Raw genomic sequence first — 69059 nt, 5'->3', positions numbered from 1 at the left:
TTGTCAGAGATTTTTGTTATGAAGATTGTTTCCCAATTTGTTGCTTCCCTTCTAATTTTAGTTACATTGGTTTTGTTCGTACAGAAACTTTTTAATTTGATATAGCCAAAATTATTTATTTTAATTTTGTGACTCTTTCTAGGTCTTGCTTGGTTTTGAAATCTTTCCCTTCCCAAAGGTCTGACATGTATACTATTCTGTGTTCACCAAATTTACTTATAGTTTCCTTCTTTATATTCAGGTCATTCACCCATTCTGAGTTTATCTTGGTGTAGGGTGTGAGGTGTTGATCCAAACCTAATCTCTCTCACACTGTCTTCCAATTTTCCCAGCAGTTTTTATCGAATATTGGATTTTTGTCCCCAATGCTGGGGTCTTTGGGTTTGTCATAGACTGTCTTGCTGAGGTCATTTACTCCAAGTCTATTCTACTAATACTCCTTTCTGTCTCTTAGCCAGGACCAAATTGCTTTGATGACCACTGCTTTATAATATAAGTTGAGATCTGGGACTGCTAGGTCCCCTTCCTTTGTATTCTTTTTCCCATTATTTCCCTGGATATCCTTGATCCTTTGTTCTTCCAAATGAAGTTTGTTATGGTTTTCTATAATTCAGTAAAAAAGTTTTTTGGAAGTTCAAAGGGTATGGCACTAAATAGATAGATAAGTTAGGGTAGGATGGTCATTTTTATTATGTTAGCTAGTCCCACCCATGAGCAAGCAATGTTTTCCCAATTGTTTAGATCTAGTTTTAATTGTGTGGAGAGTGTTTTGTAGTTGTGTTCATATAGTTCCTGTGTTTGTCTTGGCAGATAGATTCCTAAGTATTTTATATTGTCTCAGGTGACTTTAAATGGAATTTCTCTTTCTAATTCTTGCTGCTGAACTGGGTTGGAGATATATAGAAATGCTAATGACTTATGCGGGTTTCTTTTGTATTCTGCAACTTTGCTAAAGTTGTTGATTATTTCAATTAGCTTTTTGGTTGATTCTCTAGGATTCTTTAAGTAAATCATCATATCATCTGCAAAGAGTGACAGCTTGGTCTCCTCATTGCCAATTTTAATACCTTCAATTTTTTTTTCTTCTCTAATTGCTACTGCTAGTGTTTCTAGTACAATATTAATAATAAAGGTGATAATGGGCATTCTTTTACTCCTGATCTTATTGGGAAGGCTTTTAGTTTATCCCCATTGCAGATGATATTAGCTGATGGTTTTAGATATATACTATTTATTATTTTTAGGAAAGGCCCTTCTATTCCTACACTTTCTAGTGTTTTGAATAGGAATGAGTGTTGTATTTTATCAAAGGATTTTTCTGCATCTATAGAGATAATCAGGTGGTTTTTCTCAGTTTGCTTGTTAATATGGTCAATTATGTGGATGGTTTTCCTAATATTGAACCATCCTTGCATTGCTGGTATGGATCCTACCTGATCATAGTGGATGACCCTTGTGATAACTTGCTGGAGTCTTTTTTCTGGTATCCTATTTAAGATTTTGGCATCTATATTCATTAGGGAGATTGGCCTATAGTTTTCTTTCTCTGTTTTTAACCTGCCTGGCTTTGGGATTAGTACCATGTTTGTGTCATAAAAAGCATTTGGTAGAACCCTTTCTTGGCTTATTCTGTCAAATAGTTTGTATAATATTGGGATTCGTTGTTCTTTGAATGTTTGATAGAATTCATTTGTGAATCCATCTGGACCTGGGGATTTTTTCTTAGGGAGTTCTTTGATGGCTTGTTAAATTTCTTTTTCTGATATGGGGTTGTTTAGGTAGTTTATTTCTTCCTCTTTTAGTCTAGGCAATTTATATTTTTGTAAGTATTCCTCCATATCACCTAGACTGCCATATTTGTTGCCATATAATTGGGCATAGTACTTTTTAATGATTACCTTAATTTCCTCTTCATTAGAGGTGAGGTCTCCCTTTTCATCTTGGATACTGTCAATTTGTATTTTTTCTTCCATTTTTTTATTAGACTAACTAGAACTTTTTCTATTTTATTTGTTTTTTCAAAGTACCAGCTTCTAGTCTTATTTATCAAATCAATAGTTCTTTGATTTTCAATTTTATTGATTTCTCCTTTGATTTTTAGGATCTCTAATTTAGTCTTCATCTGAGGATTTTTAATTTGTTCACTTTCTAGTTTTTTAATTTGCATTGACCTCTGCCCTTCTTAATTTGTTTATATATTAACTCAAGGATATAAATTTCCCCCTGAGTATTGCTTTGGCTGCATCCCATAGGTTTTGAAAGGATGTCTCACCACTGTAGTTTTCTTCAATGACGTTATTGTTTCTATGATTTGTTCCTTAACTAACTGGTTTTGGAGAATCATATTATTTAATTTCCAATTAATTTTTTATTTATCTCTCCATGTACCCTTACTAATTATTATTTTCATTGCATTGTGGTCTGAGAAGGTTGCATTTATTATTTCTGCCCTTTTGCACTTGTTTGCAATGTTTTTGTGCCCTAATACATGGTCAATTTTTGTGAATGTGCTGCTGAAAAGAAGATATATTTATATTTGTCCCCATTAATTTTTTTCCACATGTCTCCTAACTCTAATTTTTCTAAGATTTCATTGGCTTCTCTCACCTCTTTCTTATTTATTTTTTGGTTTCATTTATCTAGTTCGGATAGAGGAAGGTTCACATCTCCACTAGTATAGTTTTTCTATCTATTTCATCCTTGAGCTTCTCTAGTTTCTCCTTTAGAAATTTGGATGCTATGCCATTTGGTGCATACATGTTGAGTACAGATATTTCCTCATTGTCTATACTGCCTTTTATCAGGATGTAGTTATCTTCCCTATCTCTTTTAGCTATATTTATTTTTACTTTGGCTTTATCAGATATCATGATTGTGACTCCTGACTTCTTTTTATCACTTGATGCCCAATAGATTTGGCTCCATCCTCTCACTTTCACCCTTTGTGTATCTACCTTCCTCATGTGTGTTTCTTGTAAACAGCATATGGTAGGGTTTTAGATTCTAATTCATTCTGCTATTCACTTGCATTTTATGGGTGAGTTCATTCCATTCACATTCAGAGTTATGATTACTAGCTGTGTATTTCCCAGCATTTTGATTTCTACTCCTGGTCCTGCCTTTTCTTCTTTCACTATTTCCTTCTACACCAATGTTTGTTTATTATCAGTCCCCCTAGTTCCCACCCTTATTTTATTTCCTTTTCAACCCCCTCCATTCTTATTCCCCCCTTATTTTCCCCTGTAGTCTTTTTAAAATTGTCCCCCCCACCCTCTCCCTCCCTTGTACTGCTTCCCTCCCCACCAGTCCATTTGTTACCCTTCTACTCCCCTATCGGGTGCAAATCTATTCTTGCCCCAATGGATTGGGTTGTTCTTCCCTCTTTGGGTCAGTTTCAAAACACATAAGAGTTGAGTATTTTCTATCTCCAACCTCTTTACCCTTTCAGTGTATCGATGTTCTCCCCCCTTCCACCATGAGCTTCTTTGTGACATATAAATTTACCCCCATTTGTTTCTTTTTTTATTTCTTTTAGTATTAGCCTCTTTTTTTTTAGTTCTGGTTGTATACACACACATATGTATTTATGCATGCATATATCTATATACCTATTTATGTCTTGTCCTTTCATCCTATACAGTTTGTCATTGTTCTCTCTAAGTGTAATTCTTCTAGCTGCCCAGGTGATAGCAACAGTTTTTAAGAGTTACCAATGACCTCATTTCTTATAGGGATACATATCGTTTTAACTTATTGAGTTTCTTAAAAAAATTTTTTTTGTTGTTGTTGTTTTTTCCTCTCTTTTTAAATTACCTTTTGATGATTCTCTTGAGTTCTGTGCTTGGACATCAAATTTTCTGTTCAGGTCTGGTCTTTTATTTACGAATGCTTGGAATTCTTCTATTCTGTTGAATGATCATACTTTCCCCTGTAAGAATATAGTCAGTTTTGATGGGTATTTGATTCTTGGTTGTAGACCTAGTTCCCTTGTTTTCCGGAATATCATATTCCATGCATTTTGGTCCTTCAGTGTGGATGCTGCTAGGTCCTGTGTCATCCTCACTGTGTTTCTGTGGTATCTGAATGGCTTCTTCTTGCCAGCTTGTAATATCTTTTCTTTGGTCTGATTTTTTTTGAATTTGGCTATAACATTTCTGGGTGTTGTAAGTTGGGGATTAAATACAGGAGGTGATCTGTGGATTCTTTCAATCTCCGGGGAGAAAGCTCTAATAAGCAGAAGGAGTGGTGCTCAATCTCCACTTTCCCCTCTTGTTCTAGGATATCGGGGCAGTTTTCCTGAATAATTTCCTGTAGCATTATGTCCAGCCTTTTTCTTTTATCATGGTCTTCTGGTAGACCAATGATTCTTAAATTGTCTCTTCTTGAACGATTTTCTAAATTATCTGTTTTGTGCATGAGATGCTTCATATTTTCCTCAATTTTTTCATTCTTTTGATTTTGTTTTATAGGGTCCTGCTGCCTTGTGAAGTTACTTAATTCTAGTTGTTGTATTCTGGTTCTTAAAACTGGATTTCATCTCTGGCTTTTTGGTCATCATTTTCCTTCTGGTCTGATTTTCTTTGAAGGTCATCTTTCATCCTCTTTACCTTGTCTTTCATCTCTTTTGCCTCATTTTCCATCTGGTTGATTTTGGCTTTCAAGACACTGTTTTCTCGTTTTAATTCAAGTGCCTCTGTTTCCAGATGATTTGTCTTAATTTTTAAGTTCTTTTCCCAATTTTCTTCAGCCTCTCTTAATTGTGTTTTGAGCTCTTCCACAGCCTGTATCCAATTCGCTGGAATTTCTGATTTATCATTTGCTGATCTCTCCCCCTCTGTTCCATTTGCTGAGTAGAACCTGTCTATTGTAGTTTCTTTCTTCTTTTTCTGTTGTTTGCTCAAATTCACCCCTTCTTTACTCCCCGTATTTGTCTGTGCTCTTGCTCCTCTCATTTTTTGGTTTGGGGGCTTCTGTCAGTCTCCCCTCTTGGAGCTTTAATAGGAGGTCTCTCAGTGTCCTTTTTTGGTCCTTCAGAAGTGGGAAGATTTTCTTTTACTGTTGTTGACTTTTCTTCTAGGTTGCCCTTCCCTTCTGTGGATTTACATTCCAAATCTCTTGTTCTCTCTTTTGTTGTCTTTGGGGAGGCTTGTTCTGGTAGACACTGGTTTTCTGTTCTCTTAGCCCCAAGGTTCTAGGAGTCTAACAGAGGAAGACAATATACAAAAGAAGGATAAAAAGAGTTCTGTGTGGAGAGAAAGTGCCCATACCAGGGTCCTGGTGGAGAAATCAATCAGAGAAGACCCAAAAAAGTAGATCAATGTGAGAAATAAGAAGTTTGAGATTCCCTTTCTCAATGAAAAGAGGTTTGGAGTTCATTACCTCACCTGTGGTGGTGTTGGATGGATGTGGGAGGTCTGAGAAGGAAAGAGGTTTGGAGTAGCATCTGCTGAGTGTGAGTCAGGGAATCTACTAAAGATCAGTTATCAGTCCCTAACAAGTCTGCCTTTCTTTGCTGAGAATCCACATGGTGAATACTAGGCAGTGAATAAGAATAACTCAGAAGATCTTAGAGGAAAGAAAAGATTTATAAATTCTCGGGAATCTGAAAAAGCATGAGAGAGAGCCAGAAATTCCTGAAATTGTTAAGAAGTCAAATCCTAGAATAAAGGAAGTGAAATTGACAAATATCTCATTCCAGCACACCAGACACTTGTTATGCATAGAGCAGGTTGAAAATAGAAGTGGCCCCTCCAAAATATCAGGGTATATTCAGATCTGGCCAACCTTTTCTTTCTATGGGCCATCAGCATCTGTTACTCATTCCCTTCACTCTTGTTCTTTGAATTTTCTAGAGTTCTAGCTGTGTTTAGATAATTTCTTTCTCCTAAAGAAAGTGACAACATTTTTTCCTCTGAATTAACTAAAAGAAAACCCAAATTAATGAAATCTTGCTTTTTAATTGAATAAAGGAATTCTCCCTTCTCCATCATAGTTACTTTTTAATTTTGTGGAATGATGTATAATTAAGAAATATATGTCTTATACAAATGAAAGCAATTATAAAGCAAAGGCTTTGGCTGTGACCTATCCTACCAAGAAGTACCTCAAGCCTTGACTGTCACAACAGAAAAGTCTCCTTCACTTGTCTGGAAAGTATGCCAGATCTCCTTTGAGTACGGATTATAATGAACATCCCTTTAGGACCCTCCTTGTGTTTTATCCAGATAAAACTGGGTTTCAGTCATGCAGAAAACATTCTAGACCTTTGTTCTCTTTTTAGGCATCTTGTAGAACTCTCTTCCCACCAGAATATATGGCATTGGCCAGATTCTCAAACTCTTCAGAGATTGTGTTTGAGAACATGTCACTTGTAAGTTCTGGGAAGGAAGAACTTTCACTTCAGCCTCTTCTCCACAGATCTACACAGCTCCCAGCTATAACACAGACTTTCTCCATGATTCCATAGATGTAAAAATGGAGATGAACCCCTGACTTCAATCCCCAGAAGTCCTTGCTCTAGTTCCCGAGATGCCCTCTAATCTCACTGAAATTTCCACCTGGGCGAGATCAAAATTTCTAACTGGCTGTAAAGCCTACTGATCTCTTCTCTTCCTACTTCCACTTCCAAGCAGATGCGTCTCTCATGATGTAAGTGAAATTGAATGGGCCTTTTGGCCCTCCTAGGCACGTGCTTTCTTACTTGTATTTTCTTAAATTCTTAATCTTTAATAAACCTCATAAAATATAATACTTCTAGGAGAGAAACTAATTTTTAACTGCTACAGTTTGGCATAACCACTTAGGGAAAACAAAAACCCCTCAATCTTCTGATCTTTTATGTTCAGCCTTTAATAGCTACAGCCTAGAAATTTTTTTAAAGCCATGTTTCCCTGGTCAAGGATTTTTACCCTCACAAAGCTGTTGCTGATTCAGCTCGTTCCAGTCATTAGATAGCTCCTGGACTCCAGGCCCTGCCTGCCTCTACCCCAGACCTGCTTGCTGTTCGCAGCTCACCTGGCCCCAGGCTTGGCTCATTCTGTCTGCCTGCAATCCGGACCTGTTTGACCCAAATCTCAATCACCTAGTGAGCCCCGGCAAACTCTATCCTTGGGGCAGACCGCTCATCGCCCAGGCCCAGCCCCAGCCCCTGCCCACCTGCTGTGCAGCCTGCAATCCCAGCCCAGATGAACCTCCTGGCCCAGCAATTCTGACTCAGGCCCAGGACTCATTTCTATCAGCTGTTAAAAAGGGTGGGGTTAATTTTCCCTTAGGCTACTATTAGCCTCCATGTGGACTGGGGGCAGGGGATCACAGGAGGAGAGAAAGAAAGGGAAATAAGGAAGAGAATTTTCCAAACAGGAACTTACAAGCAATGGGGTATTTAAAAGGATATCCTTTGACTGATCTGGTAATTTTATTTACTTAACCTGTGTGCCAGGGAAAAAATTCAGCTTCCTACAACTTTTTAGCCAAATTTGAAATTCCTAAAATCCACTCTTACTATGGGGAGGAAACTCTATGGATCAATGAGTTGAGAGCCAGGCTTAGAGATGGGAGGTCTTTGGTTGAAATCTGGCTTGAGACACTTCCTGGTGGTGTGCCCTTGGACAGGTCATTTAAACCCCATTGCCTAACCATTACCAATCTGCCTTCCGACAATAGGCATCTAAATGGATAAAAACCCAAGGAACTTTAAGGAGACTGGAGATTATATTTTAAAGCATTTCAAACTCTGTGTTTTATGAAAAATCTGTATTCTATTGCATTTTACTGTTTGCTTTGTTTATGGTTTAACTTTGTGATTTTTAAGTTCTGTATTCAATTACTTACAATTGTATTGCATACAATTACTTACAATGACAATACAATTAATTACTGCATTCAATGCTATTCTGTTATACTGGATCATTTTAATGTACTGAGTTTTAACTACTCTTATATTCTGTTGCTTTCCCCCTATAACCATACTGAACGAACAAACATTGAGTAAGCCCATATAAAAAACAGCTTTTCTATTTTTGACTTTGTAAATTGTCACATAGAGGATAGATGGACTCTATCAGAAAAATTGCTATAACAACCTTTGGAAAATTTAATGTGCTAAATATATCAATTGATTTTAAGGGTTTTTCAGACATGATTTTTGGAAATTTCTTAACAATCTCTGGTCATTTTTGCCTGCCCCTAACACGAGGTGTAAGGCCCATTCTAGTAGCTGAAATGAAATACAATTATAACCCCCAACATTCCCACATTTCAAAAAATGTGACTGGAAGTTGGGCAGTTAATCTCAGGGCATTTTTACCCCTAAAAGGCCTCCAAAAAAGGGAGCATTTCTCATTTATACTCTTCAGCTCACTACTTAACTTCCACCAGAATGATATCTAGATTTCTTGATGACGTTCTAAACCCCAAATAAGTTTTACTTTGTTTAAAAATGTTTACCTAGGTTGAAAGATTTGCTATGATTGTAAAAATTGTGACAAGTATCCATTTTCTTTAAATGCCATATAGCAACTCATATGTGAAATATGATAGTGTGTTTGTTTGTTATTGTAATTAATTTGGCTATTGAGAATTTGGGGAATATTGATATCTACATATTTATACTACTGTTCTTTATTTAAAAAAAAAAACTGTTACCTTGTAAAATTCATTCACGGTGGATCATGGCCAGGTATGAAGAGGAAATGGATCTCATTTTTGGTGAGAAAGCCTTGTATTCTATATTTTCTTAGCTGACACAGTGTGTCAATGATTATAAGCTATATTTTTGAATTTTTAAAACTCTTTTATTATATTCTTCTTGCATGTGCAATATACTATTTTAGTTTTTTAATTTTTTCTCTCCTTTATATATTTGAAGCTCATGTCACCAGTATTAAGATTTTCTTTAACTTTTTTGATTTTGCAGTAATATAAGTTTACAATACATTTGCTATAATGTCAATACATGCCCAAAAGCTTGAGACTATGAAAATGATGCCACTAATTATTAAAAAAAATTATGATTCCAGGACAAGATATACACAAAAGAGCCATTGCATAGGGCCAAAGATAAACCAATCCAGGATGGATTGATGCACTTCCAAGCCAATACAAAGGTCTTGAACCTAGTGTGAAGACTCGAGGTTGTTATGTTTAACATTTGTTACAACATAGGCCTTCCTTGTATCCACACTCACTGAAAGTACTTACAGATGAGTATCCTCAAACTTGGCTCCTACTTGGCTTCTATAATCTGGTCCGTTTTCTGTCTTTCATAGTGTGCACACTTTCTGTAGTCTTGGCTACTGACTGGGTAAATGCATCATTGCTTAGATCATTTTAATTGGGCCCTGATTCAAAGATGTGTTATAGATTTATTTTTCCTTTACTTGGAATTTTTATACATAAGACTTTGATAGTCTATATTTTCATCCAGTAATTTTTTTATTTGGATTTTTCTGATGTCTTTTTAATTTGTCTTACCAAATTGATTCATATACCTCATAACTCAGCCATGCATCCCTAAGTGATCCTGTGTTTTTCAATCACCCTCAAGATGGAGAAATGTAAAAATATTATTATTTTAAATTGCAAAGTTTAAATTCCTTTTAAGAAGAATTTTAGGTAAAGAAAGATGCTACCTCTGAATCCAGAAACTGAACTGCTTGGAGAAGACACCATGAAGAAGCCTCCAGACCACAAGCTGCACAAGAAGATCAAAATTAAACTTTGGGTGTGGTTGATTGAACATTTATTTGTATCTATACTTTCATACCAAGGGGGACTGCCCCCTAACTGGCTTTTTGTCAATACATCCAGAAATTATTGGTTTTTTTTTTCCCCTCGTATCCTCAAATTATTGTAATCCTTAAGTTGATTATGTTTTCATGATCCTTTTGGGGAAAAATTTTTTTCCCAACAAGGATCATACAGAGAAATGTAAAAATGGATATTTGAACTCCAGACTTCAATCCCCCAGAAGTCCTTGCTCTAGTTCCCGGGATGCCCTCTAATCTCACTGAGATTTCCACCTGGGAAAGATCAAAATTTCTATTTAACTGGCTGTAAAGCCTACTGAGCTCTTCTCTTCCTACTTCCGCTTCTAAGCAGACATGTTTCTCATGGGGTAAGTGAAATTGAATGGGCCTTTCGGCCCTCCTAGGCACATGCTTTCTTGTATTTTCTTAAATTCTTAATCTTTAATAAACCTCATAAAATATAATAATTCTAGGAGAGAAACTAATTTTTAACTGCTACATAGGGCGATATGTTCCAGAGTAGGATACTTCTCAGCATCATTCCAATGCGTCATAGAGCTGCTTTGCTCAATCCTCCATTGGGCTCTCAAAGATCCATCTTCCAGTGCTGACTCTGACACTCACAACAGGTGGGACCTTTGGGTCCCTCCTTTCTCTGTGTGTCAATTTCCTCCTGTAATTGACCAGAGGTGGGCTCCTCATTCACATGTGGCTTTCAGCCCTCTGTCCTCTGACTTGGGCTCCTCGAGGAGATGGTGACATTCAAGGATGTGACTGTGGACTTCACCTGGGAGGAGTGGCGCCTCTTGGATGCCCAGGAGGAGCTTTACAAGGAGGTGATGCTGGAGAATGCCTAGAACCTGTTCTCTGTGGGTAAGAAGCCCTGTCCCTGCTGCCTGAGTCTGTCATCTGTAATAATGATATTTGTGATAGTAAGACTACTGTGGGATATACTTTGCTAGATGTTTAAAAAGTATTTCAGTTCTCCTCCTTGAAGGGAAGTCCAAGAGTGAAATTTCCTTCACTGGGCTCAGTGCACAAAATACTTTGGAAATGAGTATATATAAAAAATTTGTTTATTTGTATTTGATAGTAAAATATAAGAATTACTATAACAGGATGCCTTAATGCTAAGGGAATGAAATTCTCCACCCACTTTCCTTTCACTGGAAGGTGAAATTCTTCTTGGCCTTCTTGGCCTTGGAGTTCACCAAAGCTACTCTTTCAAACTCCTTAACAATAACTAACATCCCCACCCTCCCCCAAAGATGCTATCTAACTAGGCTAACTAAATCCTTTCATAAAAGTTAACTATATAAAGATTGTCTCCAAGTAAGCAAAGTCAGTGAACCAAAATATCAGAGGCTCACTGAGCAGAGAGCATGGCTCTGAGGTAAGACTTAGGGTCCAGGCAAGCAGGTCTTATCATCTTTTTTTCCAAATAAAAGTTGTCACGGCAATCTTATAAGTCAGTCTTCTTCCTGATATTTCCCACAGTGAGAAAGGGAACAAGCCTCAAGACATTTTAAGCGTTTCTCTTCCTTTCACCTCACAAACAGGGCTATGATCAGTGAGAGGGCAGAGCTGGCTAATTCCCCCAACAGTCAGGGAATTAAATGACTCAGAATTCTTTCTGCCCTTCCCCCTTCAAAATTCCAAGCCCTGCACACAATTCTCTGCATGTGCCTCTCTGCATTCCTGGAGAAAAGCTTCCAAATACCTTAACTTAGCAAGCTTATCTTATCAAACTATATCTTTTATAATCTTATTCTTACACATCCACGGAAATATGTCCTCAGTAGGAGGCAGGGTTGGGAGTAGTTTTCAGTCATGAGGAAGGGAAAAGTGCTCCTATGCTAAGTCCCAGAGCCAGGGTCCACCTGCTATCTGGGTCTCCTGTAAAAGGACTTTGCACTATGTAATGGGACCTTGGGGGCTCCCTTTGGTGCTCCTGAAGTCTGAGATGAAATTCATGTTGGAGAATCTCAGATGTGGAAGTAATCTCAGAGATGATTCTGTCTCACCTCTCCCTGGCCTGGAATTCTGTCTCCCAAACCCATCTGGGAAAACTGTTCAGGCAGGTTTTTCTTCCCCTCTCTTCCTCTCTAGGGTGCATCTACTATAGGGGATAGTTTTCTCTTTAACCAGCATAAACTCATAGCTCAAAGCTCCTAGATGTCTCCAGCAGAGTAGGATTGTCCTTAGTCTTCCTTCTATTGCCCTAATCCTCCAGCAGAACCTATCAGTGAGGGGAGGGAAGAAGTGTTTATAACAACCTGCTCCTGGCCTGGTGCTCTGCCACGCATTTTCTCTGTAGTATTATGGCCCATCTTCTTCCTCACCTTCATCTTCCTAATTCAGTGTAAAAAATAGACTCGACTACAGGACTACAATCCCCACAATTCCTTGCTCCACTTCCCCAAAGTGCTTTGTAATCTCACTTGGGCCGAGATGGAAAAGGTATTTAACCTGATGGCAAGGGCTTTTGGGTCTCTTTTTGGACTTCCGTTTGGAGCAGAAGGAGCTCTCCCATGATGTGAGATTACCTTGTCTAGGCCACTCTGGCCTAGGCACGTGTTTCTTATCCTGTCTTTTCTTTAATCCTTAATCTTCAATAAACCTCTAAAAATATAATACTCCTTGTAGAAACTAATTTATACCTGCCTCAGTCTCCCCATATTCCTAAATTTTAATCTTTACAAAAGTGACAAAATTATCCCCATTTTATAGATGAGGAAATAGAGATTTGAGTGATTGTTCTGAGGCATCCACAAAGTTGCTGTTTGTGGCCAGATGTAAACTGAGGCTTCCCTGCCTCTTAGCCCAGATCCTTGTTGACTCCCCTTCTAGTTAACTTTCATTTCAGGTAACAGAAAACTATAGACAGAGTACAGCCTTCTCCAAAGAAAATGTCCCAGACAAACTTTCTAGTTACTGATTGGTTTCCCACCCTGTTCCTCCCTCCCTTTCCCACACTAAATGCTATGGAGACTCTCCTCCAGGAAGCTCCATAAGCCTCCCACAAGTACTGCTTGTACTCCTCTGTCATTGTCAGGATGAATAGACTGACCGACAGACAGCATTGGGCCCAATAAGGATTGTTGAGTTCCTCAGGAGAAGAGGCAAGACTCCCCCCAAAAACAGTCCAAGAGGTTCAGAGAGGTGTCAGGGAGGGAGGAGCAGGCAAGGACATGGGACAAAACCAGTTCTCTTGAGATTCCTGTCTGGGGCTTCAAACTGACCCAGAACAATGATCCTTGGACACAGTTTAGAAATTTAGGAGTTTCTGCCAGAATGGACCAGAACAGGACTGTGGGGGGGGGGGGTCTGTTGCTCATTCCAGGTCCCTCAGCAGAGTAACAAGTACATCCTACCCTGAGCTCCTGCATTACAGACACTGAAGGGGAAGGGAAGACTTCTGTAGGAACTCCATGGACAGAGTTTCTGAGTGGAAGCACTGGACTCCCCCACCTTTCCCTAAAGAGAACTCAGTGATGAGCTTCTTTCCATCCTCCCTGACTGATCCCCTATGCCCAGGGATTCTAGCTCCCACAGAAGATGTACTCTTCTTTGTAGAGAGGGAAGCCCCATGGATGCTGGAGCAGGAAGGCCTGAGGACCTGCTGCCCAAGTGAGTGAGGTGAAAAGAAGTTTGAGAGAGCTGGGGTGACCAGTGGTTTCCGAGTGCTCTAGTGAAACCAGGGCTAGATTTTGGGACAGGAGGACCCGAATTTGAAACCTTTTTTGAAGGTTTAAGCAGGGGCTTTTTAATGGTATGGCCAGTTTCAGAAGAATAACTTTTGGGAAGGCCAGCTGTGGGCTGACAGGTTTGGTCCAGGCAAAATCTGTCTTGAGGTAACAAACACAGAAGAGGTTATATCAAGAATAGATGATGGATTTATTAGTCAAGGGAAGGTGAAAAGGTCATTTGGATAATTCTAAGCTAATGGAAACTACCTAAAAACATCCGAATCTAAATGTCCTGTCACCAGAAGTCTTCTTGGATTTAAACTACACCAAACTAACCTATCTGTCTAAAACCCAGATCCTATCCAAAAACACCCCCCTTTTGGTGGTAATAGAGGTAGTGTGCTTTGGCAGTTAGGCAGGACAGGGCTCAGGAAGAAGGTCCTGGATCCAAAAGGACCCCAGACCCAATCTTATATACAGATGGCCCAGATAGTCAGGATTACACCAGGAAGCTCTGTAGATATCAACCAGACAGCAGGGAAGCAGGTAGGATGGAAAAGATAATATAGGAAATAGCCAGCAAGGAAAGGCAGTCAGTCCCGGCCAGGTCAAACACAGAGAGAGATAGCACAAACCTCAACTGTCTCTTAGTAACAGCTTAACTCTCCCCTGAAGAATTCCAGAATCTTTTACTCTGCTGCTCCATTCCTCTGCATCTCCCTGAATACCCACTTCATGTGCTCAAATCCTCTCTTCTTTATAATAGTTCCCCCCTTTGCACAGTCAAAATAGTGATGAAAATGGTTTGGCATTTGTGCACCAACAAACTGATATTTCACCTAAACTAAATTCTTACCCCCCAAAATAAACAATCTACACTCACTTTTCTTGTCCTATCAAATAATATCTTACTCTAGGGATTGTAACAAAGGAAAAGAAATGGGAAAAAATATACAATAAACAATTGCAAAGTTCAAAATACAAAGCAAACATATGAAAAAGCAAAACAAGCAAAAAACATCACAATGGAAATAGAAACAGAAAGCTTCAGGCAAAACAATAAAGTCATAAAAGACTATTCTTATAAACTAACACAGCAAAGAATTCTATCAAAACTATTGCAATGTATAAAACACAAAACTTAGAAAAATTTGAAAAAGTACAATAAATACATTGAATAAGTTTTTACAAAAAAGTTAAACCAATCCAATAAACTTACTTATGCAAAATACATTAAAAAGTAGATGAAACTTTAAAATAATCTTATTCTAAACTAAAACCTTGTTATTACATAAAACAAACTATTACATAGAACTGTGCTATTTCTATCCTATGATATATTACCAAATATTAACTACATACATAATTTTTACACATATATCAAAATATGTAATACAATATATACATGTATGCCATACACATATATACTTACCAGAATTGCATACATACATATATTTACATGTTTGTGTGATATGTAATATGTAGTATGTAATGTGTGTAATGCATGCTGTAATGCATTTTGTAATGTATTTCAGTACTCTACCATATCAATCCTAAACTCTAGTATATCTAACTACATCCCTATATACTTCCTATTATCATCAAAACAGAAATTTAGATATTCTCTTTTCTGATATGTCAGATATCCTATCTTAATCATATCCTCTAAAAACTAACCCTATCTACCTATGCTATTACTATTCTAAGCTACCTAAAATCTAAACAGTATCTGTTTACTTACATGGACTCTCATATATAACTAAATCCTAAAACAAGTATCTATTTATTGATTCACTACTTAAATCAATGTATCCTAACCATGTTTATGTTCATATGATTATGTTATTATGCTGTGTCATATTTCTGTTGTATGCAACATACCTACCAAAACTTCAGATATTCCATCTTCTCATCTTGTCTTGATGACATCTCTTCTTCTCCAAAGTCCTTGGCAGTAATATGTACTCTTGAATGTATTGTTAAATGAAAATGTACTATTACCTTTAACAAAATCTCACTAATACTGTCCATTAATCACGTAATCCTCTTCATTGGAAATCTTCATTAAAAGTCTGTTATTGTCTTTCTATACAATGTCCTCTATTGTCTCTGGAAGCTATTCTTCTACAGGAATGGTCCTCTCCTTACTGATCCTCCTCCTTCTCCTCGTTCTTCTTCTACTATTTCCACACTTTCATTATCAATTCTATGAGCTAATTTTACATGAGAAAAATGGGACCAAGAACCTTTTCCTAATACAGTCACTGATAAAGGTGAAATTAATACAATAGTATAAGGACCAACCCAACTTTCTTGTGTAGCCAATGTTTTGGCAAAATTTTTCACATATACCTTATCACCCGGTTGAAAATTATGGAGAGAATAATCCAATGGACCAGATTGGATAAATACTCCCATATCATACAATTTTCTAAGTCTTTGTTGTAAAGTACTTAAATATGAAGCAATTTGACAATCTCCCCCTAAGAGAGATGTATAAACACCCTTACAAGTTTTTGCTTGCAGTGGAGCATGACCAAACAGCATTTCAAAAGATGACACATGCAAACCTACTCTAGGTCTTATACGCAGGAAAAACAAAGCTATGGGAAGACTATCTGGCCATTTTAGATGAGTTTCAGTACAAATCTTCCACACCATAGTCTTGAGTTCCTTGTTCAAATGTTCCACTTGACCTGAACTTTGTGGATGATAAGGAACATGAAACTTAGGTGTTACTCTTAGATTCTCATAGACTCTTTTCAGAATATTTTGAGTAAAATGAGATCCTTTGTCCAGATCTATGGTAATTGGAACATCAAATCTAGGAACAATTTCCCTAAACAACACGTTTACCACAAAGCTAGATTTATTGGTATTAGATGGAAAAGCTTCAGGCCATTTTGTTAACCAATCTACAATTACAAGACAAAACTTGTATCTCCCAGGTTTTGGCATACTTTTATAATCTAGTGTCAAACTGTCAATTGGGCAATATGCCAAAGGTCTACCCCCTAAATCCTTCTTTTTGAATGCAACCTGATTGAACTTTTGGCAAACAGAACAGCTACTACAGATCCTATTTGCAACAGGACTTATTCCCAGTGCTACCCATTGCCTTTTTACAGAGTCTACTACAGCTTGTGTACCAAAATGACCTTTTGTTTGAATGGTTTGACAAAAATAGGTGTAAAAATCTTTTGGTAATAGCAGTTTCCCAGTGTCTGCAAACCATATGCCATGCTCTTTCCTGCCTCCAAACTTCTCCTTCCATGTTTGAATTTCTGAGTCTGCATAAGCTTGTTGTAAATCAGCAGACTCTTAATAGTAGAAAGATTCATTACATACACTGGAGCATTCTGGGCTGCATACCTTACAGTTACATCAGCTCTAGGATTTCCTTTTGATACTGAGTCTCTACCACAAGACTTCTGCAATGGATTACTGCTAGCTGTTTTGGCTTCTGGATAGCATCCGGAAACTCAGTTATTAGTGCTGCATGTTCAATTGGTTTCCCTGATGAAGTAATGAAACCACACTCTCCAGTTTTTCCCTGTTGCAGCACTGAAAAAGCATACTGAGAGTCTGTATAGATATTTGCACTTTTATCATCAGCTAGAAGACAGGTGTTCTTCAAAATCACTAGCTCTGCTAACTGAGCACTAAGATTTCTAGGTAATTAGCCACACCACACGCTCTCAAATTCTGTGACCACTGCAGCACCAGTACAATGAATACCACCACACAAATGTAAGCAATAAGGGAGAGCAGGAAACCAGGGAAATATTTAAAAAGCTGCTGTGGTGGGTAGTAAAGGAAATCCATTAGGGAGATGTCACAGGATTGCCTTGCCATGGTGAGGTCACAGCTGAGATCAGAGAGCCTAAATTTAGAGCCAGGAAACTGGTTTCCAGATTTTCCTTCTCTCCACTGAATAGGGGTGGAGACTGCTGCCTTCCTTAGAGGTGATCTAAGACTAAGCTTTGCCTAAATCATCAATTCCAGGCCTTTTCCTGATCTCTGGAGCTCAGGCATTTGTCACATTCTTTTTTTTTTCAATTGAAAATATTTATTTTTTCTACTTCCCACATAACTCCCTCCCTTGTCCCTGGAAAATCAAACAAATACCTTGTAACAAACACTAATAATCAAGCATAACAAATTGTCATGTTAACATATCCAAAAGTACATGTCTCATTCTGAATATTTAGTTCATCACCTCTCTTGTCAGGAAATAGATGACATTCACCATCAGTCTTCTGGAATTAGTTGATCCTTGCTTTAAACTGATTTTTTTCTTTTAAACTTTTTATTTTTTTAAAAAACATTTTTCCATGTTTACATGGTTCGTTTTCTTTCCCTCCCCACTCCTGGGGATGACAAGCAATTCTACTGGGTTGTACAAATGTTATCACTTGATACCTATTTCCATATTATTCATTTTTGCAATAGAGGAATTTTTAAAAACCAAAACCCCAAATCATATAGCCATATAAACAAATGATGTCATATGTTTTACTTCTGCATTTCTACTCCCACAGTTCTTTCTCTCCATGTGGATGGGACTCTTTCACATAAATCCTTTGGGATTTGAACCGTTTAAAAACCTATTCATTTTTATAATTCTATAGTTATAGTATATGAAGTTTTTGTTCTATTTCACTTTATCTTGTTTTTATTCATATATGTCTTCCCATGTTCCTTTGAAACTTTTTCTTTCATCATTTTTCTTTTTCTTTTTTGATTTTTTAAACATTATTTTATTTGGTTATTTACAAACATTATTCATTAGAAACAATGATCATTATCTTTTCCTCCCCCCTACCCCCACTTCTCCCATAGCTGGCGCACAATTACACTGGGTTTCACATGTGCTCTTCGTTCGAACCCATTTCCATGTTGTTGGTATTTGCACTAGAGTGTTCATTTAGAGTCTCTCCTCAGTCATTTCCTCTCAGCCCCTGTGGTCAAGCAGTTGCTTTTCATCGGTGTTTTTACTCCTACAGTTTATCCTGTTTGTGGATAGTGTTTTTTAGATCCCTGCAGATTGTTCAGAGATTGCATGTCCCTAGTGGAGGAGTCCATTACCTTCGATTGTACCACAGTGTATCTGTCTCTGTACAATGCTTTCCTGGTTCTGCTCCTTTCACTCTGCATCACTTCCGGGAGGTTGTTCCAGTCTCCATGGAATTCCTCCACTTTATTATTCCTTTGAGCACAATAGTATTCCATCACCAACATCTACCACAATTTGCTCAGCCATTCTCCAATTGAAGGGTATCCACTCATTTTCCAATTTTTGGCCACCACAAAGAGCACTGCTATGAATATTCTTGTACAAGGCTTTTTCCTTATTATCTCTTTGGGGTACAAACCCAGCAGTGCTATAGATCAAAGGGCAGACAGTCTTTTATCGCCCTTTGGGCATAGTTCCAAATTGCCCTCCAGAATGGTTCGATCAGTTCACAATTCCACCAGCAATGAATTAATGTCCCTACTTTGCCTCACCCCCTCCAGCATTTATTACTTTCCTTTGCTGTCATGTTGGCCAATCTGCTAGGTGTGAGGTGATACCTCAGAGTTGTTTTGATTTGCATCTCTCTGATTATACAAGATGTAGAACACTTCTTCATGTGCTTGTTAATAGTTTTGATTTCTTTATCTGAGAACTGCCTATCCATGTCCCTTGCCCATTTATCAACTGGAGAATGGCTTGATTTTTTAGCTCTTTGTAAGTTTGAGTAATTAAACCTTTATCAGAGGTTTTTATGAAGATTGCTTCCCAATTTGTTGCTTTCCTTCTGATTTTAGTTATATTGGTTTTGTTTGTACAAAAACTTTTTAATTTGATGTAGTCCAAATTATTTATTTTACATTTTGTGACTCTTTCTATGTCTTGCTTGGTATTAAAGTCTTTCCCTTCCCAAAGGTCTGACATATATACTATTCTGTGTTTACCTAATTTACTTACAGTTTCCTTCTTTATGTTCATGTCAGTCACCCATTTTGAATTTATCTTGGTGTAGGGTGTGAGGTATTGATCTAATCCTAATCTCTCCCACACTGTCTTCCAGTTTTCCCAGCAGTTTATATGAAATAATGGATTTTTTACTCAAAAGCTGGGATCTTTGGGTTTGTCATATACTGTCTTGCTGAGGTCACTTACCCCAAGTCTATTCCACTGATCCTCCTTTCTGTCTCTTAGCCAGTACCAAATTGTTTTGATGACTGCTGCTTTGTAATATAGTTTGAGATCTGGGACTGAAAGGCCCGCTTTCTTTGTGTTTTTTTTTTTTCATTATTTCCCTGGATATCCTTGATCCTTTGTTATTCCAAATTAACTTTGTTATGGTTTTTTCTAAATCAGTAAAGAAATTTTTTGGAAGTTCTATGGGTATGGCACTAAATAGATAAGTTTGGGTAGGATGGTCATTTTTACTATATTGGCTCGTCCTACCCATGAGCAGTTAATGTTTTTACAATTGCTCAAGTCTAGTTTTAGTTGTGTGGAGAGTGTTTTGTAATTGTATTCATATAGTTCCTGTGTTTGTCTTCGGAGATAGATTCCTAGGTAGTATTTTATTTTGTCTAAGGTGATTTTGAATGGGATTTCTTTCTAGTTTTTGCTGCTGAACTATGTTGGAGATGTATAGAAATGCTGATGACTTATGAGGGTTTATTTTGTAACCTGCAACTTTAATAAATTTATTGATTATTTCAATTAGCTTTTTGGTTGAATCTCTAGGATTCATTAGGTAGACCATCATGTCTTCTGCAAAGAGCGATAGCTTAGTCTCCTCCTTGCCTATTTTGATGTCTTCAATTTCTTTTTCTTCTCTAATTGCTATTGCTAGTGTTTCTAGTACAATGTCAAATAGTAGAGGTGATAATGGGCATCCTTGTTTCACTCCTGATCTTATTGGGAATGCATCTAGTTTATCCCCATTGCAGATGGTATTTGCTGATGGTTTTAGATATATACTGTTTATTATTTTTAGGAACGACCCTCCTATTCCTATGCTTTCTAGTGTTTTCAATAGGAATGAAAGTTGTATTTTATCAAAGGCTTTTTCTGCGTCTATTGAAATAACCATGTGATTTTTGTCGGTTTGCTTGTTGATATGGTAGATTATGTGGATGGTTTTCCTAATATTGAACCAGCCCTGCATCTGTTCTCTGAATGTTTGATAGAATTCACTTGTGAATCCATCGGGCCCTGGGGATTTTTTTTAGGGAGTTCTTTTGATGGCCTGTTGGATTTCATTTTCTGATATGGGATTATTTAAGAATTCTATTTCTTCTTCTGTTAGTCTAGGCAGTTTGTGTTTTTGTATATATTCATCCATATCGCCTAAATTGCTGTATTTATTGCCATATAATTGGGCAAACTAATCTTTAATGATTGCCTTGATTTCCTCTTCATTGGAGGTTATGTCCCCCTTTTCATCTTTGATGCTGTTAATTTGCTTTTCTTCTTTCCTTTTTTGATTAGATTGACCAGTACTTTGTCTATTTTGTTTATTTTTTCAAAGTACCAGCTTCTGGTCTTATTTATTAAATCAATAGTTCTATCACTTTCTATTTTATTAATTTCTCCCTTAATTTTTAGGATTTCTAGTTTGGTTTTCTGCTGGGGGTTTTTAATTTGATCGCTTTTGAGTTTTTTTATTTGCATTTCCAATTGATTGATTTCTGCTCTCCCTAGTTTGTTAATATATGCACTCAGGGATATGAATTTACCTCTGATTACTGCTTTGGCTGCGTCCCAAAAGGTTTGAAAGGATGTCTCACCTTTGTCATTTTCCTTAATGAAATTATTAATTGCTTCTGTGATTTCTTCTCTAACTAAACGATTTTGGAGTATCATATTGTTTAATTTCCAATTAGTTTTTGATTTGGTTTTCCACGTACCATTACTGATCGTTATTTTTATTGCCTTGTGATCTGAAAAGGCTGCATTTATTATTTCTGCTTTTCTGCATTTGTATGCCATGTTTCTGTGACCTAGTGTATGGTCAATCTTTGTGAATGTGCCATGTGGTGCTGAGGTGTATTCCTTTTTGTCCCTATTAATTTTTCTCCATATGTCTATTAACTCTAATTTTTTCTAAGATTTCATTCACATCTTTTACCTCTTTCTTATTTATTTTTTGATTTGATTTATCTAAATTTGATAATGGTTGGTTCAAATCTCCCACTAATATTGTTTTACTGTCTATTTCCTCCTATAATTCTCCTAATTTCTCCATTAGAAATTTGGGTGCTATATTATTTGGTGCATACATGTTGATTAGTGATATTTCCTCATTATCTAAAGTCCCTTTTAACAAAATATAATTACCTTCCCTATCCCTTTTAATCAGGTCTATTTTTGCTTTGGCTTTATCAGATATCATGATTGCAACTCCTGCCTTCTTTCTTTCAGTTGAGGCCCAGAAGGTCTTACTCCATCCTTTAATTCTGACCTTGTGGGTGTCTACCCGCCTCATATGTGTTTCTTGAAGACAACATATGGTAGGGTTTTGGATTCTAACCCATTCTGCGATTCGTCTATGTTTTATGGGTGAGTTCATCCCATTCACGTTCAAAGTTATGATTGTGACTTGTGAATTCTCTGGCATTTTGATATCCTTCCCTAATTCTAACCTTTTTTCTTTAGCTCTAACCTTTTAATCCAGTGATTTACTTTAAATCAGTCCCCCTTTAACCCTCCCTTGATATGTTTCCCTTTCTAGCCCTTCCCTTTTTGTTCCCTCCCCCCCTTCTCCTTCCCTCCCCTTTTGTTTTCCCTCCCCCCCATCCACCTTGGTTTTCCCTTCTTCCCACCCTTGTTGGGTAAGATAGAATTCAAGATCCCAATGGATCTGGATGTTTTTTCCTCAGAGTTGATTTCCCTGAGAGTAAGGCTTAAGTAAAAACTCTCTTCCTCTCCTTCTTATAGGAGTTTTATTCCCCTCCCCTTCCCGTGTGAATCTTTGTGTGAGAAAAATTATTCTATTTGATTCTTCTTTTCCCCCATTTACACATTACATTTTCCATATATTAATATATATAGATTGATATAAATGTAGTTCTTATAGAAGAGAGTTTGAATAAATGAAAAAGTAACAGTTTTCTCCTTTTCCCTTTCCATCTTATTTACCTTTTCAGGTATTCCATGCTCTTTCATTTTCAATATCGAACTTTCCAAAGAGCTCTGGTCTTTTCTTTGCAAAAAGTTGGAAATCTTCTATTTTGTTGAATGCCCATACTTTCCCTTAGAAGTATATAGTCAGTTTTGCTGGATAGCTGATTCTTGGTTGAAGACCCAGCTCTCTTGCCTTTCTAAAAATCATGTTCCATGCCTTATGATCATTCAGAGTAGAACTTGCAAGGTCGTGTGTGACCCTGATTGGCATTCCTTTATATCTAAATTGTCTTTTTCTGGCTTCTTGCAGGATTTTTTCTTTTGTTTGAGTCTTTTGGAATTTGGCAATTATATTCCTGGGAGTTGTCTTTTGGGGATTTAGTGTAGAGGGTGTTCTGTGAACTCTTTCAGTGGCTGTATTGCCCCCTTGTTCTAGAATCTCTGGGCAATTTTCTTTGATTATATCTTGTATTATGATTTTTGAGTTTGGTGTTTATTTCTGGATTTTCTGGTAGTCCAATTATTCTTAAATTATCTCTTCTTCCTCTTTTTTCCAAGTCTGTCACCTTGTCAATGAGATATTTCATGTTCTCGTCTAATTTCTTGATCTTTTGGCTTTGCTTTATTGTTTCTTGCTCTTTTACCTGCTCGTTGTCTTCCATTTGCCCAATTCTGACCTTTATAGCCTGGTTTTCCTTTTCAGTTTGGTCAAACTGGTTTTGTAGTTGTGTGAAATTCTTTTGCATTAATTCCCGCTTTTCCTGCCAGAAGGCTTCCATCTTTTTGGTCATTTTCAATTCAAATTCTTCAAAAGTTTGTGGAGTTTCCATTTCCTTTGGAAGGTTTCGGCGCATTTGCTTGTGTTTCCTCTTCTATCTCCTCTGTCTTTTGTATTTTTGCTCCATAAAATGTGTCCAAAGTTGCCCCCTTCTTGTTTTTCTTGTTGTTTTGAGGCTTTTTTGCTTCTGTGCTGTTTGCCATCTGTATCTGAGTGAGGGGGGCTGGCTCTTCTGTTATCTGTCTGGTGTTCAGTGGCTTTAGCTCCAGGCAAATTGTCTGTCTTCCCCAGGAAGCCCGGAATTGCTGGTGTTTCGGTGTTTGTGTTACTACCCTCCTCAGTTCCCTCCCGATGCTTCTCTGTTGCCTTACTTCTATGCTCTGCGCCTGGCTTGACACTCAGATGTATTTCAGTGCCTTTGCTGGCCAGAGGAGCCTGCACTCTGAGGGGGAGGGGCCGTAGCTTCTTAGAGCTCCAAGGGCTAGTGATAGGATTAACCTCAGACTGAGTAGGCCCTGTGGCAGGGACCTTAGGTGAGACTCAGATGGAAGGATCTGGTCAGGGGGATACAGGCTCCCCCGGCTCTCTCTTTTTCCCTGCTGTCTGGGTGCCCCCTCGACTGGGTCAGGTTGTTTTCAGGATGTGGCCTTCAGAATAGCTGGCTCCCGAGGCCCTTTTGCCAGCCCTGAGGGTTACTGTTGTTTCAGATGACCCTGCATTCTGAGCAGGGAGGTGCCGTGGCTTCCTGGAGCTCTGAGGGCTGGTTATAGGATTAACCTTAGACTGAGTATGCCCTGAGGCAGGGACCTTCAGTGAGACCCAGATGGAAGGATCTGGTCAGGGGGCTACAGGCTCCCCCCGTCTCTCTCTGCCTCCCTGCTGTCTGGGTGCTCCCGCGAGTGGCTCAGGTCGTTTTCAGGGGGCGGCCCTCAGAACAACCGGCTCCCGAGGCCCCCCTGCCTGCCCTGAGGTTCCTGCTGCTCCAGGAAGCCTCCTGCTGCTCGGACTCAGCATTCTGGGTTGGGGGAATTGGATCCTGGGACCTTCCCTTTGCCTTCCCCTTAGATCCAAGTAATCTAGGGCTCTGACTCTTGGGGGGGCCGTACCTTTTGATCTAGGTCCAGGAGGAGCGTTCCCGGGGTCTATTCTGCTGTTTGTTTTGAATTTCGATGCCCTAGGAGCATTCCGTTTGATATTGGTAAGGAAGGGTTTCTCCACTTGTCACATTCTTGGACACCACCTCACTTTAGGGAGATGAGATCCTAGAAAGAAGCCTCTGGGATCTTCAGGATTGGCTCTGTTCAGGTTTCAACAGTTACTGTTGACTCCTGAGAAATAAGGGCAAGAGAGACAGAAACATGGCTAGAGGATGCATTTTGCCTTCTAGGAGAGACCCTAACCCTAAATTTGTAATGATTTCAAACCCTAAGCCTAAATTTGTGCCGAATTCTAAACCTAATCCACCAACATGCTCATCTCTGGGACTCCACTTTGCCCATCTGCCTCTTTTCCTCCTTCATCTCAAAGACTCAGAACCTCCTTATGAGCAGAAAGACTGCCATAAAGCCTGGGCTGTAGACTAATAGTAAAGGTGCCTATCATTTGAGGAGCTGATAGCAAATGTCTCTTGAGAGAAAATTCTGTAGGGTACTATTTAAAACTGTGGATCTAGATTGGATGGGACTATAAAAATAAATTATAATGTAGTATCACTTAAATTCACATGTGCTTTACTATCAGAACGATTATATTTGACCTTGTATAGGTAGCATGAAAAGTGGGCATGGAATTTGATATGTAAGTGATGTTTATAAATTGTAAAAATAAGTATAATTGTCTCTGTGTCCCATCAGGCCAAAGTGTCAAACTGATAAATGCATGATTTTCTATCAAAAAATTTCTATCAAATAATTTGATAATGCATTGAACTGAATAAAAAAGATTTGGCTGTCAATTTTTTTTTCATATTTTAAATATACATTGTCACTTGTTATCTTCTCATTTTTTCTTTATAGGCATTTTTGGCAAAACAATAACTTTTGTTTTGAAATGATTTTCTATAGAGCAATGATGTAATTCCCTTACTGAATTAAGTCCTCTTAATTTGCCATGAAATGACTAAAGTAATTGAGACTATATTTAGAATAATTTAAAAATTAGGTATTTAATTGGACATAGTTTAAAAAATATATATATAACTGTTACTTCCCCCTTTTAACCTTGGTTGTATTGGCTTTCTTTGAACAAACAATTTTGAATTTAATATATTTAAAATGACGTACATTACATACTATAGTGTTATCTACTTCTAATTTGGGTATAAAGTTTTCCCTGACCAATAAATTGACCTAAAAGGTGAAGTATTATATGCTCCCTTAATTTATTTAAGGTATCACACTTTATATCTAAATCATGTCCATTTGCACCTAATCTTTGAGCAAGTTGGAAGTTCTATGTGAAAATGCATTTCTCTTATGTAGACTAAGAGTGGAGCTCCATATTAATGTCTTATGACATTGCTTGCATTTGTAAGTTTTCTTCCCAGTTTGAATTCTCTGATGCTGAGAAAGACTGGAGCTGCCAGAATGTTGTCTTACACTAACTTCATTCATACTTCTGATATGTGGATTCTCTGATGTCCAGCAAGACTAAACTTCTGACTGAATGTCTTTCCACATTGTTTGCATTCATAAGGTTTCTCACCAGTGTGAACTCTCTGATGTACTGTAAGATTGGAGCTGCAACTAAATGTCTTTTGACATTGATTGCATTCATATGGTTTCTCCCCAGTGTGGACTCTCTGATGTACAGCAAGATTAGAGCTCTGACTGAATGTCTTTCCACATTGCTTGCATTCATAAGGTTTCTCTTCAGTGTGAATTCTCTGATGTTTAACAAGATCAAATCTCAGTCTGAATGTCTTTCCACATTGTTTGCATTCGTAAGATTTCTCCCCAGTGTGGATTCTCTGATGTTGAGCAAGATTGGAGCTCTGACTGAATGTCTTTCGACACTGTTTGCACTCAAAAGGTTTCTCCCCAGTGTGGACTCTCTGATGTACAGCAAGATTGGAGCTGCAAATGAATGTCTTTCTACATTGATTGCATTCAAAAGGTTTCTCCCCAGTGTGGACTCTCTGATGCACAGCAAAGCTGGAGATCTGACTGAATGTCTTTCCACATTGTTTGCATTCATAAGGTTTCGCCCCACTGTGGATTCTCTGATGTTGAGCAAGATGGGAGTTCTCCCTGAATGTCTTTCCACATTGCTTGCATTTATAAGGTTTCTCTCCACTGTGAATTCTCTGATGTCCAGCAAGCTGAAACTTTTGACTGAATGTCTCTCCACATTGCTTGCATTCATAAGGTTTCTTCCCAGTGTGGATTCTCTGATATCCAGCAAGACTGGCCCTGTGCTTAAAAGTCTTTGCATACTGATTACATTCATGAGACTCCTCAGAGTTCATTTTTTGATGTTCAGGAACAGATGAATTTTGAGATTGAATACAGAATTCTCTCCAAGTTAAGTTATCTGGACCATCACTCATGAATTTTTGTTTCTCAGTTTCTTCCACAGAAAAGCTCACTTCTGTTGGAGTCACCTTCATATCAGGTCTGATCTCACCTTCTAAAACAAACAGTAAAACACATTCATAGTCACATATACACACATAAATAACCATATTGCCTTTCCTTCACTGTTGAAATAAAATTGCTTTATGTCCTATTTCCTCAGGTAAAAAGAAAAGTCACCCAACTTAAATGGGCACAATCCATCTTTGAAAATGCCATTACCTCAAAGCTAAAGAACAATTTAATTAACAAAGAGCCTCCCACATTGGTTCTTCAAAACAAACCTGTAATTTTAGCCAGCCTCACATTATTACAATCTTATTGCAGACCAAGACCTCAGAATGGTGGCTTGACCCAAATCCTGGCAGCTAAAAAGAAATCTTGTAACTGGGTATACTGTCTCCACAGTACGAGACAATTCACTTTCAATCTTTCCCTTTTGCTTTCATTTTCATTGTCTACATAATTAATCCTATCTTCTATTGTCCCATTCCTGGGTTACTCTGTAGTTGCATCTCATCAAATGTATACTCATGAGATCAAGATGTTACCTGGGTTTGCATTCTTGCAGAAGAGATAGCAGTCTTTGCAAACCCTGGTCAATAGACATGCAGAGTACAGGAACTATATGAACACAACTACAAAACACTTTCCACACAATTAAGACTAGATCTAAATAATTGTAAAAACATTAATTGCTCATGGGTAGGACATGCTAACATAATAAAAATGACAATCCTACCCAAACTAATTTACTTATTTAGTGCCATACTCATCAAACTACCAAAAAACATTTTTACTGAATTAGGAAAAAAAATAACGAAGTATATTTGGAAGAACAAAAGATCAAGACTATCAAGGGAAATAATAAAAAATAAATACGAAGGAAGGGGGCTTACCAGAACCAGATCTTAAACTGTACTATAAAGCAGTGGTCATCAAAACAATATGCTACTGGCTAAGAGACAGAAAGGAGGATCAGTGAAATAGACTTGGCATAAATGATGTCAGCAAGACAGTCTGATAAACCCAAATATGCCAGATTCTGGGGCCAAAATCCACTATTTGACAAAAACTGCTAGGAAAATTTGAAAACAGTATGGGAAAGATTAGGTATAAATCAACATCTCACACCCTACAGGAAGATAAACTCTGTAACAGTTAAAATTAGGGGGAAACTGAGGCAGGTAAAAATTAGTTTATCTATGCAAGGAGTATTATATTTTTTAGAGTTTTATTAAAGTTTGAGAATTTAAGAATATACAAGTAAGAGAAGCGCGTGCTATGTGGGCCGAGAGGCCCACCCATTCAATCCTCACCTAAATCATGAGAGAGCTCTCTGCTTGCAAGCAAAAACAGGAAAGACAAGAGAGCAAGCTGTAGGTGGAGACTCTTTAAAGGGGAGTTCAGAGTTCAAATCTCCATTTTTACACTCAGAATGGGTGAATGACTTGAACATACTATAAGTAAAATAGGTGAACACAGAATAGTATAACTGTCAGATCTTTGGGAAAGGAAATATTTTAAGACCAAGCAGGAGTTAGAAAAAATTACAAAATGCAAAATAAATAATTTTGATTACATTAAATTAAAATAAGTTTTGTACAAACAAAACCAATCCAATCAAAATTAGAAGGGAAGCAACAAATTGGCAAATAAGCTTTATAACAAAAACCTCTGACACAGATCTAATCAAATTTATAGAGCTAAACCAATTGTACAAAAAATCAAGCCATTCTCGAATTGATAAATGGGCAAGGGACATGAATAGGCAATTTTCAGACAAATCAAAATTATTCATAAGCACATGAAAAAATGTGCTAAATTTCTTATAATCAGAGAAATGCAAATCAAAACAACTCTGAGGTATCACCTCACACCTAGCAGATTAGGTAACATGACAGCAAAGGAAAGTAACAAATGTTGGAGAGGATGTGGCAAAATTGGGACATTAATGCATTGCTATTGGAGTTGTGAATTGATCCAACCATTCTGGAGGGCAATTTGGAACTATGCCCAAAGGGTGCTAAAAGAAAATCTGCCCTTTGATCCAGTCATAGCACTGCTGGGTTTGTACTCCAAAGAGATAATGAGGAAAAAGACTTGTACAAGAATATTCATAGCTACACTATTTGTGGTGGCAAAAAAATTGGAAATGAGTGAATGCCCTCCAATTGGGGAATGGCTGAACAAATTGTGGTAGATGTTGGTGATGGAATACTATTGTGCTCAAAGGAATAATAAAGTGGAGGAATTTCATGTGAATTGGAACGACTTCCAGGAAAGGATGCAGAGTAAAAGGAACAGAACCAAGAGAAGAATGTACACAGAGACTGATACACTGTGGTAAAATTGAATGTAATGGGCTTCTCTATTAGAAGCAAATCAATGATCCAGAAATACTCAGAAGGACTTATGAGAAAGAATGCTATCCACATCCAGAGGAAGAACTGTGGGAAGAAAAACAACTGCTTGATCATATGGGTTGATGGGGATATGATTGGGGATGTAGACTCTAAATCATCACCCTAGTGCAAATATTAATAATATGAAAATAGGTCTTGATCAATGACACATGTTAAAGCCAATGGAATTGCATGTCAGATACAGGATGGGGTTGGGAGAAGGGGAGGGAAAGAACATGAGTCTTATAACCATGGAAAATTCTAAATCATCAAATTAAATAAAATTTTCAAAAAAAAAAAAAAGAATTATTTGGTAACTCAGGCTAGTCCTTCAGTATTTTCAGTTAGAATGAAGCCAATTTCTATGTAGTAAAAAAAATGAAATTCTACCCTTACAAAGTAGATTTCTAGATAAACTTTGTTTAAAACAAAAGAACATGATATATGCCATTGATCTCCAACCAAATTCATAATTTAATACATTTCTTGTCATGAGTCATTGGAAAAACAAATCTTTTGCAAGGTAATGCATTTTCTTCAGTGGTTAGAGAGCTAAAACTAAGGAAACATTTTTCATCCCTCAGCAAGACAGCTCATACAATTCTCTTTCTATTTCCCACCTTATTTATAATCTGGAATTTTCATTATATTCTTCTTAAAATCCCCATACAGGTGGGGTAGTGATTTCAAATTCTACCTTATAAAGTTGCTAGGATTTTTAACTTTGGGCAATTCACAGGAGCTCTATCCGTCTCAGTATCCTCAACTATAACATGGACATAATAGTATCAAGTAACTCCTGGGGTTCCTATGAGGATCACATGAGATAATATTTATAGTGTGTGACACATAGTAGATGCCCTATGCAAATAGTGGCTTTTAATTTTATCTTTAGAATTTTGATAATTTCCTCCTTTCATTGCTTTTTTTTTTATTGGAGCACCTTCTCTTCAGAGCCTTCCCTCTCAGGATTGGCTGTCCTAGATCTGGGATCTAGAGGGTTTCTACAGAACTGTTGGCATGCTGTCAGCTCCAGCAGAGTAAACTCTATGAGGGCAAGAGATGCCCATTGCAGCATGTACCCTATACCATAGCACAGGACCTGACACAGAGCAAACACTCATACATGTTTATGGATACTAAGGAGCTCAAAGGGGATAAGCTCAGCCCTTCTGGCACCTGCAGGAAATTTTCTTGGCCCTTCAATCCCCAAAGAGAGCTGATAGGAAATGAAGTCCAACAGCCTCATCTGACAGCTTTGGAAACAGAGGTTCAAGAGTTCAGTGACATGCCCAGGAAGTCACTGCTAAAACCTTTCAAAAAATGATTCCAAGTTGGGTCCTACTGTCCCCAAATCTAGCCCTGGCTTCCCCAGAGTGCACAGAAGCCTCTAGTACCTCTAGCTCTCTCACACCTCTTTTCACCTCACTCACCTAGGCAGCAGGTCCTCAGGCCTTCCTGCTCCAGCATCCATGGGGCTTCCCTCTGCTCCAAAGAAGAGATCATATCTTCTGGGGGAGCTGGAAGCCCTGGGCATGGGGAATCAGTCAGGAAGGAAGATAGAGAGAAGCTTGCCACTGAATTCTCTTTAGGGAAAGGAGGGGGAGTCCAGTGACTCCACTCACAGAAACTCTCCATGGGGTTCCCACAGGAGTCTGCCCACCCCCCTCAGTGTCTATGATGCAAGAGCCCAGGGTAGTATGTGTCTGTTATCCTGCTGTGGGACCTGGAATGAGCAACAGCCCCCGCCCCATCCTCTTCTGGCCCATTCTGGCAGAAACTCCTGAAATCCCAACCTGGGTCTAAGAGTCAGTGTTCTGGGTCAGTCTGAAGTCCCGGACACAGGGACCTCCAGGAATTGGCTTTTGTTCCTATCCCCCAATTCCCCTGTCCTGCCTGCTTATCCCACTCTGAGCCTCATGGACTATTCTCTTAGCCAGGTTCTTGTTCTTCTCCTAGGGAACTCAACAATCCTTGTTGGGTCCAATGCTTTCTCTCAGCCAGTTCATTACTCCTGGCAATGTCACAGGAGTGCAAGCAGTGCCTATAGGAGGCACCCATGGTCTCCTGGAGGAGAGAATCCCGAGCATTTAGGGTGGGGAGAGGAGGGAGGAGAAGGGCGGGGAACCAATCTGGAACCCGAACATTTGGTTCTGGGACATTTTCTTCAGGAGGCTGGACTTAGTCCATAGTTTTCTGCTATCTGGAAATGAGGGGCAGCTAGAAAGAGAGCAGATAGGGACCTGAACCAAGAAGTAGGAAGGCCTCAATTTAAAATCTGGCCACAGACAACTGTGATATGGGTGCCTCAGAACAACTACTTACTCAAATCTCTATTTCCTCATCTGTAAAATGGGGATAATTGTGTCACTAATTTAGGAAGATGAAGGTGAGGAAGAGAAAACCCTCAGCAGAGTACATGGCCAAGAACAGGTTGTTATAAATGCTTCTTCCCTTCCCTCACAGTCTGATAGGTTCTACTGGAAGATAAGGACAATAGAAGGAAGACTAAGGACAACCCTGCTTTGCTTGGGACACCTAGGAGCGGTGAGCTACAAGTTTATGCTGTTTAAAGAGAAAAATATCCCCAGGAGTAGATGCACCCTAGAGAGGAAGGGAGTGGAAGAAAAATCTGCTTGAACAGTTTTCCCAGATGGGTTTGGGAGATAGAATTCCAGGCCAGGGAGAAGTGAGACAAAATCAGCTCAGAGATTATTTCCATGTCTAGGATTCTCCAACATAGATTTGATCTTGGACTTCAGGAGTACCAAAGGGAGCCCCCAAGGTCCCATTACATGATGTAAAGTCCTTTTATAGGGGAACCAGGCAGCAGAAGGACTGTGGCTCTGGGACTTAGCATAGGAGCACTTTTCCCTTCCTCATGACTGAAAACTGCTCCCAACCCTGCCTACTGCTGAGGGCAATATTCCTTTGGATGGCACACTTGGGCAGCAGGGAGAGGGCTCCTTACCCACAGAGAGCAGGTTCCAGACATTCTCCAGCATCACCTCCTTGTACAGCTCCTTCTGGGGAGGAGCCAGGAGGCGCCACTCCTCCCTGGTGAAGTCCACAGCCACATCCTTGAAAGTCACCGCCTCCTAGAGCAGCCAAAGTCAGAGGACAGAGGGCTGAAAGCCACATCAGAATGAAGAGCCCACCTCTAGTCAATTACAGGAGGAAACTGACACACAGAGAAGGGAGAAGCCCAAAGGTCCCACCCTTTGTCAGTGTCAGAGTCAGTACTAGAAGATAAGTCTTTGAGAGCCCAATGGAGGTTAGAGCAAAGCAGCTCCATGACCCTCCAGAGGAATGCTGAGGAGTTTCCATCTAGTGTGTGAAGGAACACATGTAGGGGACGTCCCTTCCAGCTTGGATCCCAAGTGCCCCAGCCAGCAGTGGTATGTAGGTGACAGAGAGTCATATGTCTGATGCCCTGCCACTGTGTCTTGGTACAGCCCGTGTCAGGGTGAGTGCCCCGAGCATCAAAGGGCCAGAACCAGCACAGCTAACCACAGAGGGAGAAGCTGGGGAATGGAAAATGCAAGAGAGGGAAAGAGAAATGCAAGAGAAGGAAAAAGAAAATGACTGGCTCTCTGAGGTGGGGGTTTCTCTCTGAGCTTTCCTGACCTCTTCATCTCTGGCAAGCCAAGCCTGAGCTAGCTGAATGGAGAATGAGATCTAAAAGGCTGAGACCTCTCTCTTCACTAATAAATGCTCATAAATCGGGTAATAAGCTTCCAGATCTATTTTTAGTTATAATATTATGGGATGAAATCATGGAGAAAGTCTGTGTTCTAGTTGAGAGAAGCCTGCCTGGATTCATGGAAGAGAAGAGAAGGAGGTTGAGGTGAAAGTTCTTCCTTCCCTGAACTTACAAGTGATAGGTTCTCAAGCAAAATCTGTGAAGAGTTTGGGAGAATCTGGTCAGCGTGGTGTATTCTGGAGGAGAGTTCAGCAGGATTCCTTAAAAAGATCTAGTTTTATTTTCTGTATGACAGAAACCAAGTCTTATCTGGATGAAAACATGAGGACCCTAACAAGATGTTCATTATAATCTGGACTCGAAAAGAGTGATCTGGGATGCTTTCCAGTCAAGGGAAGACTTGTCTGTTGTGACATGGCTTGAGGTTCCTCTGGGTAGGATGGGTCTCTATCAAACATTTGTTTTATGATTGCTTTCATTTGTATATGGCATTTATTCCTTAGTTATGCTTTATGTCAGAGAAATAAGAGTGACTACAATGGAGAAGCGAGAGTATATTTAATAAGAAAGCAATATTTAATTAATTTGGGTTTTGTTTGAACTAATTCATATTAAAAATGGGCATTTTCTTTATGAGAAGGAAATTATCTAATCTTACACTTAAAACTCAAGAAAGTTCAAAAACAGGTTAAGGAAATGAGTGAAAGAGGCCTGCTGATGGCCCCTGTGAAGTTGGCCACATCAGAATTTAACTTGATAATCTGGAGGGATCACTTCATGTCTAACCTACTCTATGTACAACATGTGTCTGGCCAATGTGTCTGGAATGAGATGGTTGTCCATTTCACTTCCTTTATTCTAGGATTTGAATTCTGAACACTTTGAGGAATTTCTGGCTATCTCTCATGCTTTTTCAGATTCCCTAGAATTTATAAATCTTTTCTTTCCTCTAAGATCTTCTGAGTTATTCTTCTTCACTGCCTAGTATTCACCATGTGGATTCTCAGCAAAGAAAGGCAGACTTGTTAGGGACTGATAACTGATCTTTAGTAGATTCCCTGACTCACACTCAGCAGATGCTACTCCAAACCTCTTTCCCTCTCAGACCTCCCACATCCATCCAACACCACCTTGGGATGAGGTAATGAACTCCAAACCTCTTTTCATGGAGAAAGGGAATCTCAAACTTATTTCTCACATAGATCTACTTTTTTGGGTCTTCTCTGATTGATTTCTATCAGGTCCCTGATATGGGCACCTTCTCTCCACATAGAAATCTTTTTATCCCTCTTTTGTGTAATGTCTTCCTCTGTTAGACTCCTAGAACCTTGGGGCTAAAAGAACAGAAAACCAGAATCTACCAGGACAAGCCTCCCCAAAGACAACAAAAAAGAACAAGAGATTTGGAATGTAAATCCACAGAAGGGAAGGGCAACCTAGAAGAAAAGTCAACAACAGTAAAAGAAAATCTTCCCACTTCCAAAGCCAAACATCCTGATCTCAAAGACAGGAAGAACACAAATAACCTAAAGGTCAGAGGCCATACAGAAGAACAGAGCTGGGTAAAAAACATGAATACAATAATGAGAACAATCAAAGAGCATTGGGGAAGCAGAGGTAAGATGGCCCCAGAGAAGCAGGAGTTGTCAGATTCTCCTCACAACCAATTATTAAAGAGTCTCAAAAGTACCAAAATCAGGAGTAAAGGGGCTCTGCCATGGGAAGCAGCCTTACAGGTAGGAGATGTTTGGAAGTTTCCATACTATAAGGGGGGTAAAACGACATATACCAAAGTGCAAGCTGATTACTCCTCCACCACACTACCTAAAATGCCAGAGTCCGAGCAAGAGCAGGTACAATCTCTAAATTCTGGGGGGCTGCCTGAGGGCAACACAAACTTACTGCCGAGGGCAGTGTCAGGTCTTGGCATTGAGACTTGGGAAACTAGGCCAAAGAGTGAGGAGCCTGGGCCCAGAGACAGGGAAGAAGTGGGCTGGCCACAACAGATGAGACTAGAAAAATAGGATCAGGGCAAAATGCTTTAAAGCTCACTGCCTGCCCTCCTTACTCAGACTTCTAGCTGGGAAGGGAAGGTAATACAGAGGCAGAAACTAAGACAGCATATGCAATGGTCACCAACATGCAGGAACCACAATCCACAACTATGAAAAGAAATAAACTGCAGCAGAAAAAGCTTTTGACCCTGGATAATTTCTATGGTGAAAAAGAGCAAAATAAGAAGTAACAATAGAGTGACAAACAAGGAAACACATCCAAACTTTTCAAACAAAAAATGGAAATTGGTCACAAGCTCTCAAGCAACTCAAAAAGGAGTTCAAGAACCAAGTAACAAAGATAGAAGAGAAGTGAGAAGAAACGTGGGAAAAAGAAATGAAAGTAATTCAAAAAGAAAATAACAGTTTAAAAGACTAAATTTCCCACTTGGAAAAAGAAACCCAGAAATCAAATGAAATGATAAGCAAATTGGAGACTAGCATTGACCTGCTGGAAGCCATGAAAAGCAGGATAGATGAAACCAAAGACCACAGCTGAAAACCAGTCTTAAAGACTAGAATTGAACAAGTAGAAACTAATGATCTCATGAGACAGCAAGAATTAATAAAGCAAAGTCAAAAGACCAACAAAATAGAAGGAAACATGAAATAGAACACTGGAAAGACAACTGCCTTAGAAAACAGATCTAGAAGAGACAATTTGAGAATCATTTGTCTACCTGAAAGCCTGGGGGGGGGGGGGCGCTTTGACATGATATTAGAAGAAATTATCAAAGAAAACTGCCTTGATATTCTTGAAAAAAAAAAAAAAAGAGCAAAATGGATATTGAAAGAGTTCATAGATCACCCCCTACATTAAATCCTTAAAAGACAACATCCAGGAATGTAACAGGAATGTAATTGCCAAATTCAAGAGCTTCTAGGCCAAGGAGAAAACACTGCAAGCAGCCAGAAAGAGACAATTCAGATAGCAAGGAGCACCAGTCAGGATTACACAGGATCCATCAGCCTCCACAATAAAGGATGGCAAGGCTTGGAATATGATATTCAGGATGGAAAAAGAATTGGGTCTTCAACTAAGAATCATCTACTTATCAAAACTGATTATATACTTTATACTATTAGAGGAAAGTATGGGCATTTAACAAAATAGAAGATTTCCAAGCATTCCGAATGAAAAGACCAGGGGGCAGCTGGGTGGCTCAGTGGATTGAGAGTCAGGCCTAGAGATGGGAGGTCCTAGGTTCAAATCTGGCCTCAGACACTTCCTAGCTGTGTGACCCTGGGCAAGTCACTTAACCCCCATTGCTTAGTCCTTACCACTCTTCAGCCTTGGAGCCAATACACAGTACTGACTCTAAGGCAGAAGGTAAGGGTTTAAAAAAATAAAAATAAAGAAAAGACCAGAACTAAATGTAAAAATTCATGTCCAAATACAAAATTCAAAAGAAGCATGAAAAGATAAACAAGAAAGAGGGGGAAAGACTTAAGAGCTTTAGTAAGGTCAAATTGTTTCTATTCCTTAATGGAAAAATGATATTTGTAAATCTCAAAAAATTGTTTTCAGTTTCATAGTAGATAGAAGAATTATTCATAGGCTGAGGTAGGGGTACTAAGTTGTTTAAGATGATCTGTTAAAAAACAGGGATGAATAGAAGATGGCACCAAGAAAAACTTGAAGAAGAAAAATAAAATAAATTTTACCACATAAAAAGGCTCATGGGAAGGGGTGAGGGAAAGAATACTATTATTAGAAGGAGAGGAAGAGTGTGATTTTAAAACTACTCCATCCTACTCAGACCATACTTTAGAAGATCTGATTTAGCGATTTCCTGATTAGCAACAATGGAGATACTTGGTCTAACAGAATCAAGTCTTGGGAACTCTACATTTCTCCACCCTACTTAGTTTAACAAGGTCAGGAATGTCTGTACCATACTCAAGGATTAAGTATCTGAGAAAATGGCCTTCAACAGACATGTGCAGAAACAGCGGACAGACCCCTGGGCTATCCTAAGTCAAGCTAAGCTAACATTGGCACAGATGAAATGCTAAAAAGTGGCGTAAAACCATCTATATAGTGCACGTTACTTCCTCTCTTCGGCTCTTTTCCTGGAGAGGCATCTCTGGCTGGCAGCGTGCTATGTGTTCAGACATCTTGGCATGGTGGCAGCTATTTGTTTGGGTTTTGGCGGTGAGTTTGCCCTTGAGCTAATTCAGGTTCAGGCATCTTGGCCAAGCCCTCTTGGAGTTCAGGCTGATTCCTCCCTCTTTTACTCTTCAAAACCTTACTTTCTAGATCCTCTAATCTTCCTGCCTGGCACAAGCCAGGTGGGAGAAATCCTACACCTTTTCCTTCTCCCTTCTTCTTAAATTTCTTTCCACTATATTAATTAAAACACCATAAATTTCTAGACTGACTTGGGTAAAATTTTATTATTTGGGATATCCATGGTGACCAATAATTAATATAGTTTAGGTCACAAGGCTAAAATTAGCCTTTACAAGAGAGTGATAGTAGGTAATACTTAAAAATCTTACTCTTAGTGGAATCAATTCTGAGACGGAAGAATAGACTGATCTACTGGGGTATAGAATTCTATCCTAAGCTACAGGGAAGTTGAGAGGGAACAACCAAGGGGGAGGGGCTTAAGAGAGCTTAAAGAAAAATAAGAGGGGAATAAGAAGGGAGGGGTCAGGAAGGGAAGCAAAATAAGGATGGGAAACAGGGACTGATAAAAAGTAAAACACTGATTTAGAAGGGAATAGTGAAAGAAGAAAGGGCAGGACTAAAAGACAAAATCAAAATGAAGGGGAATACACAGGTGGTAATTTAAACCCAATGTGAATGAGATGAACTCACCCATAAAACAGAATCAGATATTAGAGTGGATTAGAAAGCAAAATTCTACCATATGTTGTCTACAAGAAACACACATGAGACAGGTAGACACACACAGGGAAAACAGTAAGAGACTGGAGCAAAATTGATTGGGCATCAACTGAGAAAAAAAAGGAGTTGTAATCACGATATCCGACAAAGCCAAAGTAAAAATAGATCAGATCAAAAGAGATCCATCCAGATAAAAGGCAGTATAGACTGAATAGCAGTACTCAAAATGTATGTACCATATAAAATAGAACTATACTAGCGGGTGTAAAAATGGAGATTTGAACTCCAGTCTTCAATCCCCAGAAGTCTTTGGCACTGCCCAGAATGCCCTATAATATCACGAGAGTCCTCACCTGGGCTGAGAATAAAATGGGTATTTAAACTGACTGTACCACCTACTTGCTCTCTCTGCTTCCGCTTCTAAGCACACGCATCTATCAGGCAGGCAAGATGTAGGTTGCATGTGCTTTTTTTATTTTGTATTTTCTTTAATTCTTAATTCTAATAATCTTTAATAAACCACTCAAAATATAAGGGGGGGGGGGGCTGAGGGAATCTGAGGCCACCACATGGGCCACCTGATGGGTTCTGATGGAGTTTGAACCATCTCAGGAGAATGGGCAGGTGAGGGGCATCAGGCACAGGGAGGAGGGGGAGGAGGAAGACCAGGAAAAGGGCCTGCATGTGGGCAGGAGGCCAATTTGGGGGGATCTGACAATAATGGGGACCAAAGCCAAACCCCTGCTCTCAGGGGAGGGGGGGCTGCAGGAGGTGCTCCAGTACCTGCAGGAGGAGACTTTCTGCCCCTGCCTGGAGGCTCCCTGGGGCTGGGGAGGGTCCTGGAGCTCCCTCCCAGCACTCCAGGCAGGGCCCAGCAGCCTCCAGGGAAAGATCCTCCAGCCAGGAAGTCCTGCCAGGGCCAAGGCTAGGCTCAGGGTCCAAGACAGAAGGGGGAGCTGCCAATAGGCCAGGAAGTGGCCTGTCCAGAGTCCTTGGAGACAGCCCAGACCCACAGTGCCCACTTCAAGGCCCCTTTCAGCTTGGCCAGCCTCCTGGTGTGCCTGAGGATCAGCCCTAAAAGTCCCAGGCAGAAGAGGGCCCAGGGACAGAGGAGGGAGCGTTTGAGGTCCCATTTGAACCCAGGTCCTGCCCAAGCCAGGGGCCCAGGTGGGAATCCCTTTGCCAGAGGGCAGTCCTCCATGTGGGGAAGGCCCTCCTCCTCTCAGCCCCCACCCTAACTGCAGGACCTTCCTGGTGCTCTGCTGGCCTCCTCAGCTCCCTCCCCCTTCCTCCTTGACACATCCTCTGGCTCTGGGGCCATACCAGCCTCCTGGGGCTCCATGAACATCACCTCTAGTTCCTGGCCAGGAGCACCTTCTCTGCCTGTCCCCCACAGGCAGGTGCTATGCTCCCCAACCCCACCTCAGACCACTGCCCTTGCTGCCTTCCCTAAAGTCCAAACTACAATTCCGCCTCCTCCAGGAAGCCCTCCTGAACTCCTCCTCACTTCCAGGTCAGTATTGCCTATTTAACCAGAATAGAGTGTGCTTGGGGTAACTGAAGCACTGCCCAAGGGGCAACAAGGGGCTTCCAATAGGGTGGAGGAATTGCAATCTGGGGTCCCCATCCAAGACGGGGTGGGGGTGGGGGGTTCAAGACCAAAAGGAGGGGGGAGAATCAATACAATTCAACAGAGAAGAGCCATTAGAAGGGTAGACAACAGGGAGGACTGGGATGAGACCAAAGGGGCCAGGAGCAGGGACTTTCCATTGAGAGCAGAAGGGCTGCTCCCACTAGGGGAGGCTCTGACACAGGATTCTTCCTGGGAGGGGAACCGGAAAGGGAGGGGCGATCCTGAAAGAAGTGGGAGCAGGGGAGCAGGAGCTTGGGGGTCTGGGAGGCAGGACTCCTGGGTCCTTACAGAGGGCGGTAAAATTGCATCCTGTACTGGCTCCCCTGGGCACCCCTTCCAGGCAGAACGTTTTAGCAGGAAAGAAGATCCCAACGGGGAATCGGGGAGCCACAGAAGCTCCCTCTCAAGAGACTAGAGGAGACCCAAGAAAACATAGCATCCCCCAGGAGATTCACACCTAGGCTCCGATCCTGCCCCAGGTCCTTTCCGGAACCAACCAGCCCCGCCCAGAAGCACAGGCAGGAGTTAGTCGGCCACAAAGATATTCGTAAAAAGGAGAATTCGAACTCAGCCTTAACCGAGGGGGGCTCCCGGCTCTAACCTGTGGGGAAGGGAGTAATGCTCTTTGCCTCTCCTGTCCCCCTACCGGAGCCCCGCTTCTCTACATAGAGCTCCTCCCCACTCTGGGCGATCGCAGCCCCCATTCCCGCTGTCCCCCCTCCACCAGTTCACGAAGTAATTACCATTCATTACGCGAAGTGCATAGGAGGCTGCTTAGACGGCTAAGAATGCAAGGCGGGAAAATATTCGAAAGTGGAGGAAGAGGAGGAGGAAGAGGAAGAGGAGGAGGAAAAGGTGGTTTCCCAGAGGCCTGTGCGCTGCCTATGGTTCCCTGGCTGGATCGCCCGGGCCTGCCCCTTTGGACTGATCCTCCCCTCGTCCCTCCTCCTTCGGAGCCTCCATTCAGAGCCCCGCCTCCCGTCTCCGCCCCCTCACCCATTCCCCACCCACTGCTGGGCTGCATCGACCAGTCCCTTCTCCTGGTCCTCAGAGATCTGGTCCTGCCTGGGCTCCCCAGTTATTTTAGGGCACTCCCATCTCCTCGGTTTCGTGATGGCAGAACAGGGCCCCGGGGCCCTCAGGCGCCCCGATTAACAAGCTCTTTTTGGCCATAAAACAGTGGGGAGGGGGAGGGGGACGCAAAGATATTCTTTTCTCCTCCCCCACGCTTGCATAAAAAAGATAGAGAAAAAAAATAATGTGGGCGTGAACAGGCTCCGAAGGGACTCCAGAACCAAAACAGGGACGGTGACTTACTGGGGGTCCGCCAGAGCAAAGCAGAAAAGAGCTATAGGCAGAAGAGAGAAGCAGCCCCAGGTGACTCTAGCCACGCCCCTCTCGCCTATACCTTTTCCTGCAATCCACGGATATTTACCTGCCCAGTTTAGCCAATCAACCAAGCCTGGGGAAAGCACCTGCTTAGTCACAAGGATTCTGGCCTCTGCTCAGTAAAGTGAGTGAGGAAGGGAATCCCTGGGTCAGGGACCTGCCCGGAGCCCTCCAGCACATCCTGGAGTTTTAGACTCCTGGCCCCGGGCGGGGGTGGGGGATGGGGAGGGGAGGTGGAATGTGCAGGCTTCATACAGCCCAGGCTGGTGTGGTGTGTATGCACAATAGCTAGCTCTCAAGAGCCTGGGAGGGAAAATCTTGGAAGGTGGAGGAGGGAGGCCTGGGCTGGATTTTCCCTCCCTGCTTCCCTGAGGCAGGGCTGGTTCCCCTGCCCTACCCCTTGAGGCTGACCACCCCCCTCTTCCCTCCTACCCCATCTTTATCAGAGCCTCCAGTCTGAACCCAGCACACACCTAGGAACTGTCAGGCAGGGGGTGGAAGGCAGCCAGGAGGGAGAGCTGGAGGGAAATATTTGGAAAGGCGCCTGAGGTGGGTGCGAAAGGGAATCCCTGAGGGAGATGTTGTGTCATTGCCTTGCCATGGGGAGGACCCAGCTGAGGTCAGGGAGCCTCAATGGAGAGTGGAGCCAGGCAGCTGGTTTCCGGCTTTTCCTTCTCTCCATGAACCCACAGCACATGAGGAGGAGTGAAGACTCTGCCTTACCTGGACCCAATCCAAGTCTTTGCCTAAATCACCAGCTCCAGGCCCTTTCCTGGACTCTGGGGCTCAGTCTTTCTCCTGTTCTTGGACAATCAGGTCAACAAAGCACTTCAGTGTAAAAGGGGGGTGGTGGGGCAAGACTGGGAGGCCAGTTCCCCGGGCAAGGATTAAGGAAAATAAAAGAGAATACAAGAAATTGGAGTCGGAAGGATATAGCCTTGCTGAAGGTAGGCAAATACAGTTTATTGCATGCTGCTAACAACTTTTAAAGTTACAGATCACAAAGAATGAAAGCATTCCTTTGAGACAGGTCCTTGGGAAAGTGCTGAGACAGTCCTTGGGAAAGTGCAACAAAGATGGTAGATATGACACCTAGTGCTTGGTAAGGGTTCTAGGAATTACGGTGAGATGATAGTTCCAGGAATTAGGGCAGGAGAATAATTCCAAGAAATATAGATAGGCACCTGGGGTAAGATTAGGATTCAAGCACTATCCAAGATTCATGGAACAAGTAGCAACAATGTATCTTTGCCAGCAATAGACTTATATTACTATGAGAGGCCTAAAGAAGCGGAGGAAGAGGGCACTTGGGATCATTCTCAGACAGACACTGAGTTCTCAACCTCTTGACAGAGGGCACTCAGATCTTTATCTTAGATGGGCTCTAAGTTATCAACCTCTGACACTTAAGGTTAGGGAGATGAGAACCTAGATGAGAGAACCTCTAGATCCTCAGGATCGGGTCTGCTCTGGTTCCAACAGAGTTACTGTTGACTGCTGAGAAACAAGGGCCAGAAAGAGAAAAACATGGCAGAGGCCAGAGCATGCATTTGCCTTCCAGGAAAGAGACCAGAAAGCAAGGACCCTGGTAAAGCTTGGACCTGACATAAGGCCTGGGCCCTGCTAGTAAACATGGATTCAATAGAAAATGGAATAGAAACTGTGCTAAGCCCTGAGGATACAAGGAAGGACGAAACCAGTCTGGGCTGTCCTGGAGCTCCCAATCTAGAAACCCAACATGGAGATGGTTTAAAAAGAATCAAGAAATCCTGAATCTGACTCTGAGATGAGCCATGGAAACAAGAGTGTTGGAGAATGGAAATGAATTTGACTCAACAGGGAAATCAGGAAACAGAGGAATGAAGATCTTTAAAAAGTATCATGGAGGAATCTAGAAGCCTCCATGTAGCCTAGAAAGATTTAATGAACCCCAGTTTACTTAGCTTAAAGGTGAAAGCCTCAGGCTTGACCTTGTCCCTCCCTGAGGTAAAGTTCAACTTCACTGGTCTCAGGCTAACAATAGACTTTAAGGTAGTTTGATGGGATCAATCCCAACAGATGTTAAGTATCTCTTTTGTCCCAATGGTTTCTCCCCCTTGACTGGGTCTTTCCCACTTGTGTCCATTGTAAAACATCAGCCTCTCACTGTTATTCCTGTCTGGAACTCCTCATTTTCCTTTGTTACCATTGTAAAGTCAATCAACTATCCCTCTCATCCTGTAAAATGGAGATTTGAACCCTAGATTCAATCCCCAGAAGTCCTTGGTACTTTCCAGAATTCCCTATAATCTCACCTGAGTCTCCACCTGGGCGAGATCACAAGTATTTAACTGGCACCAATGCCTACTTCGCTCTCTTCCATTGCAATGATGTAGTGGGTAAGCTAAGCATGAGGGTTTTGAATGGGCTAATCAGCCCTAGGCACATGGTTTTCTATTTTGTATTTTCTTTATTTAATTCTAATAATCCTTAATAAACCTCATAAAATATAATATTTCTATTACTAGCGATAAATTTAATTTTTACAATCCTGAGCCCCCATGTTTCACCTAGAAAGATATTTAAGCTCCCCAACTTTAATTTTAAACATCAATGAATGCCAGTCTTCACCTTGTGCTTTTGGAGCAACATGTGTGGATGAAATCAATGGCTATCAGTGCCTCTGCACCCCTGGTCACAGCAGCTCCAAGTGCCAAGAAGTGACGGGAAGACCTTGCATTACCACTGGAGAGTGATGCCAGATGGTGCTAAATGGGATGATGAATGCAATGCCTGTCAGTGTTTGAATGGGAAGGTTGCCTGCTCCAAGGTCTAGTTAGTGTGGCCGAGACCTTGTCTGATCCATGGCCAAGGCCCCGCCCAGTGAGTGCCTTGCTGAGCAGAGCTGCATCCTCATCCAGGAAGACCAGTGCTTTGTGCGTTCCTGCACTGGTCTTCGAATTCTCAGCCAGTGAAAACCAAATGTACCTCTGACTCCCATTACCAGGACAACTGTGCTAACATCACATTCACCTTCAACAAAGAGATGATGTTACCTGCTCTCACCACTGAACATATTTGCAGTGAACTGAGAAATTTGAATATTTTGAAAAATGTATCAGCTGAATATTCTATCTACGTTGCCTGTGAACCGTTACCTTCTGCAAACAATGAAATTCATGTCGCCATTTCTGCTGAAGATACCTGGGAAGATGGGAACCCCATCAAGGAAATAACAGACAAGATCATAGACCTTGTGAGTAAACGAGATGGAAACAGTACTCTTATTGCTGCAATTGCAGAAGTCAGAGTCCAGAGACGACCTAACAAAAAACAAGATTTCCTGGTTCCATTACTGAGCTCAGTCTTAACTGTGGCTTGGATCTGTTGCCTTTTACTGGTGCATCCAGAAACGCAGGAAGCCAAGCAGCCACATGCACACAGCCTCCGATGACAACACCACCAACAATGTTCAAGAGCAGCTGAACCAAATCAAAATCCCCATTGAGAAGCACGGAGCCAACACAGTCCCCATCAAAGATTATGAAAACAAAAACTCCAAAATTGCCAAAAAAAGGACACCCAACTCTGAAGTGGAAGAGGATGACATGGACAAACACCAGCAGAAGGCCCGGTTCGCCAAAGAGCCAGCTTACACACTAGTAGACAGAGATGAAAAGCCACCCAACAGCACACCCACAAAACACCCAAATTGGACAAATAAACAAGATAACAGAGACTTAGAAAGTGCCCAGAGCCTCAATTGGATGGAGTACATTGTATAGCAGGTGGTAGGGGCTGCCTTTAAATATCATTAAGGGCACTCTTGAGTTTGTAGGTCTATGCAAAACTAGTAAAAAATGCCCGAATGTAAATTCCACTGCAGCTGATCCATCACAGAAAGGTTTCCTCAGATTATCGCATCGCCTTGTTAAGCTCTCCTTTAGCTTCCATTTTTGCCAGGGGTCCCCAACTTTATTGCGGTCTTAGACTAGTATATTTTATTTATATTTATTGAATCTTTTTTGAGTTTTTTTTTTGTATATTGGTTTTATGGTGACGTACAACTAGTTCTGTATTTGAAAGTGCCTTTGCATCCCAGAACCACAGCAACTATCACAAATGTTTATTATTTATTTTTTATTGTATTTTTTGTTGGGAGAGGGGGGAAAATCGACATCAGCAGTTGCTGGTAAAATGAAGAATTTAAAGAGGAAAAATGTGTCAAAAATAGAAGTTTGTATAGTTATGTAAATAATTCTTTTTTATTAATCACTGTGTATATTTGATTTATTAACTTAATAATCAAGAGCCTTAATCTCATTCCTTTTTATTTATATATATGTGTTTAGAGTTTGAAGGTTTTTGATAGCTTTGTAAGTATAATGGCTTTATTTTTTTCAGCTTATTTACTTGTTACAAGTTGCCTATAAGCCAAAATTAAGGTATTCTAAAAATAGTTTATTTTAAACAATAGGATGGGCTCTCATGCCCTGATGCTGGGTTTGGGTTTTTTTGTTGTTGTTGTTTTGTTTTGTTTTGTTTTGTTTTTGTTTTTGTACAATGTCAAATGTTTGAAACACCTATAGTATCACTTTAAGACTCTTTGTAAGTACTGACTGAGGCAGTTTAGAGAATTTAGACTAGAACAGGTTTGTGTTTCATTCTGTTTTGTTTGCTGCTTAAGACTTGAAAAGAAAAGAGGCAGATAATCTGCTCCAAAGCAGTTCAAGGGAAGAAACTGAGAGCTACCATGTCACATTGTGGAAATGTGAGTGGTTGCATATAACTAAAAATTAAAATTTAGCATGAAGTTGGAAGCACAGCAATCTTATTTTGTAAATTCTGATTTTTTCACCATGAATATGTACTATTGAACCACTTGTAGATTTGATTTTTTTTGTAATCTATTGCATTTAGGGAGTATTTGAATAAGCTAGTTGAATACTTGAACAGTAGAATGTGTCCAGTAAGATCACTGTATAGATTTGCCATAGATTACACTGCCCGCCTTGACAAGTGAGGAGATCAAAGTGCTATTACAATGTGTAAGATCGAAAAACAAAAGACTTATAAACAGAGTAATCTCATTGGTTAGCCATTGAGATCATGAAGATACCTTGTATTGCACTATGAGTGTTATATGAACATGAAAGTGCATCTTTGATGTGTTGTTCCTGGCAATAAATTTTGAAAAAGTAATATTTATTACATTTTTTGTATGGAAACATGAAAAAAAACCCAACTCCTTGGAGTTGTCATCTAGCAATATCATTTTTTGTTTCTGTCCTGTTTTGATCCATTCATATTAGGGCATTCCTATATTATTGAGTTGAATTTTAAGAACAAGTATTTAGAAATGATATAAAAGAATCTGCTCTGTTCCTTGTGCTGCTACCCTTGGTTTAACAGGTTTCAGTTGAGACATACGGATCCAGCATTTCTTTCCTGCCACATTTGCAGCTCTGGGGGTGGTCAGTATTATCACGTAAGGTCTAGTCCACTGTGGTTTGAGAGGCCCTGCAGGAATCTTCTGAACCCACACAAGATCTCCTGGTTCACCTGTAAAAGGGGGCAGGTCACGTTCGGGGGGTGGGGTGAGGGATAGGCAGCTTGGACAGCTTGACTGATAGTTTTCCTGGGCTTATCCAAAGCCTTCAGGGAAGAGAACAGATATTTGTTATAACATTCAGTCAAATTTTTTAGGCCCAATTTAGGAAGGAGGGGAGGTGGTTGACCAAGCAAAATTTCAAATGGGGTAATACCTTGTACATATGGTGTGCACCGGGCCCTCAGGAGGGCAAAGGGGAGGAGGCTTACCCAGTTCTCGCCAGACTCTAGGACCAATTTTCTCAGGGTCTCCTTCAGTGTGTGGTTCATGCACTCGACCAGTCCTGAACTTTGGGGCCGAAATGCACAATGTAATTTCCAATTTATGCCCAGGGTCTTAGCCAATTGCTGAGTCACCCTAGCTACAAAACCAGGCCCATTATCTGACCTTATTCCCAGGGGGAGCCTGAAGTAGGAATGATCTTTGATGTTCATTTCTTAACTACCACTGAGGCAGTTTCATCCCTAAAAAGTGTCTACCAGGACGAAAAGATACCTGTACCCATATTTCCCTGGCTTAATTTCTGTAAAATCTACCTCCCACTGTTCTCCTGGCTCCAGCCCTCTTAACCTGGTGCCCCCTGGTTCCTTCAGTCCCCCCTTTTGATTAACCCGTGCACATTTTCACATCTTGAAGTGATGTCTTTGCAGATTCGGTGCATATTGTGAAAGAAAAAGTCTCTGTCCAGCATATCACTCAGTTTTGTGCCTCCCATATGTGTGGTGTCATGTATTCTTTTTGCTAGCTATCTCCCCACTGCTTCTGGCAAGAGAGTCCTGCCATCTGACAGGACCAGCCATCCATCTGAATTTAGGGTGGCACCCAGCCTCTGTCTGAGTCGTCAGGAGAGTAATGAAGGACTGGGGGATCTCGTGGCACACCCATGGGCAAGGCTTGAATGGGAGACACAGGCTGCAAGGCCACAGCCCTCACTGTCTCATCAGCCCAGCGATTACCTACAGCTTCAGGGGACTCGCCCTTCTGGTGTCCCTTGCAATAGATGATGGCAAGGTGAGAGGGGAGCCACACAGCCTCCAGGAGGGCCAGAATCTCAGGCCCATTCTTGATATCTTTGCCACCCGCAGTAAGGAATCCCCGCTCCTGGTACAGTGCTCCATGGACATGGGCGGTGGCAAATACATATCAGCTGTCTGTATAATGTTAACAGACTTCCCTGCTACCCACTGTAAAGCCTGTGTTAATGCAACCAGTTCTGCTCATTGGGCCGAGGTCCCATTTCTCAGGGACTGTGCCCAGGTCACCCTCAGGGGCTCCACCACTGCAGCTCCAGCATAGCGTATCCCATCCTGTACGAAGCTGCTACCATCCACAAAGAGGGTGTGGGTAGCCATAGGTAGGGGGACATCAGTCAAATCGGGGCGCAGACTGGTCTGGGAATCCAAGATTTGTAAGCAGTCATGGGCCACTACTGCCCCCTTTCCTGCCTCTGGGAGGAGGGTGGCTGGATTCAAGGTTTCGGTCTTAGAAAAAGTCACTGTAGGGGGGTTGAGCAGGAGAGCCTGATACTGAGTAATGTGGGCATTAGAAAGCCATCTCTGGAGGACTTCTAAGCAGGGACTCCACTGAGCGGTGCTGTCACGACCACGTCTTGGCCAAAGGTGAGTTTGGAAGCCTCCCTGACCAAGAGCGCAGTGAGACAGTTAGGCCATCCTGCTGCCACGGGTCCAGCTTCTTAGACAGATAGGCCACGGGCCTCCGCCATGGTCCAATGGACTGGATGAGGACCCCCACTGCTGCCCCCCTACGTTCATCTACGAAGAGATGAAAAGGTTAGACAGATTTGGGAGCCCGAGGGCCGGGGCACTCACCAAGGCTGCTTTCAGTAGATTGAAGGCCTGCTGACAGTGCTCCGTCCACTCCAGGGCTTCCAGCTTGCCAGTCGTAGCTGCATACAGTGGCTTAGCAATCTCAGCAAATCCTGGAATCCACAGCCTGCAGTACCCCACTGTCCCCCAAAATTCCCCACACCTGCTGCTTGGTTCTGGGCCCGGGGATATTGAGGATCGTCTGGATCCGGGCACAGGAGAGTTTCCTCACACCCCCTGCCAGCTCGTACCCAGATAGGTGACGGAGGTGGTGCAGAGCTGGGCTTTCTTGGCTGAGACCCTGTAACCCAGGGTGCCCAGCAGCTCCAAAAAGTGGAGAGGAGCCGTCTTACAAGCCTTGGTCCTCGGGGTGGCCAGAAGCAAATCATCCACATACTGGAGCAAGGTGACATCAGAATGGCTTTCTCTGAATGCCAATAAATCCCTCCCCAGGGCCTCCCCAAAGAGGCTGGGGGAATTTTTGAACCCTTGTGGAATTCGAGACCAGGTTATCTGACCCCCCTTTCCCTCCCTGGGGTCCTCAAAAGCAAAGATTGGCTGACTGATGGGGGCCAGGGAGATGGAGAAGAACGCGTCTTTGAGGTCCAAGACAGTGTACACTGTATGCTCCGGTGGAAGCTGGCTTAGCAGCCTATAAGGGTTTGTTACTGTAGGATGGACAGTTTCAATCCTCTTATTCACTTCCCTGAGATCTTGAATGGGGCGATAGTCCAGGGCGCCAGGTGTTTGTACAGGTAACAGAGGGGTATTCCAAGGGGACTGGCAAGGAACCAGGATTCCAGCCTCCAAAAGTCTCTGTATATGAATGTTAATTCCTTCTCTGGCCTGCTGGCTGATGCTGTACTGCCTTACCCAGACAGGCATGGCGGAGCTGAGAAGCTGCACCACCACTGGTGGCTGGTGGGCGGCCAGGCCAGGGGGATTAGACTCTGCCCAGACCCCAGGAACTCTGGCCTGAAACTCCTGCAGGAATGAGGATAGTTCTGGTTGGCTGGCCTGCGCTGTCAATAGATATTCCTCTGAGAGTGGGCAGGACAGGAGGAGGGTCTGAGGCGTGTCTATAAGTAGAGTTTAGTCACCCCTCCCTTGAAGGAGATGGTGGCCTTCAGTTTGTGCAGGAAGTCTCTACCAAGAAGGGGATGGGGCAGTCGGGCATGACCAAGAAGGAGTGCGTCACTGTCCCTGTTCCCAGATCGACTGTGCGTGATGTAGTCCAGGGGTAGGATTCGCTGTGGCCATTAGCACCTTGAATGAAGGTATTCCGGGAGGAATATGGACCGGGATCAGTGTGCAAAGCAGAATAGGTGGCCCCTGTGTCGACCAGGAAGTCCACCACCTTGCCCTACACCTTTAACTTCACCATGGGCTCTCGGGGGTTGGCTGAGCCCTGGCCCCGTCAGCCTAGCATCCAAGGGACAACCTTCCTTCCTATTGCTCTTCTTGGACACTCATTTTTCCAATGGCCCTTTTCCTTACAACAAGCACACTGATCTCTTTGCAATCTGGGCATTCCTTTCTCAACATCACCCCTCCCCCTCCTGTCATCCCCACTGCTTCTCCTCCTTCCATCCCATACCTTATTAGGCTGGCGGGTTCTTTCATCTGCTAATGCCGCTACAACTGCCCTAGCTGCCTTTTTTGTACTTCGGTTATCAGTCCCATCCCTAGTATTGAACACTTTTTGAGCTACTTCCATGAGCTCGGATAACAGTTTTCCCTCAAATCCTAGTTTCTGTAATTTTCTGCCTATGTCGGGGGCTGACTGGGCCACAAAAGCTATATTTACTGCCCTGTGATTTTCGGGAGCCTCGGGGTCCACTGGGGTGTAGGTCTTATTGTAATTGTTAAAATTTAGGGGAAACTAGGCAAGATAGAAATTAGTTTCTCTCTGCAAGGAGTATTATATTTTTTAGAGGTTTATTAAAGGTTAAGGATTAAAGAAAATACAGAATAAGAAAAACATGTGCCTAGGCCAGAGGCCTAGACAAGATAATCTCACATCATGAAAGAGACACGTCTGCTCCAAAACGGAAGTCCAAAAGAGTGACAAAAGCCTTTGCAATCAGTTTAAATACCTTCTTGATCTTGGCCCACGTGAGAATTCAGTGAGATTACAAAGCATTTTGGGGAAGTGGAGCAAGGAATTGTGGAGATTGAAGTCCTGGATTTGAGTCTATTTTTACGCTTATAGGCCTCCATGCAGCTTCAAGGAAGGCTGAGGGTGACTTATCTGGACCCTGGATTACCTCACTTACTTTAGAGAGATCCTGGTGGCAGCCTGGAGTCCCCTTATAGAGTCTGGTGATACCGATCCAGAGCCTTCTTACCTTGATCAGTCTGGCCTACTGGGCGGAAAGACAGTCTCTATGTGGTGCTGGTCGGTAGTCTGTTGGCCATCCCTCCCCAGGATAGTTTTAACAGCCTCCCGCTTGATCCGATCCTGTTCCTCAAAGGTGAACAGAACCTGAACAGCTGCTGACAATCATCCCAAGTGGGATTATGGGTAAAGAAAATTGTTTCAAGCAAAGAAATCATTCCTTGGGGTTTATCAGAGAAGGAAGGATTCTGATTCTTCCAGATATAGAGGTCTGTGGAAGAAAAGGGGGCATAAACCAAAATCTTCCCCTGTCCCAGGTCCTGCCTGATGTAATGGCAGCTGGGATTTAGAATCAATCCTTACTCCAGCATGTCCTGGAGTATAATGATAGGGGTACCCAGTCGTGTATGGGGTGGACTGGGCATGGATGTGGGCTCTGAAAAAAGAGTGAGGTAGAGAGAGTCCAAAGGGGGTGCCAGGGGTTCTGAAGGTGGGGACCGGGTAGGGTAGGGGTTGTGGTAATAAGGGTTCCCTATTGTAGGAAAAGGCTATAAAGGGGGGCCAGCATCAGTTGGTGGGTTTGTCAGTTGCTGACAGTTAGGCCTGGCAATTGGATGGAAGTTTACTGTTGTGTTGGATTGGTGGATGGTGGTTGGTTGCTGGAATATAACATTGGACTTGAGCTTAGTGAGAGAACTTTTGCATTTGGGTTGTTGTTTGGTTCTTTTTCTTTCTTGAACTTTTTGGAATGTGGCTGTTCTTCATCGACAGACCTAATTGGGGTTGGATTAAACACTGGGTTGGTTTTGATTGGGCTGGATTTGGTTGGAACTCTGTGGGATGGTTTTTATTAGCAGTAGTTATAGGTAGATATAAGCAGTTTAGGTAGCAAATACAGGTAGTTATAGGATCAGGGTGTAGGGGGTGCTCAGGGAGGGGTAGTATCTCTGGTATGGAGGGCTTGTCGTGCCCTTCTAGGGCAGCTCTCCAGCCTCTGACCCTCACCTGACACCCAACTCTCACTTGTGGCTCCTAGTAGCTGCTAGCATGCGGCAGCGGCCACACCCCGGGCAATGGCTTCGACAGGCCAGCTAAACCTTGTGAGGGTAGCCATCAGGTCATAGACCCCTGGTGAACCAAGGCTTTGCTCATCCAGCATGTGAAGCCTGCTTCAGCTGAACAGACAGAAGAAACCAATAAGAAGATTCAATGGTTGAGATGGCAATGCAGCAAAGCACTGTGAAGTGCTTAGGGCATGTTAGAGCACAAAAGACAACACGGCCATCCAATGCAGCTGAGGAAGTCTCCAGGTGTAACGATTTTTCTTGCCACTGGACCCAGGCTTCCAATGCCGAGAGAGTGGGACTGTCCCTGTGCATCAACTTTTCCACTTAAATCTTCTTCACGCACAAGTGTATCATCATACTGGGTTACCGAGAGACTACTACTACTATTGACATAGGGAGGTGGCTCCTCAGGGTCCTCTTGGAGCACAGGGGGAGGAGTGTTCTTTCCCCTTCTGGGAGGCTTGCTCTTCCCTTCTTGGGAGAGTGAATTAGTTAGCAAAGCAGCCTCTGTTTTAGCAGAGTAATTTTGTCCTGAAAGGCAAGCCTTTAATTTCTTTGGGGTGTCAGTAAGTAGATTTTTCCAAACATCAATATATGGAATCTGATCAGAGAGCCCTGATTTCCCAGATATTACTTTTCAGACCACATAGGATACAGAAAGATCTGTAGTCCCCTCTGGGGGCCATCCAACCCCCAGAGTAGGCCACTCCAATTCACATTAGGTGAGGAGGGTACCAGGGGAAACATGAATTCCATAATCAGCAGCTGCCTTTTTAAAATCCAGGAAATTCTTAAGGACACATGATAATGGAGTTCCCAAATTTGATGATAAGGACTGACCCATTATGTAAAAACACACAAAAATAAAATAAAGACAACAAAAATCCACAGGACACACACTCATACACCCAAACCCTAAGGTTTTCCTGCAGTCCCAGAAGACATCTCTTCTTGGACCTGACTGTGGGATTAAAGCTGTGTCCAGCAACCCAAAAGCCTGTTCTGGATCCAAATACCCAGAACAGAACAGAACAGAACTGCAAAGCCAAAGAGTACATCAGGGCAAAACCGGACTCTAGGGCCCAAACAGAACTTCAAGACCGGACCTTCAAGCAAACAGACTCCTAGAGTAACTAGGGCCCAAACAGAACTTCAAGACCTGACCTTCAACAAACAGACTCCTGGAGTAACTAGGGCCCAAACAGAACTTCAAGACTGGACCTTCAAGCAAACAGACTCCTAGATTAAAACAGGCCCCAGGGCAAAATAAAACAGGATTTAGAGAACCAGAGCTAACTTACCAGAACAGAACAAAACAGAACAGATGGTTCCAAGATCAGGCTAATTTTTGTCAAAATCTCAAATACCAGAACCAGGGGAGGACTCCGGAGAGGATGCCATTCATTTCCTTGGATTTCTGACCGAATCCCTTGCGGGAATTGGGAACTGCATACTCTCCAAGTCCTGTGAGATTTAAAATGGTTGAGGTCTTAAACTGTAGTGATTAAAATAGTGGAAGATATAAATTGTGATAGATATAAGAGAGGGTGAGTAAATTTGACTGCAGGAATATGTTTCACTACAGTGTCTTGGGTTTTAAAATCAAATATAAGGTGGTCGCCAGGGAAATATTCCCAATTATTCAAATACCCAAGTCAATTGGGTTTTATAGAGATTTTAATTAACAATACAATGAGTAGTCAAAGAAAGAGAGAGAGAGAGTAAGAAAGGAATAAGTATGAAGGGCCTCAAGCCAATATGGCCTAGACCTGAGTCTTAAAAGAGAAATCAGTCAGTTTTTTAACACTCACCACAAGGTCTGACTAAACAAGGATACTAGTGACACCAGGCCAGCTTCCTTCCTCAAAGAGTCTTCCAGCCAGAGATTGTTTCAAAGGGCCTCTCTCAAGACCCTCCAGAGCTCCTACCCCAGAGGGACAGAGTCCCTCAGAGGAGCTCATCAAGGAACTCTCCTTCAGAATGAGAATCAGAAATCCAGCTCTCCTGAATGACATCCAAGCTCTTATTTTTAATGGCAAAATTTCCTCTGTCACCCCCCCTAAGTCCTTACATCTACCAATCACTGTAGATGTTTCTAAAGGACCACCCATTTTGAATTCACAGCTGAGTAGTTTTAATCTCTTTAGTAAGTCAGAAAAAATGCTGCTGTGTCGACAAATTTCATTAAGAAAAAACCTCTGAATAAGTTATCACCCTTTTAGGTTTAAGTAGTTTACAAGTTGCCCCACCCATATGGGTACCTAGCATCCCATTGTATCAATTTTAAAAACAGGCATGACTCAAAGAACTCCCTGTCCTTTCCATAAGCATGGGTCAAAGCACTTTCATTGGTCTGAAGGAGTTTTCTGTCCTAAAGCAGTCTTAAGTAGGGTGGAGTAAGGATATTCCCAAGGCAAGGAGTTTTCACACTTAAGTAGAATTCTCACTATCTGCTAGGGAATTTTTTTAAGTAGAGGATTCCCCAATGGGGAAATTTCCAACATTCATAAGTCTGAGAAAATTTATGGTTTACAGTCCGCACTAAGAAACACCCCTGAAGGGGATAAAGGTTCAAGTCTCCTTCACAGGCCCGGGATTAGCAAAAGCTGCCCATGTATCATTTAGGTTACAGCCCCAGCCATTTAGCTGTATGCTGCGGGCCTAGAGAACTCTCCTCCATGCAAGCACACACACACACACACACACACACCCACTCTTACAGCAGCCTTCTCTGAAGTCCTTACCTCCCGGTCCTGGAGCTCCAGATCTCGCTGGGGGTCTCCTACTGAAGTAGTGCACTTCACAAGTGAGTTCAAACAACTAGAATTTCAATTATTGGAACCGTGATATATTCATAAAAGAACAAATAAAGAATCTACCAGCTGGGACAGACTTCCCTAGTGGAAGACGGCTCCAATCTAACATTTCGGATAGCTTATATATGCGTTACAAGATACAAAGTTAATCCCTTTCATATACAGGTTCTCATTTGACAATCAAACAAACCATATCACAAAACACAGGTATGTGTAGTTAGAGACAATATTTAGATTATCCAGGGGTTGTTAACTTTCACTGGTACCTTAATACCCTTATCCTAGTTTACCAAGTGTTATCTTGCATTCCACCCAGACCTCTTTGATATTCCTGAAGTTCCTTTGTATCCCCCAACCTAAGGAGAGTCTGGTCTGCTGCTTGCATAAACAGCTCAACTTCCTGGGGGAGGGAAGCTAGGTCTGTTCCCTAAAAAATGATGTCAGGGTTTTTTTTTTATTTATTTCAATTTTTCTATCTTGCCCTTTTTGGGACTAATTCAAAGCTATAGAAATACTAATTATACCCCTTGCATTTTCCTTTGCTCCATTCATTTTTGTTCTCTCACATATTATTCAAATTTTAAGAACAAGTGAGATAAAAAAAAATTGAAAATCTGAAAGTGGCCTGGAAGAGGGAAATGGATAGGAAATCAAGAAAAACTCTTGATTCTTCTCCACCAGGGAAATGGGAGGTACCTTAGAATTCAATACATTCCTTTCACTGGAGATCTTTTAGATCAAAGTGAGATAAATAAACATTTTTGAAGTTTATTGAGGAAGGATTGATTTTTCTGTTGTGGGTTGGAGTAGTTGGGCACTGAGATGCCTTTGAGTTCTAAGATTCTTGGATTCTGTCACTGTGGTAACCTAGACTACCAGGGTTCTCAAAAAACAGTTGTGGCTACTGAGGTCCTTTTCTCTACTTGCTGTGTGATTCCTACCTAGTCAAGTAAGCTTTGTTTGCCTCATTTTTCTTAACTTTCAGAAAGCAGTAAAACCAGATTCATGACAGGATTTTAGGGAGGCTCAAATGAGATATTTGTTAAAGACTGTGTCATATAGTGTTTAGTATATAATATAGTAGGATACATAGAAATACTCATTCCCTCTTTTACTCCAAGCATTTCAGGACACTCCTTTGTTATTCATTGGAGTTTTAAGAATAAGAATGTTGAAAGGGTATAGAAAATCTGGAGATTATCTTTTTTTTTAAATAATATTTTATTTGATCATTTCCAAGCATTATTCATTAAAGACAAAGATCAAAATGATCTTTTTCTCCCCCCCCCCCTTAGCCGACGCGTGATTCCACTGGGTGTCACATGTGTTCTTGATTCGAACCCATTTCTATGTTGTCAATATTTGCATTAGAGTTTCGTTTAGAGTCTCTCCTCTATCATGTCCCCTCAACCGCTGTAGTCAGGTGTTTTTCCTCGGTGTTTCCACTCCCATAGTTTATCCTTTGCTTATGAATAGTGTTTTTCCTCCTAGATCCCTGCAAATTGTTCTGGGACATTACACCACCACCAATGGAAAAGTTCATTACATTCGATTATACCACAGTGTATTAGTCTCTGTGTACAATGTTCTCCTGGTTCTACTCCTCTCATTCTGCATCACTTCCTGGAGGTTGTTTCAGTCTCCATGAAATTCCTCCACTTTATTATTCCTTTTAGCACAATAGTATTCCATCACCAACATATACCACAATTTGCTCAGCCATTCCCCAATTGATGGGCATACTCTCGCTTTCCAGTTTTTGGCCACCACAAAGAGCACAGCTATGAATATTTTTGTACAAGTCTTTTTCCTTATTATCTCTTTGGGGTACAAACCCAGCAGTGCTATGGCTGGATCAAAGGGCAGACAGTCTTTTATCACCCTTTGGGCATAGTTCCAAATTGCCCTCCAGAATGGTTGGATCAATTCACAACTCCACCAGCAATGAATTAATGTCCCTACTTTGCCACATCCCCTCCAGCATTCATTAATTTCCTTTGCTGTCATGTTGGCCAATCTGCTAGGTGTGAGGCGATACCTCAGAGTTGTTTTGATTTGCATTTCTCTGATTATAAGATATTTAGAGAACTTTTTCATGTGCTTATTAATAGTTTTGATTTCTTTGGCTGAGAACTGCCTGTTCATGTCCCTTGCCCATTTATCAATTGGAGAATGGCTTGATTTTTTGTACAATTGATTTAGCTCTTTATAAATTTGAGTAATTAAACCTTTGTCAGAGGTTTCTATGAAGATTTTTTCCCAATTCGTTGTTTCCCTTCTGATTTTAGTTACATTGGTTTTGTTTGTACAAAAGCTTTTTAATTTGATGTAGTCAAAATTATTTATTTTACATTTTGTGATTCTTTCTATGTCTTGCTTGGTTTTAAAGCCTTTCTCCTCCGAAAGGTCTAACATGTATACTATTCTGTGTTTACCCAATTTACTTATGGTTTCCTTCTTTATGTTTAAGTCACTCACCCATTTTGAATTTATCTTGTTGTAGGGTGTGAGGTGTTGATCTATTCCTAATCTCTCCCATACTGTCTTCCATTTTTCCCAGCAGTTTTTATCGAATAGTGGATTTTTGTCCCAAAAGCTGGGATCTTTGGGTTTATCGTATACTGTCTTGCTGAGGTCCCTTTCCCCCAGTCTATTCCACTGATCTTCCTTTCTGTTTTTTAGCCAGTACCAAATTGTTTTGATGACTGCTGCTTTGTTATATAGTTTAAGGTCTGGGACTGCAAGGCCCCCATCATATGTGTTTTTTTTTTTCATTATTTCCCTGGATATCCTTGATCTTTTGTTATTCCAGATGAATTTTGTTATGTTTTTTTCTAAATCAGTAAAGAAATATTTTGGGAGTTCAACGGGTATGGCACTAAATAGATAAATAAGTTTGGGTAGGATGGTCATTTTTATTATATTGGCTCCTCCTATCCATGAGCAGTTAATGTTTTTCCAATTGTTCAAGTCTAGTTTTAGTTGTGTGGAGAGTGTTTTGTAGTTGTGTTCATATAGTTCCTGTGTTTGTCTCGGGAGATAGATTCCTAGGTATTTTATTTTGTCTAAGGTGATTTTGAATGGGATTTCTCTTTCTAGTTTTTGCTGCTGAGCTGTGTTGGAGATATATAGAAAAGCTGATGACTTATGTGGGTTTATTTTGTATCCTACAACTTTGCTAAAGTTGTTGATTATTTCAATTAGCTTTTTGGTTGAATCTCTAGGATTCTTTAAGTAGACCATCATGTCATCTGCAAAGAGTGATAACTTGGTCTCCTCCTTGCCTATTTTAATGCCTTCAATTTCTTTTTCTTCTCTAATTGCTACTGCTAGTGTTTCTAGTACAATGTCAAATAGTAGAGGTGATAATGGGCATCCTTGGAGATTATCTTAAGGAGGGAAATGATAAGTCAACCAGCTTCATGAGGATATAGCATTTAAAGATCCATTAATCAACACTTGCCCATTGAAAATAGAATAGAGATTTTGGAGAAAATGTGATAGAAATCTTTATCTGGTTGAAAGTTTGGCACATAGGAGAGAGTTAGTTTGTATTTGGGTTCAGTGAGCAGAAGGAAGGGGCAATGAGAGAGAGAACCTGCAAAGAATCAAAGAATATTGCAATGGGGCACTTCATAAAGTAAGTCACTTATTCCTTGTTAGCTAAATGTTATCTTACATTCCATCCTGACCTCTTTGATGTTCCTGAAGTTCCTTTGTTTTTTGACCTTCCTAATTCTCATCCCTAGGCTAATTATATTCTAGTCTACCATCTGCATAAGCTGTTTGACCTCTTGGTGGGGACCTTATCTGTTTCCTAACAATGCAGGAAGGGATCGATCTGCTTTATCTACTTCAATTTTACTACCTTCCCTTATTCAGACTACTTCAATATGAAGTCAAAGAAAACTCTTTTACATTTATCTTCTCCAGTGTGTGGGTGGGCTATTGGGAGAGAGTTGATTCCCAATTATTGGATATTTTTTAGCCAATTTAAAGTTAAGACTTGTTGACTTTTTTGAGGGAAAATTGATTTCTCTCTAATTGATGGGACTTTAGCCTCACTGATGAAAATTAGAATTCTAAGATTCTAGGATTCTGTCATTTTGGTATCCTAGATACCCATGGTCAAATAGTTGTTAGGGATCCTAAGGTATTTTGCACTCCTTTAAAGCCAAATTTTGATGTGTTAGAGGTAGACACTTGAATTCTGTTTGACTCAGTTTCCTTAAGTGTTAGGAAAACAAAATAAAAACATGTAATTCATAGGATTTTGATGAAGATCAAATGAGATATTTGTCAAAGCCCTGAGATAAATACTCCATATATCCATAGGAAGAGCTGTAGAAATACTTATTCCCTTCTATGGTCCTTTGCTCCATTTTATTTTAGTCATTTCTCCATTATGGAGTTGAATTTTTAGAAATATATGGTAGAAAGGACATTGAAAAATTGAATATTACCTGGAGGAGTGAATTCATTATGGTCAACCAGGACCTTAGTATTTAAATATCAGTTGGAAGATTCTTGTTCCCTGAGGCTTGGAAGAAAAAGAAAGGAGAAACTATGATAGAGGTTTATGTGATTGAATGATTGTCAAGTATAAGATAGTTAGATTATATTTAATATCAGTAGGTAAAACTATGAACACTGAAATAGACAGCCAAAAGAGTCAAATATTATGAAGTCAAGAAGAACTCATTACCAATTCTTTTCCCAAGCATTCTTGATGAAAAGACCAGACCTAAAGAGCAACTTTGGTTTCCAAGCACAAAACGGCAGAGAACCCTAGAAAGGTAAATAAGAAAGAGAAAATTCAAGGGATTTATGAAGGTGAAACTGAATGTATTTAAATCTACATGGAAAGGTGATATATTTGTAATCCTTAAAAATTTTTTTATCAGTATTGGAGAAATTAGAAGGAGTAAATATAGACAAGTTATGGGAGTAAACTGATTTTGATGCTATGACATGAAAAAAGCAAAGGGTGAAAATGAGGATTGCACTGAGAGAAAAAGTATAGGCAGAGGTGGAATAGAGTAAATTCTCTCACTTAAAGAGCTATAAACAACTATTACAGGGGAGTGGAAAATGAGACAGACTTCACCAACAACAGAAAAAAATGCTTAGCACAGTGCCAGGCTCATATTTGGACTGAGGGAGGCCAAAATGACCAGCCTTGAAAATATAGGAAGGCCTTAACAAGCTGGCTAGCCTTGGGAAGTTTGTCAGAACCATAAATATGCCAAGCCAGCTGCAGTAGGTACCAGATAAAGGCCAAGAAGACCCCAATAAATATGCCAAACTCCAGCTGCAGGCCAGGAATGCCCCAATAATATTGTCAAAGTTCCAAGAATAGTAGGAAGCAGATAAGAGCCATATATGCAGGCAAAATTCCAAGGATGGTATGTAGCAGATAAAGGGCTGGAAGGGGGGCCATACATGCTGAAAAGTATTTAAAGCCCAGCCTGTCAGAAGCAGCTCGGAACTCTGATGGCAGAGGTTCCCACTGATGTGCATATCAGTTCCATAATAAACGGCCTTTTTCCTTGCCTGATTGCATTGCCCATGGTCTTCCTTGGTGGTGGGTGAAATCCCGGACCTTAACAGGAGCTATAGAAAACATTATTATTACCCTTGATTCCTCCTTTGCTACACTAATTTTTTTTAAAATGTACTAAAATTTAATCATTCATAAAAGCTGTAATTTAATCTGTGACAGTAAAACACAAGAAGCAATATTAGAGTTGGTTTAGTATATTATATATTTTAGCTTTGAAAGCCATAGAAATCAGTTATCCCAGTTTTTTTCCTATAAAAGACCCATTTTTTCCCAAAGCATTATGCACAATTTTAATTAAAATATAATGGCATAATGATATTCCATAACTTTTAAATATAAACTGAAGTCAATGACTCAAAAAAGTTATTGCTGCAGTGGGGAAAATTTCATATTCTATATCTATATCATTATAGATATAAAGTATATAGATTTATATTATATATAAAGATATATAGATCTATATATCATATAGATATAAAGTATAATGGTTCAACTTTTTAGTGCTTGATGGGGAGGAATTATGATAAAAAGGTCAATATGAAATCATTTAATTAGAGTAGCAATACCTGACATTTGAAATGCATCCATGCTCTTTTGTATAATCATATTAGAGTCAAGTATATTTATTTTCACATCTGTTATATCTGCTATTGCAAAGGAGAAATACTATTGTCTTACTTTTCCAAGAGATATACACAGAGTAATTTTTTTTCTCCAGGGAACTTGTGCAAACCATTATAAGATCTAGATTCTTCACATAATATATAAAACAGGAGAAGCCTCTTCAGGTATGTTGTTAATTAATTATTGTATTTTTTGAAGTCTGGAATGCTGGCACTTTCCAATTAGGCAACAGTTCTTCATTCCTGTAATCTGGCTTAGAGCTGCTGCATGGTGGGGTCTAAAGCAGCAGGCATGATTTCTTTTTAGGTTTCTTCTTTTCCACTGGTGTTTTTCTATTTATTTGTCTGACCAGGTCATAAAATATCTCATTAACATTGATCTTTGACTTTGCAGAAGACTCTAAAAAGGCACAGTTACACCACTGTCTTGCTAAATTCTGACCCTGTTCTTTGCCAACTACTCGTTCATCTTCCAGGTCACATTTATTGCCAACCAAAATCATCGGAACCTAAAGGTTTAATTTTGTTGTTGTTCAGTAATTTTAGTCTTGTTTGACTCGCCCTGATCCCATCTGGGATTTTCTTGGCAAAGATAATGGGGGTAGTTTACCATTTCCATCTCCAGTTCATATTACAGATGAGAAAAATGAGGCAAACAGGGTAAAGTGACTTGCCGAGGATCACCCAGCTAGTAAGTGCATCTTCGGTATCAAAATCTGTTCCCTCAAGTCCTGTAAGTCATTAAACGTGGACTGAGCTGTAGGACAATATACTAGTGCAAACCCTTGGCCATTCTTCATATACTGATCTCTCATTGCTGTAAATTGCTCTGTTCCTGCTGTATGGAGGATTCCAAGCATACACTGTTGGCAATCAACGTCAACTTGCTTTCTGTAGGAGTCTTCTATTGTAGGATCATATTTTTCAACAAAGATTCCTTGGACAAACTGTACAGTGCAGGATGTGGTCTGTTCAAATGCTGATAATCATAATCCCCAGGTCGGAGCCGCCGCACCCCCCCCCCCCCCCCAGCCGCGGGTCCGGCTCTAGCTCTGCGCGGCGACGATGACGGCGGCGGGCGGTGGCGGCCTCGGGACTGCGCACGCACGCCCGGATGCACGCCCCTCCTCCTTCCTTCGCTTTTCCGCCACACTCATTTTAGGACATTCCTTTATTATTTATTTTAGTTTTAAGAATAGAGTTATGAAAGGACATTGAAAATCTGAAGATAATTAGAAGGAAGGAAATGGTAAGTCGACCAGGTTCATGAGAACATAGCAGGGAAGGATCATTGGAAAAATCCTGGAGTACATGGAAGCTAGATTGGATAATTAGAAGAAAAAAATCATAGAAATCTTTATCTGGTCGAAAGGTTGCCATGTAGGAGGTCATTAGATTGTATTTACATTCAGTGGGCCCAAAAAAGGAACAATGAGAGGGAGAGCCAGCAAAATACCAAAAAATATGAAGTCAAGGATAATTCCTTCATAGTGATCATCTCCACTATGGGGATGGACTTATGCTATAATTGATCCCCACTCACTGGATATCTTTTAGTCAGTATGAAATGTGCACCTGTTGAGTGGAAGGACTGGTTTTTCTCTCTTATAGGTGGGACTTTTAACTCCTTTGATAAATCTTCGTATTCAAAAAATCGAGAATTCTGCCATTTTGTTTTCTTAGAACAGTGATGGCCAGACAGGATGAACAGACAGAAGGCTTAGATAAATGCTTGCAGAAAAAATCTGGCCTATATTAGGAAGGGGGGCACTCACTGTTCTGAGTGGTCCACTCAAAAAAAGTGTCCAAAAATTTTCACATTGTGTGGAGTGGAATTTCCCGGAGGTTTGTACCCCCAGAAATCACTCTAATGATGCAGACAGGAGACTTGATAAGATGCTGGCAGAGAAAAGCTGCTTTCTTTGGAGAAAACAGGGGATAGCCAGGAGGGGAAGGGAAGGAAAAGGGATTCTGCCCACACAAACAGCTTGCTCAGGGCAAAAATAGGACTTTTATAGAATTCTAAAGTGAGATTCTACCTCCCTCTCTCTAGCCCACCAGAGAGCAACATATTAACAGAAAAAATTAGTACAATATCAATTGATAACATTGATTAAAGGTTAGCATTTGGTTAGCTTATTCCCACAGCCAACAAACCCCATCTTCAGAAATCATTTTTCTGACAGGAATGGCCCCCTCAGGAAATGTGATTCCTAAATTGCTTACAGATGTTTTGTGATATTCCTGCTAAAAATCCTTTTGTAAAGCATAGATTAGTCCAACTTCTATAAAGACATAAATAACAATACTCTACCCCAGGTTCTGGAGGAAATCCAGAAAGCTCTGGATCATATTTCCAAGCCCAAAATGCAAACTTCAATTGTGGTAAATTAAGGCTGTAAATACAGGTCATTGATTAACAAACCTTGACCTTTTTGGCTGTTTGGGGAATGGAAATTTTCATTTCTTAATTTGCATCATTTGCTGATTATGGGAATTTGGCATAAAAGGAAAAAGCAGGAAAAGATTATCCTGTCCTTGAGAGTTAAGAGGATACACTGTCTGACTTCATGTACAGTGCCAAAGCTATTAATGGCTCATGCCATAACTCAGGGATCATCCTCCTTACATAAGTCAGGAGAGACCCGTCTAAGTTGAGCCTGTGACTGCCTTTCCATCACTTGTAGGATTTTCACTTATCCCCTGAGTATCTTGTCATTCTCTCTTGAAATGGTGGATCAGGCATCAGACAGTTATTCCTGAATTCCAAATACCATTAGCTTTTACCCGAAATGGCAAATTCTCATCCATTATGGCTCAGAGAAATTCAACTTCTCAGTAATCTTATTCCACTCTCTTACAATTCCCAACCTCAAACATGTCTTTTGTTATACAGGACTGATCACTTGCTCACTCTACAGATTTCTTAACACCTTACAAATTTACAAATGAATTATCTGCTCTTTAACTTTTACTCTATTACAAATCTAACTGAAAACATCTTACATTCCTCCTCCTTTCTGAGAACACTCAGAGTTATACAATTTGTCACTCCTTGGTAAGAGAGGGAGATGAAGCAGTTACTTGCTTAAACTGCCCAGTCTCCAGACATCCACTCTACCAGTTATCTTTTCTCCCTGCTATCAGTGACGCAGAAGAGCCCCGATTATCAATCTTATTAACAATTGCATTATTCACATACTTAATATACATTTCTTTTGCACATTTTCATATCCATTTCACCCCAAACATTAGTTTATTTCACTATAAATATTATAAATTGTTTGTGAGTAAATAGAATCAAATTCTAACAAATTGCATTTAAACACAGGGTCTCATTTAAACACCTGCTTACATTTAATAGTTATTCTTCCACATGGTACATATTTTGGCAACAATCAACTTATCACACTTTTAGTCACAAATACAGAAATTCTTTAAACAATATACCAAATTCTTAATACATGTTCCATCTCAAATCATGAATTTAAATCTTCTCATTCCCAGTTGTCATTACATTTTCACTTGATACTTTCTTCAACAGCACATACACCAAAATAACATTTCCACATTTTCATTTGTAAAATTTATAATCCTTTAAGTATTACACATCACACTACATTAAACCCTCATTTTCATTAAACAGCCAGCAAATAGTAGGCCAATCAGGCTGGCTACTCATGTCATTTTTGATTCCCAACTTCAATTAATTCCAACACATTCTCTGGTCTGTCAGAGCCTTCATTTTTTTGGAGAAATAGAGAAGAGACAGACAGAGTTACCTCAAAATCACTTAAGAGGTTTTTCTTTCCCATAAAGCCTCCCTAGTGCCCACAAAAAACACATAACATAGACTTATGACATAGACAGACAACATAGACAATTGAAGCATGATTATTATTTTTCCCTCAGACTCTCATTTTTCAATTTAACTGAAAAGATATTTTGGGGAGGCTGGCGATTATAAACGTTTGGCCTGGGGCGAGTGCCCTTTCAAGAATGACAGACTCTGGAACTATATTAACAACTACAAAACCCTTTCCACACAACTAAAACTATATCTGAGCAATTGGAAAAACATTTAACTGCTCATGGGTAAGGAGGAGCTACCATAATAAAAATGACCATCCTACCCAAACTTATCTATTTATTTAGTGCCATACCCATTGAACTTACAAAAAACTGTTTTACTGAATTAGGAAAAAACCATAACAAAGTACATTTGGAATAATAAAAGATCAATAATATCCAGGGAAATCATTAAAACAAATGCAAAGGAAGGTGGCCTTGCAGTACCAGATCTCAAACTATCATCAAAACAATTTGGCACTGGCTAAGAGACAGAAAGGAGGATCAGTGGAATAGACTTGGGGTAAGTGACCTCAGCAAGACAGTCTATGACAAAGCCAAAGATCCCAGCTTTTGGGACAAAAATCCACTATTTGATAAAACTTGATGGGAATATTGGAAGCCAGTGTGGGAGAGACTAGGTTTGGATCAACACCTCACACGCTACACCAAGATAAACTCAGAATGGGTGAATGACTTGAACATAAAGAAGGAAACTATAAGAAAATTACATGAACACAGAATAGAATACATGCCAGATCTCTGGGAAGGGAAATATTTCAAAACCAAGCAAGACTTAGTCACAAAATGTAAAATAAATAAGTTTGACTACATCAAATTAAAGAGTTTTTGTACAAACAAAACCAATGTAACCAAAATCAGAAGGGAAATAACAAATTGGGAAACAATCTTCATAACAAAAACCTCTGACAAGGTTCTAATTATTCAAATTTACAAAGAGCTAAATCAATCATACAAAAAATCAAGCCATTCTCCAATTGATAAATGGGCAAGGGACATGAATAGGCAATTTTCAGTCTAAGAAATTAAAATTATTAATAAGCACATGAAAAAGTGCTCTAAATCTCTAATAATCAGAGAGATGCAAATTAAAACAACTCTGAGGTATCACCTCACACTTAGGATATTGGCTAACATGACAGCAAAGGAAAGTAATGAATGCTGGAGGGGATGTGGCAAAGTCTGGACATTAATGCATTGCGGGTGAAGTTGTAAATTGATCCAACCATTCTGGAGGGCAATTTGGAACTAAAAGATTGCCTGCCTTTTGACCCAGCTATAGCACTGCTGGGTTTGTACCCCAAAGAGATAATAAGGAAAAATACATGCACAAGAATATTCATAGCTGCACTCTTTGTGGTGGCAAAAAATTGGAAAGTGAGGGGATGCCCTTTAATTGGGGAATGGCTGAACAAATTGTTGTATATGTTGGTGATGGAATACTATTGTGCTCAAAGGAACAATGAAGTGGAGCAATGCAGTGATCCTGAACAACCTGGAGGGATCTACGAGAAAGACCACTATCCACATTCAGAGGACAAACTGTGGGAGTAGAAACACCAAAGAAATGCAATTGTTTTATTACATGGGTTGAGGGGGATATGATTGGGGATGTAGACTCTAAATGAACATCCTAGTCCAAACACCAACAACATAGAAATGGGTTCTGAACAAGGACATATGTAATACCCAGTGGAATTATGTGCCAGGGATGGTAGGGGTGGGGAGAGGGGAGGAAGGAATAGAAAATGATTTTTGTAACCAAGGAATATTGTCTGAAATTGATCAAATAAAAATGTTAATTAAAATAAAAAGAATGACAGACTCTGGTGGAAACCTTTTAAAGATAGATTTATTTAGGTTTAATGTTTGGGAGGCATCATTATGGACCCACTGCCTCCCTAAACAGAGAAAAGTTCAGGATTTTTATATCCTAAAGGGATGGGGTCTAAGTGACTTGGAAGGGAAGGATGGAGAAGGGGGGATGAACAATGAGAACAAACAAGTGGGGAAAATGGGAGAATAGGTCTGGTGCCTTTGGGTCTGGGGGCTTAAACATAAGCACTCATCCTTTATGACATTGTGATCATAGAGGGCATCTAGTACAAGTTCTCATCCTTTATGGCATCCTGATCATAGAGGAGATCTAGTACAAGTGCACATCCTTTATGGCATCCTGATCGTAGAGGGGATCTAGTACAAGTGCACATCCTTTATGACATCCTGATTATGTTTCTCATCTTGAGAAACTGAGAGATGTTTGAGATCATATGTGATATTTGAGATGTGGGGATCATAAAGGTGAGTAAATTATCTGGAGGAATCTAATGTGGTTGAGATGTCAACACTAAGTATAACCTCATTGTCAAACCCTTACCTTAAGGCTAGTATAAATACATCCAAAGCCTAGAGCTAGAGGATCCTATGTTTGTTCAGCTTCCAGCCCTACAAGAATTCTTTGTGTAATCTTTGACCTGTGGTGTCTCTAGGAATTTGGGGTGCACCGGGGGCCACCACATCTCCCCCCTTGAATTTCTAAGGGAAAGAGGGTGACAGTCAGTCTTCTGTAACTTCTTCAATGCTGACAAGGGACGCAGAGATGGCCCTTCCTCCTAAGGAGAGAGAGAGAAAAAGTGGCAGCATTCGTGGTCCAGAAGTCCAGACTGCAGAGGTCATAAGGGTTGCAGTGGCATTGGGGTGGCTTCCATGACAGCTTTTACCCTAGAAGTAACCAGGGAGGTGACAGTGTCACAGACACAGGGACCTCATATCAGGACACTTGTGACTGTCAGGATGAGAGCAGGGAAAGGGCTAAGCAGGGCATATCACCATGAAGTCCAGGAGGAGGAGCCAGACAAGATTGGCTCAGGGTGTCTGCAGTCCAAGTAGACACCTCATGTGTATAAAGATAGCCAGGGGTCAAGGAAACCCAAGTGCATTCATTGCCAAAGTTAATGTAGGGGCAGAGACGGGAAGTGGTTAGAACCACAGACAGGAAGACTCTTCAGGGGACCACAGAGGGGCATCAGAGGGTAGTTGTGCCTGAGATGCCAGAGGTGACATATTGTGGCCCCAAATAAATCTATCCTGAAGGGGTAGATTGATCTGTCTGTGGATTTCTTCATTTCAGTAACATTGATTCCCCTTTCAGAGGAATCATGGCAGGATGCTAGCCTGCTTGATTTAAGGTCAGGCTGGGTTAGAGTGCCCAGTGTGTACATGAGCCTGGTTGTCTAGGAGCGCTTTTCGGGTGGAAAAATACTTAAAACTATTCCCCGGGTTTTGGACGCCAAAATTAGGATACCAGTATGTGCAAATGGAGGAGTACGCAGTCCTTCCATTACTGAAAATGGCAGGATTTCTATAATTTCTACAGTGGGTGAGTCATACTAAAGGGAAAAGGGTCAGTGTTCCAACCCTCATTGAAGCACCTCTATGGAAAGAGGCCATGGCCAACCCGTCCATCCTCCACGAGCATGCCCCATGTACTGGACCTGTTTGTATTCAGTGAGAGTGAAAGGCTGTCCTGAGAGAAAGCAAGGGACCTTCTCTACAGTGTACCACAGCAGGGTAGCCAGAACAGGAGAGGATGGATGCATGTCTCCTAGAGGGTTCAGGCATCTGGGGCATTGAGACATAGAGACATGGGCCAGAGGCCGGGAATTCTCTTCACTCTGGGGGTGTCTCTTGTTTCCCCAACAATCAGAAGGACCTGCTTTGGCTACCACCTCCCGGAGCTGAATTAAGGAATTGTGTGTCCAGGAAGCTGAGAGTACATAGCTCAAAACCCAGGAGAAGGCCCAGAATGTGGGGAAAGGGGTGACCATGTATCTGTTAGGGAAGGATCAAAGGAACAGGTAACAATAGGAAGGATCAGAGAGAGAGAGAGAAGAGAGAGAGAGAGAGAGACAGAGAGAGACAGAGACAGAGAGACAGAGAGGGAGAGAGATCAGCCCCTGAGGCAGACGCGTAGAAGCCAGGACTGGGGCAAAGACTGGAACAACAGATAGAAACAGAGAAAAGTAGCACAAAAGCCATTGATAACATAGATTAAAAAGCAGACTTTCTCATATTGGAGTGACATTCCCATATCTAAGGAATCCATCTTCAGAAATCTTCTGACAGGAATGGGTCCCCTCAGGAAACGGCTTCCTCAGCTGCTTACCTAGATGCTTCAGAAGTCCCTGTTAACATCTGAAGCCAAGATGAATCCAGCTTCTATGAATAGCTAAGTAACAATACTTTACAGATAGGTTTATCTACCCCAGATTCTGGAGGAAATACAGTACAATTGTCTGAAACTATGGAGCTAGTGGTCGGCGACTTTGATCAGCAGAACCACAGGAAGAATGGAGGGACACAGAACAATGACCACTCCAGAGCAGCAGGGAACAACATCCAGCTAGCACTCCATGC

The 69059-nt window shown here is 40.9% G+C and overlaps 1 protein-coding gene across 2 annotated transcripts; it reads right to left on the bottom strand.

Moving 5' to 3' along the window:
* Positions 1-18159: 18159 nt before the first annotated feature.
* Positions 18160-40473, bottom strand: LOC130455914 (zinc finger protein 239-like). 2 transcript variants are annotated; one of them, XM_056808181.1, is made up of 4 exons: positions 40305-40473; positions 32289-32415; positions 30751-30846; positions 18160-26967 (listed from the first exon to the last, which is right to left on the bottom strand). In XM_056808181.1, the coding sequence occupies exons 1-4, from the start codon at positions 40305-40307 to the stop codon at positions 25949-25951; spliced, it is 1245 nt and encodes a 414-aa protein (XP_056664159.1). In that variant the 5' UTR covers positions 40308-40473; the 3' UTR covers positions 18160-25948. The 2 variants fall into 2 exon arrangements, with proteins under 2 accessions (XP_056664159.1, XP_056664160.1); XM_056808182.1 differs by lacking the exon at positions 30751-30846 and having other exon boundaries at positions 40305-40456.
* Between the last annotated feature and the right edge of the window lie 28586 nt (positions 40474-69059).

This window comes from Monodelphis domestica, chromosome 8 (assembly GCF_027887165.1).
Source record: "Monodelphis domestica isolate mMonDom1 chromosome 8, mMonDom1.pri, whole genome shotgun sequence".
Classification (NCBI taxonomy): Eukaryota; Metazoa; Chordata; class Mammalia; order Didelphimorphia; family Didelphidae; genus Monodelphis; species Monodelphis domestica.
Note: the sequence above shows the minus strand (reverse complement) of the source record. Positions and strands in the feature narration are given on the sequence as shown.

Bases quoted from the DNA above. Each gene is read 5' to 3' on its own strand.
- LOC130455914 (XM_056808181.1), bottom strand. The intron at 30,847-32,288 runs GTAAGGAGCCCT...CCCCATGCCCAG, and splicing joins CTGGAACCTGCTCTCTGTGG to GGCTTCCAGCTCCCCCAGAA. The intron at 26,968-30,750 runs GTGAGTGAGGTG...TGTTTGTTTTAG, and splicing joins CCTGAGGACCTGCTGCCTAG to AAGGTGAGATCAGACCTGAT.